Below are 71,233 nucleotides of genomic sequence, written 5' to 3'. Positions count from 1 at the left end.
ATTGATAAGGAACTTAATTTTTTTCTCTCTTAGGTATATTGGGAAGTCAAAAATAGAGATTTTGCTACCCAAACTAAATACTGAGTTCTTTAAAAAGAGAGAATTGGGTAGAGGAATATCCCAGTTTAGCTGTCAATGCAGTTAAATTGTTCAAGGCAGAAGAAATCCTAATGAAAGATGAGGTGATCAGGAATGTATGCAGATGACAATATTTCAGTATGCAGTGATACACCTGCAGTTTAGGGATAAACTTGGCCTTTTTGAGAATTGTGCTCTTAGAGATGCCACGTGAATCCTGTTGGTGATTAGCTCTCTGTGTCTATATTGATGCCAAGAAACTTCAGTTTCTAAAATAGTTTACCTCCTATTTTTTTCCCTATACCAATTCTGCTATTTCTTGGGCAATTCAGTTAGAGCTGAGATTTTGAATACTAGAAACAAGTTGTGGTCATATGGACATAATTCTGTGGAGGAGTTTAACTGTATTGGGTGGAGGGATGGATGTGAAGTGGCTCCTTGTCAGTAACAATCATATTCAAAAGTTGAACATCTCTTTAAGGCATATATGTCCACAGCTCAATTTCTGAATTATTTTTGTGAAGTCCTTTACAATGTGTATATGATAAGCTGGTTTTTAAGTCTTTGTTTTAGATTTATATGTTAACAGCTGTATTTACTTGCTGTTTTCCCAAGAGTAAATACAAAACCTTATTTTAAGTTGGTTGCCTTATATTAGCAACACAAAAAGCCAACTTGCTTACCAGAGCCAAAAATTAATGCAGTGGGAAATTAAAGTAGTGGGAAATAACTTCAGACACAAGATCAATCTTGTGAGGCTTTATCAAATTCAACTGGTGGCTCTTGAGAGCTTGTGTAACAGGGAGCTTAAACCCAGCACTTCAGATTTTGTTTAGAAAAATAACTTGCTGAATATGAAGTAACTAATATTAGTGTACCTACATTTTAAGTGATGCATGTCTGAGCTATGTTCCTTCAGCCCTTTATCCCACCTGGCAGTAGCTATTAGGTGATCCTAATCCAGGGGCCAGATTCATTAATGCCTACCCTATGACAGGTTGCACCACCTACTTGAAGTTGGTAATGCCACCATGATGAGGAAGGAGAGCCAAGTGTAACTGTTTCTCCTTAAGTCTCACTAATAGTCTCTTATGCTGGTGAATTTTTGGGATGCATTTTGTAACTTGGGGTTACTGTCTCAGGACATGCATTCCTGCCCTCTGACTTTCATGGGATTTTGTGACCACTTAATGATTTGAATCCACTTTTTTATATGACTAGAACCAGTGTGTTTCACACACGTACTTCCTGTGCCACTGTTTTTGGTCAGTTAGCCAAATAATTGGACTTGGCATGTTTGCTTGATCTGAAGCAGTAGAGCAGACAGGAGGGTAGGACTATCCATTCCCCCAGCAGTGTACAGTTTAGGTTCAGTTTCACATTACAATTAATCCAAACTCTTGCCTATGCTACCATTCCAATACCAGCTTTTCCTGCCACACTTGTCTCCCTTGAGATTCTGTGATGGATTACTTCAGTTTATCTTCTGGAGCTTAATTTTAAATTTAAGGTTTAATGAAGTACAGGCAAGGTTCAGACCTACTATGTTGATGGCATTGCTTACTGCGATTTAGTTTCTTACTCTAGCACACAAACACAACTTCTGTTGGTTTTCATAGGTGTAAACACTTAAAAATACTTCGTTTAACTTGGATTCAAAGGCTTGAATTGAGAGGAGGAATTCTAGTGTCAGGAAAATTTGGGGTTTTTTCCCAGGCGCACATCAGGGGGATAATGGGGAGCTGTTTGCTCAGATTTTACTTATCTTACTCCCATTACCATATATAATGAACCATCCTCAGTGATGAGATTTTTTGGTACTAAGTGGATGTTACAGACTTGCTTGTGGCAGGTTTGCCTCTAAGCAAGTGTTTTGCTGAACAGAAAGCCATGGTTTATGTATTTATTCTTTTTTAATCTGAGGAGGCTTTGATCTTCTGACCTGGGTAATACTATGTCAAAAAACTAGCTTAGTGTGGGAAAAGCACTATATCAATAGCAGTGTTAAAAAGGGACTGTTGGGTCTGCACAGGCTGATCTGCTTAATGTAAGCTACTGAATTTCATCAGATGGTACCTAATCCAGTTCTTATTGTCTTTTTGCACTTAAAACATAGGATGCTTAACAGTGCATGTAGCAGAGACTGAAGACTTGCTATAAAAGACAATGTGTGCACAAAAAAACCTGTCTAGGGAATGTGAAGGGACTGCCTGGTTTCTGTTTGGGGGAGCTACTGTCACATACTTGATTAAGGCCAGAAATTGCTCTCAAAAAAGCCTCGCAAATTATAAGAATTTATGACTTTGTGCATGTATTTTGGAAGGGTGCCTCAGCGTAGCATAAGCCCTTTTTTGAGTGTTTTATTTCAGGCAGTGATTGAGTGGTTGGGGGAGCAGACCCCTCTTTATTGCCTGGACAACTGTATTGTTGGACAACTGTTACTCAAAACGCATCCCTTCCCTGCTACCTGGATGAGAATAAAGTAAGTTGGATGAGAATTAAGTAAGAAGAGATCTGATGTATGGCCAAGTATCCACTACGGGTGTTTCAGGGGCTACAAGTGGAGAAGTAGGATCAAGAAGGAACACATGGGTAAGGACGTGTCTTTTTCTCCTCTTGCCCTCGTAGATGACTTTTGCACTTCCCACTGCACAGAAGTTGTGATTTCAGAGGAACTTTCTGCACAGAAAGTTGGTTTCTGGGTGTTGTCCCAGGGGCACCTGTGTTTCCTCTGATTCACACCACCCTTGCTCAACTTCCTGGCCCATGCATGGGGATTTTAAGAAAATCTAATTTTTATTTTTTTTTTTAAATTGCACAAAACCCCCTCAATAACAGCAAGTCTGATCTTTGTAGGAGATAGGTACCACCTTTTCTTTATCCAAGAATTTCCTGTGCAGGGCTGTCGGTGATGGAGTAATTCTGAATAAATGGGGAAAGACAGAATGAATTGTAGTTTTAAATGTGAGGGGTTTTTTTGATTGCCTCCTACTTGCTATCCCTGGCAATTTTACCTGTTACATGATCACAACTAAATAAATATACAAGAAGTTATTTATTTTAAACGAAGAGTATGGTCTGATTCTGAGAAACAGCTGCAAAATGCTGAGGCTTGGGAATACTCTCAGTTGCAGTATGCCTAGGCCAAAGCTTTCTGCTTTTTCCTTGATGGTGGTGCTTCTTGTCCCTTTGCAGCAGCAACACTGAAGATCAGGACACCTGGGTAAAATCCCACAAAAGACGAGGTTGGGGTCAAAGGCAGTGTGTGTGTGCTCTCCAAGTCGGTGTCATGGTTGCTCTTCAGTGAGAAATAAGCCTGGATTTTCTGTCCATCTCTCCATAACACATTTGTAGGCTTACACGAAGCTCGTGGTTTGAGACGTGCACTCACATTCTCTGCTGTATTGTCCCCTGCCAGCAGCATCCCCCTCATCTCCTTCTGTAGGCATGCTATTACACACAGCAGGGTCTCTAGCAGCGGGGGTGCTTTATGTTACTAAAAGCTCCTGTGATGTCAGAAAGATTTAAGAAGTAAAATAAAAAGGCCAAAAAAGAAAAAAAAAAATCTCTACAGCTCTGGAAACCACTTGTGTCTCCTGTTGGTGTTAGGACTGAGTGTTCTTGTCCCCCTCCCTTAAGGAGCCTGCCCTCACCTCCTCTTTGCACGATGTTTGCATTTATATATGTGCTGTTCCATGGAAGCGTCCCAAGTGAAACCCAACTGGGAAATGTCTGTTGCACATACATCCTGGTGTGAGTGCGCGCTAATTCCACGTGATAAATGTTAATCTGTGGGTTTGCCCCTACCACCCTTTGCTCATGACCAGTTCATCTCCTCTCCTGCTAGCCTAGATTTGCAAGAGATTTCTAAAGTTTAACTACTTTAGTTTTCCTTAGTGTCTGTTGAAGTTGGTAGGAGTATATTCCCTCTTGTGCCTTTACTTTGTGACTGCTTTGAGGAGAGGACAGGCTGAGAAAGCTCGGCAGTCATCAGGTGAGAGACGCCCCGTTCTTTTCCATGTACTGGGGGAGGAGACAGGCTGAAGGAACAGTATTTACAGTCCTACTCAGGCCTCCCTCTCTAAATGCATCATTGCCTGGCAGCTGAGCCCCCGTGGGTGGGAAGGCTGCCAGGTGAACACATGGGCACGGATACCGGCCATGAGGAGCGCGAGCACGAATCATGGATGGCAGGATGGGCGTCCCAGCTGGATGCATCCCCAGGACCGGTTACCGCTGAGGGGCTGCGTGTCCCTACATCTAAAGGCTGGAGCGGCTTCAAACGGCCTCCATGCCTGCTAATTTGGGGCACGGGAGAGTTGCCAGGCTGAGGCGTGCATATCCCTGAGACCTTGGGCTTTGGCTTGGCTCTGGAGCGGGCAGGGAGTTGGCAGCGGCCACGGAAGCTTCCGTGTGCTGGCTTGCTGACGTGCTTTGCCCAGAGGGGCTGTCTCCACAGCGCGTGGATGATGGCTTTTCCTTTGTGCCTCCTTCCATCTGCACCCCACTGAGGCTGAGGGCATGGGCCAGAGAAGATGTGCAGAGGAGGGGGGATGTCTACAGCGGGTCCCGGGTGTGTGGGCAGGCATATGGAGCACAGGGGGTACCAGGCTGATGCCAGCACTCTCCCAGGAGGATGGAGTGTGAGCTGGGACTCCGCCAGGCAGATGTGAACAACAGGGAACGTCCAGGGTGTTGGTTTGTTGCTGAGGATGTATGCACTGTCTCCCGGAAGATAACTGGCACAATTGAGGTCACTTGTGTCAGGAGGGTTTTGCCATATTCCCAGGGCATAACCTGAGCTGTGGTTAGCAGTGCTGTTTCTCTGAGTAGTCACTGAACTGACACAAGAGAGTTGTGCCTTAACCCTGACTTGATCTGGGACTGAGCTGGGTGTGGAGCTCAGGTGTTTCCTGAGACAACAAAGCACCAACCAAGAGAGTGTTACACAGTGTGTGAACGTGCAGTAGTTGTTGTTGGCTCCCTCCAGCCCCCTCTTCAGGCCTATGTGTGCAAAAAATAAGAGCAAAAGCATTTTTCTTTGCCTGCATTGTTGAGGAAGAGGGACTCCTTTAGTGGATTGGGGTTAGGGGTTTTTATGGTGATGCCATCGCCATGAAAAAGACACCCTTCTGTCCTCCCGTTCCCTGGTACATGAAATGATTTAAAATTATGGTACTTGCCCTTGTTTTGGAGTTACAGAGCTGGCTCTTTGATAAAACCTCCAGCTCTGCTGTGCAGCTCAAACGTAGTGGAGTTAAGAGATGTTTTCTGCCTGGTGTCAGCTTGAAGCCTCGCAGACACTGAATCCCTCTAGAGGAGGGCACATCTGTTCAGGAATCTGATCTCATTTCAGCCTTATATGTTCTCCAGCTAAATGGACCATTTGCTTTCATGAAAGTAATTGCTTTGAATGCTGTGGAAAAAAGAAGCCAAAGCCACAGACAGCATCTAACCTTGCTAGTGTTTATTCAATAAATTAATAAACACTAATAGGGTAGCATTCAAGTTCACAACAGTGTACAGCCTATTTTTAAGCCACTGTGGGTATTGCTAGAAGAGCACACAGCACAGCAGCCACTATCTGTAATGTGAAAAACCTGGCTACGGGTGCAGAGAGGGGTTATAGTGCACCCACGAGCATCGTGGAGCCGGGGCGTAACAGCTCCATAGAAACACATCTGTTCCCGCCATGCTGATGAGGAGCTGCTCTGGCTCCACTGCCTGCTGCTGCTGGCACTGAATTTGTCCCTCTAGCCTTACTTACCTGAGCCTCAGGAGATGCTGTAAAATACAGGGCTAATACCAGGATGCTCTCGGCCTGGCCACGTTGTTCCTGAGGCTGGCCTGACCTTCCTCCTGCCCGGCTGCTGTGCGGGTAGGGCAGGTGCTCCCAGCACCCAACACACCGAGCTCGTGTCCCCGAGTACGGGGAAACCTGGGTCACTCAAACTCCGTGTCACTATGACTTGTGTGCTCTCTCTACAAATCAGGAAGACATAATTACGTGCTTGCTATAAAGCTTCTTGCCTTCCCTGCTGCATCACCCTGCTCGGCTCTGCCGCATCCATAGCCTTGCTTTCTGTAAATCAGAAATACCGTCACACCTCCTGTCTGAAAGGAGCAGTGTGTACATCTTCCCCATGCACAGGCTCCCTCTCCTGCCTCTGCATCCACCCAGTTCCTGGCTTTTCCTGCAGTGGGGAAGATATGCCTTGTTTCTACAGGTGCCACAGCTTCTGTGGTGACTTGACAGTTGAAGGCCCTGTCCTCTCAAGTTGGCAGCATCCTTCCCTCACAGCACTCAATTCCCCTCACCTTCTAACTTTGGTAAAAGGTCAGGCATGTGGTTGCTATTTGCTCAAAGCATATTACAAATTATATGTTATATAAAAATGTTATATATACATATATTTATTGTAAATATAACGTTGTGAAGTATGTGCAATTATATATATGCATATTAAAATTTATTATAATGTTATTGTTTAAGCACATGAGGTTGGACAGATGCTCTTTTTATAAGCTTAAATAATACTGTATTATTTATTATAAAGATATATTTTAGCATATTAAAAATAGCTTCGTCAATCTCATACCAAAGTCACAAGGGGTGAGGAATGGAGTATTATGATGGAAGGTTGCTGCTAGCTTTATATATCTATATATTTATAATTTCTTTTTCTGTAGGTCTGGTAAAGGTAGGTTGCCTTAGGTTTACTTGCTATTGTTGCCTTTCCTTTATTTTTCTTTTAAAAAGTGGCAAAAGTTACATGGATTCTTCAGAAAGAAGGGACATTTTTTCAGATGAGCAGCTATTAAAATGGCACTAACCAAACCGTGGAGCTCATGGTCATCACCCAAGCCACAGCCACCAGGGGCCAGCCCAGGCACTTTGTTTAGAGGGTGTGAAGTGCTGAACGGTGATTTCTCTCCCTCCCGTGCATGCGCCTGCTCTCTCCTACCCTCTCCTCATTTCCTCCAAGGGCTGCCTTTGCAGTTTTGAGGCAGGCACAGCACAGTTCTAATGATTACTTCTTTCGTGGATATCTTCTATTAAATATTAGAAAATTCATTTTGTTTCTCTAACACTCTTCCATCCTATTGGGATTCCAGCACATGCTCTGCAGAGCAGCTCAGACTCAAGGTGTGCACCTCAGCTTCCAGCTTGCAGAGATGGTGTGTGAGGGAGATGAGGAATGGGGTGCAGTAAAGCCAGCAACAGAGCAAGTGCCCAGTTTCATTAGGCTCCTGGGTTGATTTGGAGTCACACAAAGATGTGGTTTCCAGGTGGATGAAGGCAGAACCAGGAGAACTACTTGTACTTTCATCTTCCAGCTTAAGGACTATGCGTATCCATCTCCAAGCTGGAGCTTACGTGGGTAGGTGTCATTTCTTTCTCTGACTCCATGACCCTGCCCAGTACACCTGAGGGGAATGCAATGTGAGGCAGTTTAAACTGCTAAATCTGCACAAAGGATTTAAAAATTAAAACAGTACATGAAAATTCCTAGGAAAAGTGCTTTAATTCAGGGCCTCCAGAAAAGTACACCACCAAACTAAAATACTTTCTAATACTTGACCAACAGAAAGAGCCTTGTCCACAGCCAGGCTGGCTGGGGTGGTACCAGTGAAACCTAGAGGTCTTCCTCAATGTAAGATATGTGTGCAGGCTGTGAGGTCCAGCTGAAGATGGTCCTACCTCCACTCCCACTTTGCTGAGAGCATGTCTGCAGTCAGCTTTGCCCCAGGGCTCCAGGGTCACACCAAATGGTGCCCCTAGCCCCCTCAATGCCCACCCCAGCACCCTTTTGGGAAGCAGCTGGGTGATGATTGCTCCTGTGGGCCAGTTGGGAATAGCTCATGGAGGTCTCATGCCTGCAACAAATGCAGGTGACCAAGGCAAGCCCACCTGCAGCTTTCATGGCATCAAATCATCCCCTAATGGATACTGGGGAACGGTGTGGGAGGGTTGGTAGTGGCTGTGTTTGTGATTCCTGAGCTCTGAAATCCTGTTTTACATTAGTGTTTCTCTGCTCCTTTTTCATTATATCTCTCTCCCTACCACATCCATATTGCTTTTTTTCCCAAGACTAGCTTAAATGGGCTCTGCCAGGGCACAGGAATATCGGATTCTGACTGGATCACTATTAAGCAAGGTAAACGGGTAGCAGACAAGGCCCAGAGTAAGCTGTTTAGCATCACGTAAAACTACTTTTATTTATCACTATGCGACTACTATCCTCAGGATATAGCCTGGCACTAATCATTTCCTCAGTGAATTGGCTTAATTATGATGCATTGGTCCTGAATTGCTGCTGCTTTTATACCAGTAATGCAGAGGTTCACACTGTACCTGTTGCTATATCCCATGGATGCTGGGAGCTGCTGGACCAAGGTGCCAAATCTCTGCTCCTGAGTAAAATTTAGTAACATACGGAGCTATGGGGTGGAGGCAGTCAAAATAAAAATAAAAATAAACAAGCCTCTACCCATTGGTATTTATACAATGCCACAGCTATGACTAGTGCTTCACACATTGAGGGGAAGCCTGCTAGAAGCAGCTTGTATTATTATTATATTATTCTTATCGAATAAACTCAGGACCAAGCACAACAAACCACAGGGTGGAGCAGAAGTGTGGTGGAGATACAAGCAGAAGATGAGGACTGGAGAAGATCTTCCCTAGTATGCAGCCAGCACTGTGGCAAAAGACACCCAGATCCACCCTGTGAGCCCAGGAGCAGGTTTTCCCTTCCCAGTCTTGCTCCAGGAATGACTTTCTCAATAGTTTTGTGCAAGTTGCATCACATCTGGATTTTTGTTTTCTCTCCTAAAAATAAGGTCACTGCTTTTATGCCCTTGCAGTGGGTCTGGGACACCAGTTACTGTTTGCAACATGCCCCAAAGAGCCACCAACCCCTGTGTGACGTTCACCCCGGAGAGCTTCTGAAATGCGCTCTCCTCTTATGACAAGTCCTCTGAAAGCTGTAATCATGCTCCACTGCTGGCAGAGCAGGAATTCAGGTGGGACCACGGAGGTCTCTCCTGGGATGCGCAGAGAGTAGTGCAATCCTGCTGATGGAAATCGGCTTTCAACAACGTCGTCGAACTCCCTTGCTGCTTTAAATGCTGGCCTAGATGATAATAGTGATGATATTACATTGCTGAACAGATTCAAACAGTGGGAAATACACCCACCTTGTTTAGAGGTAGCTAAATAAGCATATTTTTTTTCATAAGATATCCTACCGCTCTTTTGGCATTAGACCAGTTCTCGGTGTCACCCCTGTCAGTCCCTCTGTCTCTGTAGGGTACAGGGCTGCGTGGTGCCAACATCAGCAGCCAAAACTGGTTCTTTTTCTGAGGAACTAACATCTTTGATGGAGGATTTTGGCTCCACTTTGTGTCTGCAATCAGCTAGTGACAGTTGACGATTATGACATTAAAAATATATTTTTTAACTACAGTTAATTGATCCTCACGGGAAATCAGCATGCAATGGGCTATTTGCTCTCTATTTATCACTATGCTTTGCTGAAAGAAGTTATCTCTGCTGTCTGCTACTGTATCTCCACTGTGATGGGTGCATCTCCTTGTGCCTCAGTGATGCTGGGCTCTGAAGACAGAGGCTTAACCCAGGCTGGGACAGGCAGCACCCGGCTGCGCAGATGCCCCTGGAGGACCAACGCTGCTGAATGGTTTCAGATAATCTGTGGATGCTCTGCCATAACCTGCATCCCCATATTTCTTACTGCTCTTTCCCTTCCCTGCCCCACTGCGGCTCCAGCTGGGAAGCCAGAGCCACGTGTGTGTCTCCAGGCTATACATCAAAACTCGGCTTTCTGCGACCGTGGCTCTGCAATAAACAAGGAGAGCATGTCCCTGCTTGACTGGTACATTAAGCAGATGTTCAGTACCTAGACCTCATTTCAGGCAGGCAGAAATGAGAAGGAAGGAGAAGGGGATGATTTTTCTCTCCTCCCCAACAGCCAATGATGCCCTTGCAAACCTTCTGTGTTTGCAATGCCAGTCTGCAAATTCGGCATTAACAGCTGTGCGTGAGCTGCTGGCTGGATTGCAGGGATGCTACCTCCCAGGATATTTGAGTGTGTGTGAAGCTGGCTCCAGCTGCAGAGATGGAAAGGGCTGAAAGGATGCTTTAGAGCCACTGAAGAAGTGCTGAAAGAATATGCTGGAAGCTTGGGGGTTATGGGGCTGTCACAGCCAAGCAGACCGCTTTAACTCTCCTTCGAGCTACTCTCTATTTCTTTCAGAAGCAGCTCAATTTTTCATAACTTCCCTGTGTGAAAGGCTTGTTATTTTCTGTTGTTATTATTCTCCAAGGCTACACAGCATCTCTGTGGCAGAAATGCAGCCCTAAGGATGAGCTGAGCCATCTTGTCTCCTGTTTTCGCATTCATCCAGACACCTTTACCCTCACCCACAGACGGCAGCAAACGGGAGATGTCCCATTGACAGAAGAATGTAATAAAGGCTATAAATATAACAGGGGTTTCTAGGCACAAAGCAAGAGCTAATTAATGTGTAAATGTGCTCTACTTAATTGGGAAGACTATAAACACCGTTCTACCTGGGCTGGACACAGGTAAGGTGAGGTGTCTTGCTCCTTTTCATCTGAGAGACGAGAAGCAGAGTGGGAATTTCTCAGCCCTGTGCTCCAGCTAAGAGGTCAACTTTCCTCTTGCCAGGCTAGTCACCCTGTTTCCACATCCATCTCTGCAAACAGTTGATAAAACAACCCTTCATGTTCACATTGAAGTTGCTTTAACTGCACAAATGACTTCTTGCAGACACAAGAAAGACAGTGATCAAAACTATAGGCAATGGCTACTTGAAAAGCAGAGCATCCATGCAGCAGGCTGATAAATTCTGAGTATTTCATGGACGAAAATGGAAGGGCAGTGGTGTTCCTTTAAAGATGTTCCAGAAAAAATCCATCCCTGAGCAGAACTGCTTTAATCTGCATGCTCCATTAGGAAAATTTTCCTTTCATCAGCAACACAATGGTCAACACAATGGAATGCTCAAGGAAAAAACATCTCAAGGCTGCACCAGGCAGAGTCTGCTTTTCACAGGATGCTGCAGGAGTGACAGACACCAGGCTGCCTTCCTCCACTCAGCTGCTCGAAAAAGTCAGAGAGCATCAGTCGTAGTGAAAATGGTTGAAGCTGTTTTGGGTAAATGCACCAAATTCCCATCATAACAGCAGGTTTCTCATATACTGAGGTTTCTTCTCAGTACTACTTAGTAAGAGTGCCACCAGAGCCAGTCTGGAGGCACAGCTACATCGAGGAAAACATTCTGCCGGCTAATACAGCAGGTACTCCACTTGCCAGCAAGGCAAGGATGTGGGAGGTATGGTCGTGGGGACCTGGCCAAGTCCTGCTCTCCAGCCAGCATTCATTCTGCAGTGACTTCAGTGGGACATGTAAACCAACCATATCCTGGGCTGCATCAAGAGAAGTGTGGCCAACATTTCAAGGGAGGTGATTCTGCCCCTCTACTCTGCCCTCTTGAGACCTCACCTGGAGTGCTGCATCCAACTTGGGAGCCCCCAACATAAGAACGACATGAACTTGCTGGAGTGAGTCCAGAGGACGGCCAGGAAGATGATTAGGGGGCTGGAGCACCTCTCCTATGAAGACAGGCTGAGAGAACTGGGGAGTTGTTCAGACTGGAGAGGAGAAGGCTTCAGGGAGACCTTATAGCCCCTCCTAGTACCTAAAGTGGACCTATAAAAAAGCTGGAGAGAGACTTTTTGCAAGGGCCTGTGGTGACAGGACAAGAGGGAATGGCTTTAGACTGACAGAGGGTAGATTTAGATTAGATATAAGCAAAAAATTCTTTACTGTGAGCATGGTGAGGCACTGGATCAGGTTTCCCAGGGAAGTTCTGGATGTCCCATCCCTGGCAGTGTTCAAGGTCGGGTTGGATGGGGCTTTGAACAATCCAGTCTAGTATAGATTGGAACTAGGTGATCTTTAAGGTCCCTCCCAACTCAAACCATTCTAGGATGCTTCTGTAATTGATTACTTTGTTAATGTAATTGAAAATTGTTCCTGCCCATTATGCATCTATTCAGGGAGCAGTGATACTGAGGAATGTAGTGAGGAGTTATTTGATGTGCATGGAGAGAGTTTGAGCAGTTTTCTTTCAGCAATAAGGGATGAAGAGTTGGGGGTACAGGACTCGTACAGGACAAAAGCTGCCGGGGGCACAGAGTCAATTCAGAGATGTAGTAGGGTGCCTGTGCGCAGGGGAAAAAGTGATTTAACAGAACACAGGGCTCCATTTCCAACAGCATGGAATACCTGGAGCCCAAGGGGAGGTTTTCCCAGGAGCCTGCACCTTTGGCAGTGCTTCCGAGGGCAGCGGCTGTCCCAGCACCCACCTGGCTGGGCTCTGGATGCTGTGATGCCTGGCACTGAGTGACAGAGCAGGTCACTGCAGCTTTACCTGAGCACCCAGCCCTGACCACTCACCTGCAGAAAATGACAACTGGGGATGAAAAGGGGAAGATGACAGGACTGAGAGGTGATTTTGGATAGCAAAGGGAGAAACTGTGGGTATTTACTCAGCAGATGTGCTGAGGTTACCTGGCATAGCAAAAAATGGATCCCTTCCTTCCTCTGAGCCAGACATATCAAAGGAAAACAAGAGGCCAGAGGCTGAGGTTTATGGCTGGTGTGTCTGAAACAAATCAAAGGACAGAATACTTGGCTTGTCCAAGAATGGCAGGGAGCCTGCCAAGTCTTTCATGTGGGAGCACAGTCAAGGTGTTGCTCTGTGCTGTGTTGGGGTAGCAGGTCCTGATGTACAGGCACTGATGGCAACAGCAAGGAATAGGCCAAAAGTCACAGATATTGGACTAAAATTTAGATAAAATCTCTAGAATAAATTATATAGCTCAGTGGGACAAGGCTGGGAACAGAAAGCTGGATGTCACCCCAGGGGACTGCAGTCCCCTTTAGGGACCTCCAGTTGTACTGCTCTGCTTATCTCCTGTCTTCCCAGTCCCTTCCCCATCCCTCCTCCCTTCTGCAGCAGAAACTGACTATATAAAAGGACGGGATTTCAGAGACAAAAATGGTTTTTTGTTTCCATCCATCTGTGTTTGCTTGCTCAGTGTCTGTCTGACTTCCTAAGTCAGAATTTAGTACCTATTACCTCCCTGCCATCCCCATTAGTTTTTCTGCATTGTGATCTGGGTTTTCCCTGGTCCTTATCCTACTCCTTGGGATGTGAAATTTCCTGCCATGGCCATTGCTTGAATTTACATGCATAATGCAAAGGCTGACAAGGGGAGATGAGAAGCCTGGAATCCCTGTGAGGGGGAATATTGTTTGAAAAGCTTCCAGAAATGACAAGAAAGCACTGAGCTGCATGGCAGGAATGGCTCTGCAGTCTGAGCACACCACATTGAGCCAGCTTTGGGAAGGAGGTGGGTATGGTGCTGGAGGAAAACATCTCTCCTTGGGCAAGTTACTAGAGGAGTAGCAGAAACTCCAGCGCAAGCTCAGCCAGACAGAAAGAAGCATTGTTGTGTCTATTTTAGGATTTTGTGCTGCTGCTCCTCATCACCCTGTCCAAATACATCCCTTTAATGGATGTTGCCCGAGAGGAAGCACATACATTCTCCTGTGAGAGGGTGCCTGGGCCCATAAGCCTGTTTTTCCAACACTATAAATTGGTCCTATAAAAGATGTTACTTCTCCCTGCCTCTCCTTAATAACTAGGTGCTGTGGCTATAATAGCACTTTGTTGCCATCATATTTTTCACTAGGACTCCAGTCCCCTCTCTTTTTTCCTCATGGGTACTGAACAGCTCTTAGTGAAACCAAGCAGTTCAGCATCCCAGCATCCCACCATTCCAGCCCCAGTGGAATGTGGTTGTGAACAGAGAGGTCTGGTGAGGATGCTTTGGGAGGAGGTGGGACACTGGGCACAGAGGGAGGGCAATGGCAATAGGGCCACATGAGAATTCAGGAGATGGGAGGGGGTGGCTCGGGTGCATACTGCAAGGCCCTTGGCATTTTTCCTGGATCTGTCTCTGCAGTCACAAGGGTAAAACTGCTGCTTTTTCAGACTCTCCCTCCTGGGATGATCACTCTGACGATCACAGTGCCCTGTGGGAAGCCCGGCCCTGAGACAGTAGCTACATTGGAGGTTATGGGTTCATCCTTAGGGACTCAGCATTCCTTGTTGTGTGAGGAGCATCTCTGCTGCCCTCATCAAAGGAAGGCATTAAGAACCTTCCTGACGGATGGTGCTGCCCCCTGCCAAACAATGCAAAACTCATGGTGAAACAGAGCAGTGAGGGTGCCCATCTGCACTGTGACAGCCCATCTCCTTCCCATCCCAGCCCCAACACACCCTTGGCACAGTGCCAGGGCCCACAGAGAGCACCAGAGACCCTACTGATGGCCATTGCAATTCAGAGAGGAAGACTCTCAGTTTTATTTAAAAACAGTAAATGCCCAACTCCTCCCCACAAGTGACCAACTGGGGAAGTGCTCACCTGCACCCAGTTCCTCCCTCCCCAGTGCCACCGGGACCAGTAGTAAAGTGAGGTCCTCTGCATGACAGGCAACCAAGTTGTGGCACCTGCTGGGTTTTTATGTGGCTGCTGCTGAGGGCTGCTCCTCTTCCTTGCACGTACAGGGAACGTAGTGACAGGACAAGGGGAAATGGATTCAAAAGGACGGAGAGTAGGTTTACATTAGATATTAGCAAGAAATTCTTTACTATGGGGGTGTTGAGGCCCTGGAACAGGTTTCCCAGAGACACTGTGGATGTCCCATCTCTGGAACTACTCAAAGCCAGGTTGGATGGAGCTCTGAGCAACGTGGTCTAGTGGAAGGTGCCCTGGCCATAGCAGGGGGTTTGGAACTAGACGATCTCTAAGGTCTCTTCCAACCCAAACCATTCTATGATTCTATGAAATTGCATCTGGAAGTTCACTTTCCCACATTTCTTTTCCTCAAGGGCCATAGATTCTTTCACTGAAAACTAAAGATGTGATGTATACTCCTTCAAAACCAAATGTATTCCTTGGGTGCACAGTGTGTAAGCAGAGTGTAATGTGGTTGGTGAAAATCTGCACAAATTCAGCATCAGAGAATTATATATTGAGATAAAAAAGGTTTAAAATGAACCATTAGAGGTTACTCTTACAGCTGAAGCTTTGAGGTATCCTTTGGCACTGGGTAAAGCCTTGGTGAGGACTTTCAGACGTGGTTCACCTCTTGTGTCACTTGTATGCACGGCTGGGTGCCTTAGGGGCAAAATGGCAGGGCTGTATGCTAGAGAGGATTCACATATCTGGGGTCAGTTGCATCTTTATGCATAGAAATGAGATTTAACCACACTGATCCTCTTTGCTGTTTATTGTGGGAAGGAAAAGGGGAACATCTAAAAGCCAAGAAATCTTGTCAGCTCACAGCTGGCACATCTGGCCAACAGGTTGAGGAAAACCAAACAGCTGCAATGTCATCTCTCTCACTCATGCCCCTGTTCTTTTCACAGAAGAACCCACCCCCTTGCTGTATGTTCATTCCCTCTCAGCTGAGCTGTGACTCTCCCACTGCAACCCCGCAGTAAGTTGCTGTCAAGAGCAGCCTCCTTGCTTTGTGCTCTTACAATAAAGCATGGCCAAGTATTTGCATGAGGGCAGCTTTAATGAGCTGGTTTTCTGACAATGCATAAAATCTTCTCATCCTCCTGACAAATTAATGCTTAAAAAGCCCCCTTTTTTAACTAGCTGCAGTGTTAACCATTATTACTTTTGGGCTTATTAATACTGTGGTGTACAGCAGCGACGCTGGGAAGACTCCAGGAAGTTGTAAGTATTAACACTTCTTTGCCTGTCAGGGTATTTAAGTCTTAGGTGCGGGACGTAGGTGATTTAAATAATTCCCATAGATTCTTCAGCTCCCCTTGTCACATGCGAGGGGACGGGGAACGTACAAGCATGATTAGCTAATGAGCTGCCTAATGAAGCGCTTTCGACTACAGGTATTAACCATCTACTGTCAAACAGATCAGAGGGGGAAAAAAGGCATAATCCGATGTCAAAATTCCGTACTGTGTCACGCTGCCTTTGATGACAGCAGCTGGTCCCACCCCACATGTGAGAGGTGCTCCCAACAACACACGGGTGTTCAGTGTATTCGGCCACCAGTAAAACATGAGGGGTCCAAGTAAAGCAGACATGGTCAGTGGGAAGCTGGTGAATATCATGAATAAACTAAAAACACCCTAAAACTGAAGAAACTGAAAAAACTAAAAAAACCTCCCACTTAGTAGTCTGATAGGAAGAGGCTTATTTAACAAACCTCAATGAAATCTTTTAATTTAGCAGCCTTGAGCAGGAGGTTGCCAGCCACAAAAACCAGAAGAAACCCAAAACTAATAGCCCATAAAATGAGGAGAAATTTAACATGAAATTAATTTAACAGTCAAAATTTTTCATAGCTGCATGTATTAAACAGAGGCTTTCAAAAAGATGCTCTGACAACCCACCCTTCCAATACCTAAGGATAAAATATTTGTAAGGTCAGGCCCTGCTTCTGGAGCAGGGCTCGCCAGCTGCAGGCAAATGGGGATGGTAGGGCCAGGAAACCAATGCACTGGGCAGCTCTGCTTCCTAACAGCATGGGTAAATCCAAAACTTTCCATGGAAGCGGGAAAAATATTATCTGCAATTTGCCAAAAACCCAAGCATTGGTCAGCAATGCTTTGGGGGGATGTGAGATGTCACCTGCTGCTGTGGGATGCAGGTAAGTGCATCGGCAGCCACCAGCTCCTCCGGCTTGCTGCAAGGAATTAAGGCATCTCCTGCAGCTCCAGCCTTTCTGCCCCCAGGTTGAGACTATTTATCCATACATGACATTTCTCAACTCATAAGCAATCTGGCTCCCTGTTTTCCTCCCGGAGCAAAGGGTGAGAGTGGAAATGAGGGGTTCCCTCTCCACGCTCAGAGAGGATCAGTGACATTGCTGGTGGCTGACTGCTCTCTGGGCTGTTGGGAGGGACTTTGCTGCTGGGCTGGGATGTAGATTAGATACGGGTCCTGCAGAGTTTGGTCTGCCTGTTTTCTGAGGTCTAGTGCATATGCATTAATCTTCCCGAATCCAAGGTTCTTGACACATCAGGTGGAATTTTTACTCTGGATGTGGGCTGTAAGTTTCCATCTATTTCCCTGTGCTTTAGTCTGTGTCCCTGGAGGCTGTCTGGGGCCCTGCTCAGCCTGGGCTGGGCATCTCTTCTGTAAGTGTTTCCTGACTCTCCACGTGCAGGAAGCAGTTTTGAGGGATGTTGCGGAAATTCTTTGTCTCCACTTCCTATTTCTTTTCCTGCTCGCCTCCCTCATACAGGCACGTGTGCTGCCTGCTCCAACAGCCTTGTGCTTCCTTGTTCTGGTCCATGTCTGGTCATCCATACTTTATGAAAGATGGGAAGGGCTGGTTTTTTAGTCACTGGTGTTAGCCTGGGCAATGCCCCATGCATTTGGGCATGACCAGGTGCTGGTGTGGTGCTCCCTGGCAAAGCACAGTGGATTTCAACCAGCCTGCTCCATCCTTCCCAGAGACCAGGATGGCCCAGCATGGCTCTGCAAAATGTCCTCCCCTTCAGGTGCCAGGAGAGCAGAGTGGGTTTGGGTGCAGGCTGAGGGCATCCCTTCTTCCTTTCTTCCTGGCTAAATGGCTTTATTCCCACAAATAACAGGATGTGGCACGCTGTGAGCGCTGCCAAAAATCCTGGCATTTTCTGATAGCATTGTCAGCAGCTATTCCTGGGCGCTCATGTCCTCAAAAGGGGGAAAGGGCTGGAACTAAACTGCTTGTTAGGAAGTAATTTGCATGGTAGGAAGAGGATTTCTGCTACACAGAACGTGCCTGTGCAGGGAGAAGGCCAGTGGACATCCCTGCAGTTTGGTTTTGTGGCTTATAATCCAGTAGTTACCACTTGGTAGGAGAGATGCTGATGCTGCTGGGGCGAGAGCCAACCCAGCTCCTCTGCCTCAGGTGGCTCTTCAAGCACTGTGAAGGCACCTGAGCTTGCATGGCAAAAGAGATGGGATGGCCCCACGATAAAGGGATCTCACTGTGGCTTGGCAAACCCTGTGCAAACTGCACTGTATGTCTCATCCTCCCCATCAGTGCCGTGAAGATGCTGATGCCCCCAGGGATTGCTCGGCTTGGCATCGTTTTGGAGCTTCAAAGTCTTCAGACAGATTTTTTTTTTCCTAAGCATTTAACCAGTACTTGAGGCCTTGACAGTTCTCTAGTTTAGGTCAAGAATTGGGGACATTCATTCTGTAATCCAGAAGGAGCCCACGGGCAGATTAGCACCAGGCATCTTCCTTTGCCAGAGGTCTTTCCCATTGCTATGATCTGTGTACTGCACCAGGGAAAAACAAGGAGTATTACAGAAAAATCAGAGTGGATAAACTTTGCAACACATACAATTTGGTAACTTTTCCCACCTACAGCTTCCCGTGGACTCTGTGGGACTCCCATCCCTCCTTGCTATGCCTCTGCATCCCAGAAACATTCACCCCCTGTGGCACAGGGTCAGACCAAGGTAGATATGGCCTGTACTTACCTGCTGCTGGTGGCCAAGTCCCACTCAGAGTCCGAAACATAATTTACAAATCCAAACCTTTAACTATAGCCCCATCTAATGGCACGATCCTGGCTGCTCCCTCTACAATGCCTGTGTTTGGGTAGATGTGAATCCTCCTCTGGAGCTGGGGGTTCCTCATTGGCATGGCATGCCAGCAGTGCTGCTGGGCCATACTCAGCCTGCCAAATGTTCCTGGCCAGAGACACAGCAGCAGCTGTCACCTCATTTGGGTGCACCATCAACTCCAGCTGTTCTCCAGGATGCTCCTTGCAGTGCCAGTGTGGGGGATTGCCCCCCTCTCTCCCTTTTCACTCATGTGAAAAAGCTACAGCGCCTGCAGATGCTTTGATGAGGCTCTGATTCCTGTCACCCAAGTGCAGCCATGCTGGGCTGGACACTCCAGAGCTGATGCAGGCGGCCTTTGGGAGCAGCAGGATTTGTGCTGTGGGAGCCTTGTGCCTGCTCTCCAGGAGGCTTGACCAAGGTCCTCTTCTGGGCCTGGGCAGGCATTTGGCATGTCTTCTGAGGTGCCCCCATTCCAGAGCAATGCAGAGACAAGGGAGTCTTGTGCCAGTGCTCCCACACACGCCATGGGAAGGCGTGGGGTGCCCAGCACAGCGGGCACTGTGACCAGGGGAACGCATTTATGGGAAATCCCTTGTCTGGAGGGTCCCCTGCACACATGCAGGAGCCACATGCTCTGGTTGCTGCAGGGGCTCTGGTGCTGATGGAATCCCAGCTCTCAACTCTGTCTGGCTCTCAACCCTTTTCAGCAAGGAAAATAGGGAAAATTTCCAGCAAACCCATGGGGAGTGCCGTGGGATGTAGAGCCAGTTCAGCCACTCCCTCCCCCGGGGCCACCTGCTCCTGGGCTGAACCCCTGTAGCCAAGCAGAACCACGCTCTAGTGTGGCAGCGGCAGCAGAAAGTTCACCTGACGGTGATTTTAGTTGAATTTAAATGCTATCTATGGCTGAGATATGAAAAGCCATGAGAAATTAGGGATGTGGGGTTTTTTTAACAAGGATGGCTCAGTCTGGCTGCTGCCTGGAGGATGGGGTCCTGCATCTGCTTTGTGCTTTGCTGGCTGAAGCATCCCTCTCCCCACTTCTGCAGGCAGGGATACAGGCACTGATGGCACTGGTGCTGGGTATGGGGTGCTGGTGGGGACTGTCCTGAGCCCGAGCCAGGTGTTGCTGCTGCCTTTGGAGGACAGTTTCATGCCTGGCAGGTTAGTAGATGGTTTAGGTTGGTTTTTTGGGGTTTTTTTGAACTGCATTTGCACATATCTTCAAGTGTTGGTGGCGGCTGAAACCTGGCCCCCAGAGCCAGGTGTGGCTGACCTTGTCATCCAGGGCCTTATTGTGGTGTTGAGATGATCTAACATTGGAAAGCCTGGATCCTCCACTGTGTCCCCTCAGGGTGGAGAAAGGTGAGTGGGCAGGAGGTGCTCTGCTGCCCTCCATGATGCTGTGGGGATGCTTTAGTCACCATTCCACGTGTCTCAGGGTGTGCACTGGCACTGTGTGTGCACCCACAGCCCTGTGTGTGTGTTATCCAGCCTGCCTGGGTAAATTTGTTTGAGACTTCGTGCTGCTAACAGCATGGAGATGGAAAATAAAGAGGACAGATGCCCAGCAGAACCCAGCTGCTGGGCTGCAGCTCCCTGCCTTAAAACAACTGTTGGGTTGAATCCTGGAGCAGGATTTTTCCAAGCCTGGCTCAGAGAAATGCTCCAATGGCTGGGAACAGCAGCTCCTCTGTGCAAGAGGAGGTTTTCTACACCACTTTCAGTGCTGGTGAGTATTTCCCTTCACCTCCCACTTTCTCCTTGCATAAGGTTGTGCCTGGAGCTCTCACATGGCATGGTCCCTAAGACCCTCATGCTGGTTGAGTCTGAGTGGAGATGGTGATGTTTGGGATTTGGAGAGCCCTGAGGACACAAGGGCATTGAGAAGGAGGTGGCATCATCCGGCATCATATCATTCCTTTGCTCCAGAGCACACACCATGGTGAGAGTGAGCCCCAGCTCTCCCACAGCCCAAACCCAGCTCCAAGTTATGCCCTATCCCACAAAAGCACAGAAATGTAGCAAACTAACAGCTGGAGCCTTCTGCTATTACTTTTTTCCTACTGTTTTGGGTCTTTGCCCTTCCCTTGGCGCTAGGGAAGGGGCTCCTCCAACAGCTGGGGCCAAACCAGGCTGCTTGGGCAGTGCTGTGGCTTGCCAGGCTGGCACTCACTGGGACAGCCAGTCCTGGCTGGGCTGGACTTGCCAGTGGCTCCCTGCTCCCCTATGGTTTTCATTTGCTTTGTGGCCACTGCAAGTCCCACCAGCAAGGCTGGTGAGGGAAGCCTGGCACACCTCCTCATGGGCTGGTTGGCTCTGGGGGAGCAGAACATCATTCTTTGTGGGGTCCCTCCTGCTGGAGAGGGGCAGCTCACAGCCCCAGCCCCCCATTTATCCAGCACCAGTGGGCTGGATACCAAAATCTACCTGTAAAAATTAGTTTTGGCATAAGCATCCCTGGGAAAGCCTTTGCCAAGGAAAAATATTGTCGACAGACTCTAGGAAAACAGCATTACTCATCCAGGGGAAAATAACCCAGCCAGGTTAAGCAACATGCACAGATATATTCAGCACAGCTTTATCTCCAGTTGGCAGACAGGTGCTTTCAAAAGGCTGGTGCTTTTCCTCAGTGTTACCCCATGTCACCCAGTTTGCCTCACCTTGGGTTGCTGTGGTCTTGAGGGTCCCCAGTCCTCACCAAGGGACACAATGGGCCAAACTGGAGCATTTCTGGGATGTAGCTGCCTGGGACAGGGGGTGGTTTCTGTGCCAGAGCTGAGCTGGGATATTCCCAGCGCTCTGCTGTGCCAGGGCAAAGCCCAGCCCTAGGGCACTGGCTGGGGGGCAGCTGAGTTTGCTTCCTGCCTTGTTCCTCCCAATGTGAAGTCCCTTCCCTGTGCGTATGAAGCAATCCAGGGCTCCGTGACATTTTTTTTCTTTTAGACATTAAAAACCTCTGTTCTCTTCAAGCCAGAACCAAATTCAACAAGCAACATGCAAAGCTCTGCTAGTTGCTCTGTGATCTTGGCTGTCCTGACGCAGGCTGCAAATAGCTTCCTGATGTTTTACAGCACGTGCCAAAGATCAGAGCCTGAGAGATGGGATTTGAGACTCTTGAAGAAACCCTCCGATACAAACTACGGCTGCCCTGCAAGGGGCAGAAAGACCTCGTGTGGCTTATGAGGTAGGAGACTCTTCTTCTTCCCCAACATGTGGCTACCCTTTGGTGCTGAACACACCCAGACTGCCAGCCGAGGCACAAAGTCTGGTTTGCTTCATGTGATACAAAAACCTGGTGATGAGGAGGAACGGGGTTCCTCTCCCATAAAGCTGAGGTCCCCCTGCCTCGAAAGGGAGACCCCCCCTCGCTGCCCCTCACCTGGGGCAGTGGGTGTAGTGAGCTGCATGGTCTCAGCACCATGGCTTGGAGGCCATGCTTGCAGGAAGGGGCATGAGCAGGGGCTTTTCTCAGCATGATGCTGCAACAGGCAATAAACATCAGTTTGTGATGATTTTTATTTTAGTTTGTGGTAATTCTGGGAGTTACTTTCCCCTAGCAAGGCAGTGCATACTGTCCATCCAGGCAGGTCTAGAAAGCACACCTGGGTCACAGCTGGCTGCTTGTGTGGCACTGGAAGGGTTTGAAAGCCATGGCTAAAAGAGTTTCCTGAACAGTGACAGCCAAAGGGGCCCATGCCCATTCCTGGGCTAGAAAAGGGTTTTGCTGGGCTCCCTGTGGCTGCATTGGCAGAGCTGCCCCTCAGTCCATACTGCAGAGCCTGTTCCCACATGCCCTAAATGCTGTCCCATGCCTCCTGTGCCGTAGCTTGATGGCTGTACAGGCATTTTACTAATGAAATGCTGGCAGAAGGCCAAGCATTTGTTCCACTGGGTGAGCAGTGGCAGCCCTCCTGCCCACAGTTCGTCAAGAGTGCAGGGGGAGAGCCCATGTTTGAGCTTCCCCAGACAGACTAGATGCCAGCAACCCTGGTCAGGCTTCCCCAGCACGTTCCTGCCGCACCAGGGGACGCAGCCACAGCGGGAAAGGAGCTGTAAGCTGGACTGAAGGGGTGGCACAGGAGCTCAAACATCCCTGGGGAAAGGGAACGGTGAACCGGCCAGGCCAAGGGAATCAGCTTTTCCCATTAAGACCAGGTACTCCATCAGGGGAGCATAGCCAAGCCGAACTTTTGCTCAAATGTGCTGCGAGGGACAACATCAAACCTTCTCCTGGGCCCCAGCATAGATCAGCTGCCAGGTCAGATGAGAGCAGTGACCATCGCGGAGCAGCCGCTTCCTTAAAACAAAAATGTATGAAACCTGAAGTCTGATGCTGAGGAAAACACTGAATTCCAGAGAAGTGGAGGCTGGAATAAGGGGTTACTCCTGCAAATCTGAGCACCAGTTAGGCATGCCAGTGTTGAGCTCCCTGAGTAAAAGGAACAGGTTTCTCACCAACTTCGTGATGGAGATGATACAACACAAAAATAACAGGGGCCAGGAGAACTTGTTACAGAGAACCACTGTTGACTTGTTTTCCCTCATTCCTTGCAAGATTCTTATTTTTAGGATACCAGACAATAACCTTGCATATGCAGTATCCGTACTGCATTGTTGTATTTAATTAACACCAGTCCAAATAGTTTAATATACTTCTTTAAGCCAGTCTGATGATGTTTCAACAGAACACCTTTGAAAGGCTTTTGATGTCCAATTGGCAGGTCTCAGATGAGCAGTATTTGGGGAAAGATTTGGGATGTCATTTCATGCTTTGCTTAGTCTTCCAGTACATGGTGTTGGATGTAGATGTGGTGTGAATTTAGAAGTTTAATTTTTTTCAAACAATGGACCCCAAAGCAGGTAGTTAACATTTGTAACCTGCCCTGTCAAACCAGCTCTTGGTGCAAGCAAAACTGGCACACCTGAGCCCAGGGCCAGCACGCTGCTGTCACAAAGCACGGGACCAGCATTTACCACAGGAACTTGCACATCTCTGTGACAAATACATCAGCAACCCAGTCCCAAAAGTTCTCCCTTGTGTGTGCTGCCTCCCTGCACAGAGAGCAGGAGTGAAAGCGCAGGCAGGCTGGCTGTGGAAGCTGAAACCTGCTGCAAATGAACTAACAGCAGGAGCTGGGCTTAGTGATCTGAACTGTGTTTTGGAGGGGGGGAAGTGGAACAGAGGAGATCAGAGCAGAAATAGCAGCTTGCAAGAGAGAAACTGTAATTTCCATGAATCCTGGGGGTACATGCATGTTCGCTGGGCTCTTGCTCTATCGGGCACCTCTGAGCAGTGCCATGTGGAAGGTGCTGGCCAAGTCCCCACAGTGTGTGAATGAGGCAGCCAAACATGGCAGAGGAGCTCAACGACGGGCAGGAGTGACAGGGCCTAAATCCACAGTACAGGAACATGAGTCAAGTAGACTGGGAGGGATTAGAGATCTCAAGTGGGCTTCTTCCAGCTTCCTCTACAGTCTTTTCAGTGGGAACATAACAGGAGGTGGAAAGAAAAGGATGGGAATCTCAGGATCTGGTACTAGAGAGCATCAAGCAGTCAGAAAGCAGCCTTCACATTTCTCTTTTGGGTTAATAAGGCTAACAACTGCTTGAGCTGTCAGCCTGGAGCTCAGCTAGCACTTTTGTGAAAGGCAACTACTTTGCTGCTTTGTACTTTTAAGAGGCCTATGCAGCCCACTCTTACTCCTCCTAAAGCAACAGTGTAAGTAGGAGGTTAAATGGCTGAACCCTGCCCATTACAGTTACCTCAAAGGTTGCATCCAGCTGCTCTAAATCGGTGTCTAATCTGTGATTTACAAAGCAAAGTACAAGGCAGAAAGTGCTAAAAGCCAAGGTGTGGGAAGGAGAGCAAAGAGGATAGGTGAGGATAATTTCACAGGGCAGCCAAGTGGTTTAATTAGCAAGTTGTTTCAATTGCAACTGCTTACCCTCCTGGGACAGCAGAGTCAAGGAAGACCGTGCCTTGCTGTCTCCTACACAACTGCCTCAAAGAAACTGCAGAAGGAACATCCATGTTGATGGTGCTTTTGAGAACAACATCATTTCTAACAATGGCTTGTCCCTCGGATTGTTTAGCTTTCCTCAAAGGACCAGCATATCTGGAACAGAGCTCTGTGAACCTGTTTATGTTGCACCACCTGGAGTTACTGGCAGTGACTCAGTTCTTTTCAGAAAGTGTTTATGATAACTCTTTTGTGGAAGAGAGCTGCCTTGAGTGAGCTGCAAGGAGCACGGTGCTTCACTTTTAATTGGAGAAAGGGGAATTTATACATGAATGAGACAGGTAAAATAGGCCCAACTGGGGTAGGCTTGCTGCTGTAATTACTTCGGTTTTCAATGCAGTTGCACATTTCACGTGAAATGAGCTTGTAACAAACTCAGACTACAGTACATTGAACTTCTCAGCATCTTGCCTCTCACAGCACAGCACTTGTTTTGTTCTCTCTGAAGAGATTTCTGCTCCTCAGGTGAAATCTGAGAGCACCAGCTTGAGAGGCTGCCGTCTACAGGGGCAGATGGGGCCACGGACCAAACTAGTGCACAACCTACTTGCAGCCTCAGATCTGGGATAAGCTACTTACCAGCAGCAGGTAAGCAGTAAAGGGTGATTTTGGCCAACAGAAACCTTGGAATAACTTGCCTTTTTGCCTCTAGGTCCTTGCTTTTCTTCCTGTTCAATCTAAACTGTAAATGGTCCTGCCTGTCTCTTGCCCTTCGGGCCAAAGGCTTCTCAGGACAACTCACCCAGCCCCTGCTGCCCTCGGGGTCTGGGTTCATTAAGCCTCGGGGGGAAAGGCAGGTGCTTTTCTTCTCGGCAGAAAGAGAGCTTACAGGTTCTAGCTGCCCACATCCAACCCCTTCTGCTACCCATTCAAAAACCAAAGCGATGATGCAGTTCAAGCTGGGCTCTTCCAACACTGACAGATGGCCTCATCCAGCGAGCCAGAGACATTCTTGTGCAGAGCCTTTGGCCCGAGCAATTTGGCTGCTAAGACCACAGTGTGAGCATGGTACTGAGCCTTTAAAAATGAGGGGGAAGGTGACAAGCTTATCTTAGCTCAGTAGCCATAAACAGCAATGCCAAGATTTGCAAATTAATAAAAAGCCAACAGCATTACAGATAAATGTCTTTTAATTAGGATTAAATACTATCTCAAGGTATCTTGAAATCGCACTTGTACTGTACTAATCAACAGCCAGAGGCAATAAAAAAAAGTCTGAAAACGTAAAAGTTCTAACATCCAACACATGACAGTAAGTGCTGCCATTTAAAGCGACAAACACCGCTCCCAAGAACAAATATTCTTAGAGGAAAAAGTTGTAACATTTTTGTATGGACAAAAAAAAAATGTAAATTGAAGACCAGAAGAAATATATTAGTGCCTGCCTTTTTAAAAGGTGTTTGTTTGGGTTTTTTTGTTTCTTTTTTTGTGGTTTTTTTTACATTAAATACAGTTTCCTTTAAAAGCAAGGTACTTTCTAAAGTCATGGTTTATATACTGTATGTACACAAGAGCAGAACATTGTACAGTGTTTTTGGATAAAGCAGCACTAACTAGCTATAAGCTGGTACGGTGTTGCTGAACCAAAAGCAAGATGACAAGTTAAGCACTCTAGGAGAAGTATCTCCACGGTTGGTATGAGAAAAGTAAAAGTATCATGTATGTACAAACTGATTATTCAAACAAATCCCGCAAACTCAACATCATTTGCCGTGAAACTGCACATGCTGCAGCTAATCAATGGAAGTCTTACTGCAAGAGCTGATCTGAGACCCAAAGTAACCCTTTCCTTTCAGCAACAAAGTGCATTACCCATGCAGAGCACTTGCACAAGTCATTATTGCAACACATCACCCCTGGGCCCCGGGGGGTGTGGATTCTTACTGCAGCCTCAAGCCAAGTAGCCACCTGCGTTTTTTTCACTGTACAAAATACAAAATGCCCCAACCAAACCATATGAAACTGAGATTAAAGCTACGTTAAGTATCTGTATGTGCACTCTGCCTTTCTGCTGACAGTTACAAATTAAAGCAGAAAGTTCACACCCCAGTATCACCAGTTCAGACTAAAATGGAGTGGCAGTGATTTCTGCAATTAGTGCAACATTAACTCCTATACTTTATCAAAGTGACTTACTGCTCTTCAGATGCACAGCATGCTTATTCAGGTCTTACAAAAACAAACCAGAACGCTGTGCAGAAAACTGGTTTCAAGCCTGTAGACTTCTTTTTCTTAAAGTCTACCCCACTAAAAACCCATCAAACTCAGAAACAGTTTGTGCCCTTGGTTCTAAGTCAATTGCATCAAAAATGACTTTTTTTTATTTTAGAGTTAGCAGTGGGGCAGAGATTAAGGTTCTTCTTGTAACATACACTTTTAATTGTCGTTCAGTTTACACCTTCAGAAGAGGTTATTTGCTGTACTCTCAGAATGCTGATCATCCTTGTCTTAGACACTACACTGGTTTAAGGAACTGAATGTTTCTTTGATGAGGACAGAAGTGAGACAACTTGTTTCTAAACTGCATCAACTTAAAGTTTCAAGTTTTAATGGTGTAAAAAAAAATCTGACATTCAATTACAGTTAAGAGAAACTTGCTACACAGCAAACTGCATCCAAATCTACCAGTTATTGATGGGACCTTTAAATTAACCGTTAACAAGTTATTCAAAGCATCCAGACCTGGAAACATCAGATCACCCAGCCAGTGAACCAGCAACTCCCTCCCCCTTTTTCATGAGACTCTAACAAATGCAACTGATGTGACCTTAGCACTGGAGCCAATGACTTCCATTGGTTAACTCCAATCCCCAAATAGGTTAGGGAGATCCTGTGTTAAGCCCAATGCAATATGCATTAGTGTCATGGAGCAGGAAGATCCCAGTGTCTACTTGTTAAAAGTTCACACAAACCATACAGATACAGACAGGATAAAACACAGACTCAAAAGGATCCATTATGCTTGAAGAAAATTCCAAATAAAATGACATCTTCTGCACAGCCCAGCCTCAGACACAGCCACACCTTTATCTAGTATAATAAACTCTGTAGTAAACTGTTTTTGACCTCCATAGAGAGTAGGAGTTGTCAAATTTAAGAAGATAAACTCCTCTCCCTGGGTACTGGTGGCTGCCAGCATACACTTCTTCATGACAGTCTCGTCTGTACACAGGCACTATTTCATCTAGCTGAGGCTTGTTGGCATTCTTTTTGGCTTTTTCTTCACTGCTAGTATTTTCTACAAGAGAAAAGAAGGGTGTCAGTTAACATGGGTGGACGCTTTACGAGAGAAAGTCAGACTGATCTACAGTGGACAAGGCACCCTTTGTTAAAGAGATTCAAACCAAGGCTGTGGCTAAAGCACCCAGAAGCAGGAGGAACAGTAAGTACAATCACTTTACTGTAATTTATACAGCTTGATATTAAAACTCACCACATCCATCTCTCCAGGAAAGCTGGGTCAGTTTGTAGAGATGCCAAGCTCTACTTTTCAGTAACACATTACCCCACACTGTCTGCTACTGACCTGACATACTTACTACTAGAGATTAGTTAGTAGTAATTCCCAGAAAGCCACTGCTTCCTATATCAGGGCAGCTCCTTCTAAGCAAATCACATGCTCACTGCAAAACACTTTTTGTGATGGTTTGCCAGACTCCCCCGCAGGCAAAGGCTGTGACTTGTGTCCCAGCCACTGACAGTATTGCTCTTTGAAGCTGTTTTGCTGAAGCCTCAAGGGCAGGATTTTTCTTAAGGTTTTCAGCGTGCACATCCACTGTGCTTTATTATGGCACAGGTTTCAGTCTAGCTTACTGAGTAGTTGACTTAGGAAAAGGATTTCTCCAGATTCAACTCCTTGAACCTATCTCTGATCAAAGGAGGTGACTGAAGGTACTTTCAGAACTGCACTTCCTATTCAAAATTGAAAGCATGATTCCAGAAAAATGTAAGCCAGGGAAGCCAGGAAATTACACAAGACAATCAGTTGGGGTTTTCCCTCACAGCAAACTCTGACAGTTTATATAAATCAGCATGCTTACCTTCCTCTTCCTCCTCATCATCACTGGATTCGCTGACATGCACACTGACTGCAGTATTAGGGGAGTCTGTCCATTCAAAATACACCCCAAAACCAATGTCATAATTGTCTGTAGCAAACTCCCAAAAGAGGTAAGACCCCTCTTCGTGAGTTGGTACTCTGACTGTAACCACTTCTCCTCGGCCCACTGTGATCACAGAGTCTGCATCCTGACGGATTTTTTCCTTGAAGTCTTTTATCTGGGGTCGTGTCCACATTGATGGGGCAGCTATCACTGGAACAGAATCTGCAGAGATGGGAGGAAATACTCCAGTTAGGGGTTTTTTTTCAGTTATTTATGCTGGACACTTAAGTGTGCCTTGAGAGCATTTGAGGACCACAAGCATCAGATTTGCTTCCAAGTAATTTTTTTTAACTGAAGAAGCAGGTTTCAACACTGAAAACATGTACGAAATGCAGGGCAAATTTAGTTATAAAACTAAATGCTACCAGTTCCCCCATCAGTCACATTTAAACCAACAGTGCTTAGACAGAAAAGACTCAGAAGACAGATGTACTGCCACAGGTGACAGGTTTATACTGCACAGAACCCTTCACTGAAAGGATCTTTAATCAGTTTTAACCTGAGTTCACATAAGATTGAACGTATTTCTGCCCAGAACAGCTTTTGTGCTAGAACTTTTATGCTCCTTTCCTTCAAGTTCAGAGTGAAAGGAGGTTCTGGATCCCATCGGCTCTGCTGAAATACTTTTGTTGCTTCCTCTTCTCCTCCCCTCCCAAAGCTGTTTTGCCTATACAATATTGCTCTGCATTGAGAGACAGCAGACCCAGGAATCAAACCTAGCTTTTCCATAGCCCAATGAAGCCAAGCAAAGAACCACAGTAACCATCATGTCTTAAGACACCTGAATCATAAGAAGGGCTTTTGCTATTTATTTTTAATTAAGAAGTCTAGCTAGTCCTACCTTTTGGTCCATTTTCCAGTGCTTCTTCCAAAGCCTCTGGATCCAACTCTTTTTCGGGGCTGTCTGCGTGTGCACTGGCCTGCCCATTAATAGATGGGGTGTCCCCTGGGGCAGGTGTATTCACCTTGGATGCAGTAGTCAGAGGTGCTCCTGTCGCTGCCACCACTGCCTCCTGCTGCTTTTGTAAGGCTGCCTAAAATGACAGAAATTAAGTCAAGGAAAGCCAAACCCTCACAAGATGTCAGTTTTATACCTTCCAGCAGAAGGTGTAAAGACAACTTAAAAGAAAAAATCTCGCCCTGCACCCCACAAGGGAGCTTGACTCAAAAGATAGAAGCAGCACACATTAACCAGTGAGAATAACATCTACTTTTTATCGAGGGAAGTGAAGCCACTTTGTTCTATACTGGTGGATACAATCTGAACAAAAAAAAAAAAAATCAAATTAATTAGGGTACACACAATAAACTCCTGCACGTAACTGTGGAAGTTCTGCATTCCTATAACATATATTCCTAATAATAACAATGAGATTTTGATGAGCAAATGGATTATAGGTATCCTGCAGGAGTATGAAGACAATACAGTCAAACATTAGTTAAATTTAAAATCTGAGCACTTGTACAGATGCTGTCCAGATCCACTTTCTACTACAGCAGTTCTACTACATCACTGAAAGTGGTGAGAACTTTTCTAAAACCTTATTGCATACAGCCTTTCCAAAACTAACTGCATCACAAGCCGATCTGTGAGCCACCATGGGAGAACAGCACTTTGTAACTGCACCAACAGATCCCAATGCAGCTGAGTCACAGGCATCCACACAGAAAGCATTCCTTGGAAGTGTTATGGAAGCTATGTGAGTCTTCAGGGGAGTCCAGACTTGGATTAGATAATTTTAGCTCTGTTACATGCTTCTTTTTCATGTTTTCCTCTGCATGAGTTGCCCAAGTAGAGATTTGAAAGATCAGCTTCATTGCCTGGCAGGATTATTTTGTAAGCCATTATATAAAGGAAAGGCTGTTTTTGCCTGGGTTTTGGAGGGCATTAGGTCTTCTGTGCGTAGAAAGCAGCCAGCCATGATCTAAAGGAGCAGTGTTAACAGCACTGGAAAAATCTGGCAGGAGCTTCTCCTACACCTCAGTCTCAAGGGAGCAGCATCAACTACAGAAGACATCAAGCCCAAGTCTGATGAAGCTGTAGCTTTTGCTTACCACTATGACACCAAAGCATTGGTACCAAGGGCGCATAATCTTCAAGAGCAACTAGAACAGTGGTATAGAGCTTTCTATACCACTTGAACTCCATCAAATCATGGCTTGGCTTGGAAGGGAGCTTTAATCATCATCTAGTTCCAAACACTCTGCCATGGGAAGGGACACCTTCCACTAGATAAGGCTGCTCAAAGCTCCATCAAACCTGGCCCTTAACAGTTCCAAGGACAGGCCTCCCACAGCTCCTCTGGGCAACTTGTGCCAGTGTCTGACCACCCACACTGTAAAAAAATATAAATTCTCCCTTATGTTCAATCTAGACCTACGCTCTCTCAGACCAAAACCTTTGCCCCTTGTCGTGTCACTACAGACCCTGGTAAAAAGGTCTTTTTTCATGTTTCTAATAAGCCCCTTTAGACATTGAAAGCCTGCAATGAGGTTTCCCCAGAGCCTTCCCTTCTCCAGGCTGAACAACCCCAGCTATCTCAGCCTGTCTCCTCAGCAGAGGCACTTCAGCCCTCTGAGCATCTTCTTGGCCCTCCTTTTGACCTGCTCAAACAGGTCCATGTTCTTCTTATGTCAGAGAACCCAGAGCTGGATGCAGCATTCCAGGGTGGGGGTCTCATGCGAGCAGAATAGAGTGGGGAGAATCATCTCTGTCCCTCAACCTTCTAATCACATTTGTTTTTATGCATACCAGGATATGATTTGCTTTCTGGGCTGCAATTAAGTTCTGGATATGAACTGCATTGCCAGTTCATATCCAGTGTTTCATTCACCAGCCCATCTCTGCAGGACTGCTCTCAATCCATTCACCCCCAAGTCTGTACTGATAATGGAGAGTGCCTTGAGCTGACCCAGGTGCAGGGCCTTCTTGAACTTCATGAGGTTCACATGGCTTCCTTCCTTGAACGTTTCTTTGCTGGGGGCATCAGCCTCAACAAAATGCAAATGACTTAACAGGAAATTAATTACTGTATTTTAAGTCCTTAGCTCAAGAATAGACCTCAGGCTGGCAGTTACAGTCAGTCCTCCCACCCAACTCACAAGCAGCTTATTGCAGGCAAGCAACTTCATCAGACACTGATGTCAGACAATAGATGCAAAAGGAGAGAGAAGTCAGGAGAGCTCAAGCTGGCAGGGAGGAGCAATCTCAAACCCAGTAGTGATGCATCAGTGCTGCATGCTCAGCTGGAAACACAGGGCTGAACAAAGCCTGCTGCTCTGCACAGATCTTCATACCTACAGGGAAAGTCACCTGAGTAGGTCTGTTCATGCTCAGATGCACTGGTATGTACCCCCATTAAATTACACACACACCACTGATGCTGCAGCAGAGTGTTTCACATTGGTCTCCAATAATAATATCGGACCAAGTCATTAGTAAAGACTGCTTAGAATTTTCTTCATTAACAGCTGCTTCAGGAAACTACTCGAAAAGATCAAATAAAGGGGCTTTGGTGTTTGAATCTGAAGCAGCATTACTCACTAGCACATAGCTCTCCTCGCAGCAATTATCTTTTCAAGGAGATAACAGCAGTCAAGGCAACACCTCCCAGTGACAGCCTGGGACACAAAATCCAAGTTTCTCGGCTGGTCAGCCATACCTGTTGCTGTGCGAGCTGGACTTGATACAACTGCTGCATGTACTGCTGATAATGCTGTTCCTGGAGCTGCCGAATCAGGATCTGCTGCTGCTCATAGTTGCCCGGATACTGCTGGGCTGCATATTGCTGGAACTGAATGGCAGTCTGGGAGTTCAGAGCTGCCATTATCTGCTGCCTGGATTGGTGGGAGGAGAGTAGCAGATTACAAGCAGCTGAGGGTATTGGGGAAATCCCTGTATTTAAATGACTTAAGTGGCCTCAAAGACAGTTAATTCTGTTCCTGCAAAACCCAATTAAAATAAATCTACATAATAGAGCAGTGCCCAGATCTAATGCAAATGTGAATTTGCCTAAAAAATATGCTGAGAATATACAGAAGGAAGCAACAATTTCTACCCAATGTTTGGAAACATCAAACGTTAAAACAACAAGACCTCTTACATAATTCTAAATCTGTAGTCTGATAAAGAGGTAAGGCTACAAAAAATGCATGGCTAAATTTCTCCATCAAGCAAAGGAAAAAATTCACATGTGGCTCTTCCAGAAAACATCCTTCTAGCGGACCTACAAATATTGATAAGAACAAAACTGCTGTGGTACAGCATGCCAATGCTTTTTGGTAAGTCTAAGAAAAACATACCACATGACTATCTTAATTTCCCCGGCCAGTATGCAAACAAGTATGAAAAACATGACTGACAGTGGACTAATTCAGGAACAAAAAAAAAAAAAATAATGCTGCCAGCTAGGGCACCTGCACCTCCAGTAAACTCAACTGCTGAAACTTCAGGAACACATGGGTAACTTATGTGCAGACTCAGTTTTGATCCTCTCCCCAAAAGATTAATAGAAACTATAGAGTAAACTACTAGCTAGATCCAGGGTTTGTCTCACATGTTACATCCATCAGTAACCAGCTATCAATGTTTCAGAGGAAGAAAGAAGTATTACACAAACGAAGAAGTAATTTTTTCCTTCCCACTCCTTTTCCGTCCTAAAGAGCAAGATTTAATACTTTTCAGCAAACTATGACCAGTTTAGATACACTTGGTCGGTACATAAGTATCCACATTCCTTTTCTGCCTGAATTCTTTGTCTCTGTAACCTTCTACAACCACTTAATACACAACTCTTATTCCTGTAAAAATCCCTCTTAGCTTCAAGGCATACCACACTTCTTGTTACTTAGCATTGTGCAACACTTTAATCTGTTAATCTATGTCTCTCTTTTACACTCTTCTGGCTCTCACCATGTTACACCAACAGTAAAACTTGTGGATTAATTATTTGCTCCCTTCTCAAACCCACTACATAGCAAGTACAGGATCTACTTCAGAGACACCCCCTGCAAAGACACTTTTATTATGGAAAATGACTGTTGACTGATGTGGAACAGCTTTACTGCTCCCTTAAATATTACATGTGCAAAGCCAGATCCACATTTTCAGCATCTGCATGTGATGGGAACAATGAAATACAACTAGAGCTTATATTCCAAGTAAACAATTTAATTCAGGCTACAAACAGTGATTAAGTGCATTTGAATGTGAATTCTGTACTCCCCTGAACTGCAGTTATCCAATTTCCAAGGCTCTGCCTTCTGTGACAAGTTAAGAAACTTTCAAGTCACAGTTCAAACAACACTTCCAGCTGGACACAGCTCTACTCAGCTGAATGTAGCATTAATCATTTAAGAAGCAGAACCACAAGTTTTCATGAGGTTCAGCCCTTGAACCCCAAAACCTCCAGAGCTTCTCTTTAAACAAAGCTTCTCTGGCACTTTCATCTGAGAAAGCTGCATACAATAACATGTTAGGATAATTTTTTTCTGCAAACCGTGTCCCTCTTAACTAAGGATGCAAATGTTACTGCCAGGCTCGAGTGCTCTGACCTTTAGCAGAACCATTTAAACAGATACAATTGTCTCAAGTGCAATGCAGTTATTTTAAGTGTTGTTTGCTTCTGCTACTCACTTCTGTTGTTCCATCCGAAGTCGTTCCTCCTCTATTCTCCTCCTCTCCTCTTCTTCCCTTCTCAGTCTTTCCTCCTCTTCTCGCCTACGCTTTTCTTCTTCTTTTTGTAAACGCTCACGCTCCTCCTCTTCACGCCGCCTTCGTTCTTCCTCTTCTCTTCTGCAACATCCACTCAATAAGCTATTTCAGCATTCCTAGAGTCCTAGGATGAGTTATTTTCAACATGCTGTAGCCTGCTTTTTGCCTGCCAATAAGGCTTTTTGGGCGGTATGATCTCCTCCCACTTAAACTGGCCTGGAGAAGCGTCTTATCGGACACATGAAGAAAACACATTATTGTACAGTTTTACTGTGCTCAGCAGCATGACAGGTGTAAATCCTGTGTCACAATTTGATATTCATGCTAACCTGTTACTATGCTATCTGTAGCAGAGGGCAGTAGAAAAAATTGCCTGAAAACCTTATAAACACATCTTCCAAGCTTTAACACATGTTGAATAATGATGTGGATACTACAGTTTAACAACCACATGACACGTGAGCAATAATAAGACAGCCTTTGTCAAGTTGCTAACCCATACTAGGAGTTTAAAACACCTGACAATTTAGTCCACAGAAATTGGGACAGACATTTTGTGAAGCATCTCTACTTAAGTAGATGACAGTATCAGCAAAATTTTTATAATTCCTTATATTTTAGCTGTCTTCATCTCAGAAACAATCATTCATTTCTGACAAAGTAAAAAGGCTTAAAGAGATCAAATGGCACCACGGCCACCTAAACTTCAAGTATTTATCTTCCTAAGATAACTTCAGCCTAGGCCAGCTGTGATACTCTCCACAGGTCAAGAGTTACACAATATACACCAACACCAAAGCACTCAAATGTTACCTTCTCTTTTCTTGCTCTTCTTTCTCTATCTTGTGGGAAGTGACATACGTTGAAAACAAGTGGCAGCACCTATGTAGGAGCTTGACAAATTCTGTCATAGCTTTTTGCTTTGACATGTTTCCAAGAGCAGCCCATTCCTTCCTGAGAAAAAGAGAGAAATCACCTGAAATAACACAAGACTCAACTCTTTTCACATCATTAGTGAACTGAGAACACGGCAAAGAAAAAGAAGTTGGAAGACCAGGGACCAAACTTGATCATATGCAGTTTCAGAGAACCAACAACTTCTCCCCAAAGACACCACTGCCTGCATCAGAACAACTCTTTCAAACAGACCTAACTCAGTTCTTACCTTGAATTCTGAACTATGTCAAAAAACTTCCCAGCTACAAGTGAATCTGATGTATTTTTTTACCCTTCTTGCACTCTAGTTTGTGAAAAAAAAAGTATACACTTTCCTGAACGAACAAACATGGTAACAACTATTGATTACAGCGCTCCAGTTAGTTAAAAGCAACAGCTTGGTTCTTCCTAAGGAAAGCTATATCCATTTGTCCAAAAGCAGTGCACTGGGTCCAGCTCAGAGAAGCCACTGCTGTGTTGCACATTGACTTCACACGAGAAATAGCAACAATGAATATGAGGAGTGCAGCCTGAACTGCAAGCAATACCAGAGACACACCTGAGACTGCCCAGATCTCATAAAAAATTTACTCAGTGTGAATGCATCAGGTGTCTAATTTCAGAAATTATCTTTGGTATTAGGACAAGCTATGGTGAATGCTTCTACCACTGGCAAAAGGCTTGGCCTGCTGTAACCCTGGCATGGAGTTAGGATGAAACATGGGCCTGCACTTTAATGCAGCCTTAAACTGCTATGAGAAACTGGACTGTCTGCACAGCAGCATCTTCTAATGCGGCTGAAAAAACCCATCTGTTAGTTCCTGTACTCAACTGTGACTCAAGAATTCTGAGATGTATTTGAAGAGGCCACTTGCACTTTCCATTAGCACACACACTGAGATAACCCACATACTTGTACTCTTCTTGCAGAAATTGGATGATGTTATCTTCAGACAGGAAATGCAGAGTTAAGACCAACAAAAGCACCAGCCCTTTTACCTTCTATCATTCCCCAGCACATCAAAGAATCCAACTTCAGGGCAAGTGTCAGGGTTGTAAGGTCCCAGCAGAACCTGCTTGTGCAGTGCCACGAGTTTGAGCTTTTCTTCATAGGTTGGATGAAAGGCTTTGCCATCTTTTTCTGTAGGAAAAAAAAGAAAATTTCACTGTTGTGATTAATTGATTAAACACAGGAGAGGAAAGAGGATTTTGTATAACCATTACCATAATTTTCTCCATAAAAAAAGAATAAGTAAGTCAAGTCACAAAAGGTTAGACAAATTACGACAGCTCTATTCAAATAAAATATAGATCTGTCTAGAAGAAACACATCCATTTCAGCTGCTAAAACTTCATTGTGAAATGTTTTTCCTCATACTATCTACATGTTTTCATCATACTATCTACAGCCAATCTTAGCTAATAAGTTACCACAAATATTTGTTAATTTGTTGAACATTGTACCATATAGATCTACATCTCCAAAACATTTAAAAACCCCAACTGAATTCAAGTGTGTCTGCCAAGTCTCCTCTAGTGTGGATAGGAAGGATTTTCCACAAGGAACGATGTGATGTTAACTTTATAGATTGCTCTCCTTTTGCTCTTCACACCAATGAAAGCAGAACAACCAAGGTGGAAGGCAAGGAAAACTGCACAGACAAAAAATCAGACTTAAGGAAAGTTCTCCTTGAGGGAATTTGATTGCTGCACTTTGCCAAGGCAGCTGGAATAGCCCATCACAATGAAAAACCTTAGAGCTGACTCCATCAGCATCAACATGTACAGAGAGCTCTGGATGTAAGAATAAGGCAACATAAGCCTGAACGTATTCCAGTGGCTCCACACCAACTCCTTCTGAAGCATTCCAGGTTAGATCCCGCTGCACATTTACAGGTAAGAAGAGTCTGGCATTGATTTAAAAAAGATATATGAATTAGTCAGCTAGGATTTATCTCAGCACATTTAAACTGTCAAAACAAATCACAGAAACAGCACTGCTATATGCAGCTACACTGCTCATTAAGAAAAGACATTTGTCTTGAACAGGAAAACAAATAAATAAGCATCATCTCCTTTTGGAAGGGCTGAAATGAGGAAGCTATTACCAGAGGTAAGCGATAGTCACTTCATGACTGTAGTGCTCTCTGGGTAGTCAGGAGCTGGAGGCAGAGCTGCCACTAGTTTCCAGTTCTCCTTTGGAGCAAGTTGTTTACAGCCCCAAACTGAACAGTCCACACCTAAATTTCAGAGCTGACACGTATTGCAAAATTGCTTGGCTGATGCTTGTGAACAGAGGTATGAACAGGAAGCAAAGCAAATCTTAGAACAAGAGAGGATGGAAAATACCTCTACTTACAGCTTATCAAGAAACTGAGAACACATACTTCTGGAAATCAGAAACAATCCCAGAGGGAAAGTGTGTGCAGGTCACAGCAAGAAGCTCTATTTCTGACAGAGAAAGTTCAGTACGTTATTGGACTTACTCAGTTAAAACATCACAAGGAACATGTATGCCATTTGTTTTGAAGCCAGAATCAAATGATTAGGAAGGCAAATATTTAGTTACTTATTACCAATTCCTAGAGGTCCACATCACTCTTGCAGAATCTGAAGTATTTGCTCTTGTTCCAGTGTCCCACAACCTTACAGCAAATATAGCTACCAGCCTCAAAAACAGAAGCCTTTCTCCACAAAAATAACTATTTCCAAAAATAGCTGGAGAGATATCTCCAGCTATATCTAGTGGAGAAGGGGGGATATAAAAACTGAACCAGAGTCTACTCAGTGGTACACAGTGAAAGGACAAGAGGCAGCTGGCATAAACCGAAATATAGGAAATGCCACTTAAACATTTTTGTTGGGTTTTTTTGTTTGGTTGTTTTGGGTTTTTTTTTTAATATTTTGTTTTGATTTTTAACTGAGAGTGATCAAGCATCGGAACCCAGTGTCCAGAGTTTTTAAGTCTCCATGATAGCAGATATTCAAGACCCAAATGGAGACAGTTCCACAAAGCCTGATCTGAAACAGGAGGGCTAAACCTGACAATCCCCAGCAGTCCCTTCCCACCCCAAGTCTATGATCCTTAAGAGATGCAAATCACTACATGCTGGTAAACTCTCTCCATGGGTCTTGGTCTCCTGCTCTCAGGCCTCCCAAAGAGCCCTTTGGCTTTTCCTCAATTCTTCAAACTTCGTATTTAACTCGGAATTTACTCATTAGGTAACAAGCACTTCCATTAGCCTCAATAAACAGCACGTGCTTTGAAATAATACTTAATATCCTGGGGCACTGTGCTAAAAGCATGTCAATTGACAAGGGCACTCAACTGAAATTTTGCCAGACTTTTGAGCAAAGTATGATTCTCAAGGGGTCCCTATAGCATAGTTTACCTTGGACAACCTGTGTACCTACAGCTGTCTGCCAAAAAACATACCTATTTAATGTACTAGACTGCTGCCTAAGCCAGATAACTTCATCAGTATTTGAATTCACTTCTGAAGAGAATTAGAGTGAAAAAACCCCCATCATTTCCCATGCTATGCACAGCACATCTGCATTCTCACAGAACAGAGAAGTCAGACCTCATGCCCTAATTACTGAGAGAAGCCAAAATCTGCATTTACGAAGAATGGTGACCCAAGGGAAGAACAACAAACAAGTTAAATAAGAGAGGAAAACAGACAGATGAGAAAAGTATGAGAGGCATTCAGTGACTTGTAGATAATGCAGATTAGAAGCAAATTATCAGAAAAACACTTGGAGCCAGTCAGACAGTGAAGTTGTACACTACTTATTTTTCAGTTGAATTCTTCAGCATGAACCACGCTGCATAATCATCCCGAAGATTTGGAATTGTTGCTGTTTAACTGAACCAGAGGACCTGAACTCATCTGCAGAGTCGAATACGCCAAAAAGCGCATTAGTGTGTCCAGACAAGTAGAACTGCCAAATCTATTCAAGCATCCGTGAACGTACCACTTAAGCAGGCATTACCCACACACCTAACACAGCTGTCAGGAAGCTGAAGCTCTAGGGAACACACTGAGAAATCCAAAGGATGTGTGTGCACAGCAGTAATACAGCAACTACACAACGCTCCCTACGCCACCGGTATGCCTGACCCAAGAGGTCCTGAGAGAGGCTCAGCCTGCAAACACAACAGAAAGATGAAGCTGCTATAGTAATGAGAGGCTGGTAACAGGGGCTTATGCCACTATGTGGCACTGTATTATTGACATGAATTGACAAAAGCCCACAAATTTAGACTCAAAGGAATTTAAGAACTATGCTTAAGAGACTGTATTGTGCAAGACACTGTTACTCGTGTGTAAATTCTGATTTTTTTTCCCCCTGTAAGAAACATGGCACAACGTGCTGCACCTTCTTCTCCAGCTTCACCCACTCTAAACACCTAATTCCTGTGGGATGGCATTAGGTCAAGTCATCTAGAAGAAGCTAGAAAAGTTTGTGAAATGTGATTTTTCACCTCAGCTCTTAAAAGCAGAAGTAACATATGTTAATTCTATTCACTTGCAAAGTTTTAATGAGCAAGACCAAAACTGAGAAGTGCGAGGACTGAACTGCTACTGCAGATCCCAGTACGCTCTTATACTCCTAATTCTCCTCTCCTAAAGGTGTTCTGCCTCACCAGAAGAATTACCAACCAGCCCTTCCAATTAAACATGATCAAAGCTCAACTTCACAAATGTAGATAAGTTATAGGGGTTTTCATATCTTGAAAAAAAGAGCCTACTTAACTTATGAATTACAATCATGCCATCAAATTAGTGCTCAAAAAAAAGAGGTCAAACAATTAATTCAGAATGATGTTCTGCTGAGGTTGAAGATGCATTCTTGTTAGGATAAGAGGAAATAACTTGAGCAGTCAAAGAAAATTGGAGTACTTAACATTCCAGGAAAGCTTTTAGATACTAAAATGATATGGTTTGTGTACTGTCTACTCAGATGTGTTGCACTGCAAATCACTTTAGACAGTGCATGAACACTTCAGGGACTGTCATATATTGAAGGTTGGGTGCAATGGTATTTCAATGACAGGATGTGGAAAACAACAACGCCAGGCTGATCCTGGAAGATAATTGCTGGCAGAATTATGCAAGCCAATGTCTCCTACTGCAGGACACAACTTACATCTTGAACAGGCTGCCTTCACTGGCATAGCTTGTACCAGCTCAACGAGCAGAATAAGCCATCAGAGACACTTGTACTCTGTCAGCTGCCCCAGGGCTCACAATTACAGACAGTCCTAGAGACAAAGAAATACACAATGACTGTAACATGACTGTGTTCTCCACTGTACACTGGATCCAGCACAGTGGAGCAGCTTCTTAACGGCAAGCCAAAACACTGGTCGACCTGCACTAGGCTCGACGGAGCAGTAAGGGAAAGAGTGCATAAGGGAAAGAAGGCTCTGGTTTCCCACAGAAAAATGGACTGGAACACTATTACCATCTATTTTCTACGCCTCTGTTCTTCTGAAAAGCTCTCTTCACAAGCCATTATGAATGCTAAAAAAAGGTAGTGCACATCTCCTGCACAGCCTAAGGCCTGACAGTGGAAGTGACACAGGGTCAAGTGTTTTAGATCTGCTTTAGATCTGTCTTTATCAGAGACAAGATAAAGTAGCTCTTGAGTCTCTTCAGTATCCTAGCCTAGTTCAGTTGCATTTTGCACATTGTTTATGTCCCTCCCTCCCTGTCTTGTCTTTGAGCAATTCTGTTCCCTGCAATATGCCACCACAGGCAAGTGTCAGCAGTCATTGTAACAGGTAAATCTGAAGTATTTTGATCACATTCAACTTTTCTAGGAAGAAAGTGCATAATGAGTTACAGACAACTCCGTCTGCACACTGAAGCAGAAAGGAAGCTGCTTAACTAGAGATTGCTGCTTACCCTTTGACCTCACACAGGGCTCCTCTGGCATCCCGACCCAAGATCCTTCCATCCCAATCACCATAGTTAAACCAGATACCATCATTCTCCCAAACTATTACTGCTCCGAGTCACTCGTTTATTCCACGGAAGTTTTTCAGAGCCACCTCTATCTCCAAATCAGCACAGTTTTAGAAGAATGACGACGAACAAGGTCTCAGCTTTGACCTATTAACATCGGGGAATCTTCAGATGCCTCATATGTTGCTACTTGAAGTACAGGAGGAATCCATATTTGCTCCTTGGCATGTACAAGGCTGCTAAACAAGCGTGCCCACTCCCACAGTTGTTTTGACAGTGGATGCATGAAAATCATTTGGAAACGAGACCAATTATTTTTGGAGCCATGCAGATATAGAACAAGCTGGCAGAATCAGTAACCCAAGTATTACAAGCTCCTGTAACTCACCATCCCATCTATAAATAAAAATCCTCGTGTTACGTCACTTTCAGGAAAAAAGCTACAGATGAAATGATGGGCAATGACTTTGTGTGAGTTACTCCAGCCATAAGGATAGAGAAATAAGGTCTTTATTGGAAAGTCTGACAACTCAGTACAACGTGGAAAATTCTCCTCTTTTAAATAAAACCATGAGTTACAAGAAATTGCAGAAGGCTAAAAAAGGAGCAGCAGTACGTCGAAACATGTTGATATTTAGTTTTGATTAAAAGGAGAGCAACAAAAAAAAACCGCTGCTGAGACAAGACAATGCAAGGAACTGGAACCTACACACAAGTAACACTACACTGACTTTTCACCATCCAAAAGGAGATAAACTTGAGCATAAATTCCATTAAAATATGATATAATAGATACAGGGCATTGCTTATCTACATAGCAATAACGCAGATAAATTCACTCACGGTGTGTAATTTTCATACCCTAAATACAGGTTCCAGTAGAATATTCAGCCCAAGACAGAGTAAGACCACAGTTGACTGAGACAAGGAATTTGCTGCTGCAGAGATGTTTCTTTTTCCATCATGTTTTAAGAACAAACACTCATTAAACCAAACCAGTATTCTTCTAAGCAACTCGTTTTACAGAAAGAAAAAAGAGATAGAAGGTACAATGCTTCCTGATAACCAGTCGTAGCAGGTTCTGATACAAAGGAGAAATAAATTAAAAAAAAAAAAATCAAGATTTTAGGATCTCTTCTGGGTGTTTATACAGCTTAAAAAAGTAATATCTCTGTACATTAGCATGCTAACAAAATGCTTTGTGGAAGGGCGTTAGAACAGGGTCAAAGAACCAGGGCTCAAGAAACTGCTTAAAGCCTTACATGCTCCAAACAACTCAAGCAATGTGAAGAAAACAGACAACTTTGTCCTTCCAGCAGAGTTTCCACCTGCCAGCAATGCTTCCCCTCAGAAGAGAGCGCCTTTCTGGGAGGTCATCTAACAACTGACTGCCGCAAGACTGACCTTTCCAAGTACAGAGCTGTCTTCCCTAGTGCAGGCACGTTGCTGGACACCCTGCTCTGCACCCCACATGAAGCAGCAGCTGCCTGAAATCCTCTGGAGCGACACATCACTCAACGTGCTGAACACAGTGCTACAGCGAACACAGCTCTTCTCTAAACCACACAGCTGATTTTCTTCTCCTGAAGAAACCAAGAGTGGCAAGGTACCTCTGGCTTCCTGCAGATGCAAACCTGGATACAGGGAATCCCAGGAAAAACACTCCAGGTCTACCCTGGGTATTTCACTGCTGCCTGGCCCAGCTGCCTGCGGGAGTCATGACGGCAAACAGAATCAATCAGGTCGGAAAAGACCTCTCAGATCATCGAGTCCAACCTATGGTCGAACACCACCACGTCAAGTAGACCACGGCATCAAGTGCCACCTCCAGTCTTTCCTTAAACACCTCCAGGGAGGGTGACTCCACCACCTCCCTGGGCAGTCCATTCTAACGTTTAATCAGCGTTTCTGTAAAGAAATTCTTCCCAATGTCCAACCTAAAGCTCCCCCGCCGCAGCTAAAGACTACGTCCTCGCGTCCTGAAGCAGCAAAGCCAGCCCCGGAGTTGGCATCCTGCGGAGACGGCCCGACACCTCCCGCCGGGATCCCGGCTGCCAGCAGACACGGCACCGCTCAGAGCGAGCGCTCCTCGCCCACGTCTGCGAGCTGTGCCTTCCCCTGCCGCCAGCAAGGACCTCTGTAGCTCCGTTTTTAGGTCGGGCGCTGCAATCCCCCGGCAGTGCCCTGCCGGCCCCGCGGCCCAGGGCAGCCTCTCCCGGCCCTTCTGCCGCCGCCCGCCTCGGCTCGCGTCCCGAGGAACAAGGAAAAGCGCATCCCCGGGAGCCGCCTCCGACGCCGGGACATGCTGCTCGCCCCTCGCCCGGCACACCGAGTCCCCCCCCGGGGCCGCCCTCCGCGGCTCTCCGGGGCTCCCCCTGCGCCCCGCAGTCCGGCCCGGGCGATGCCGCCCGAGGCTGCCCCGGGCCCAGTGGCTCCCCCGGCCCGTGCCGGGGCTGTGGGGCCAGGCTGCGGCGGGGCTCACCTTTGAAGAAGCGCAGAGCCAGCCCGTACAGCTCCTCCAGCGCGAAGCCCCAGCTCCGCTCCAGGCTCAGCGCCGCCTCCTCCGCCGCCTCGCCGCCGGCCTCCGCCGCGCCGGGAGCACCGGGGCCCGGCCGGCCCCGCCCCGCCGCCGGCTCGCCCTGCGCCGGCCGCGCTTCGCAGGGCGGCACCTCGGCGTTGGGGCTCAGCGTCAGCCCGTCCACCGAGACCTCGAGCCGGTCCGAGCTCAGCACCGCCGCCATCCTCCGCCGCCTCCCGCCCGCCCTCCGCCTCCTGCTCCGCTGCGGCGGCCACGTCCCGACTTCCCGTCCCCTCCGACCCGGATCTTCCGGGACCGCCCACGGCCCCGCCCCGCCCGGCCCCGCTCCGGGGGCACGGGAAGCGCCCGGGAATGGGGCTGGAAGTGAACTCGCCTCCTTCCCTCGGGGTCACTGCCCTCACCAGCAGTTTGGGGAGCTTCGCCCCCTGCAAATCCCGGGTGACGGGAGTGTCTGGGGGAGCCGCCGCTGGACACTTTGTCAGCGCTGTTTGGTTGCTCAGTAGAAGGGATAATGATTTTTCGACGGCGTTAAGTCGCAGACTGAAAGCATAGGAAAGACAAGGAGCTACTGGAGAGGGTCCAGCGAAGGGCCAGAAAGATGATTAGGGGTCTGTAGCATCTCTCGTGAGGGAGCTGGACCTGCTTAGTTGAGAGAAGACGGAGAAGGGATCTCATTAATGCATATAATATCGCAAAGGCGGGTGTCAGGAGGATGGTGCCAGGCTCTTTTCAGTGGTGCCCAGCGACAGGACAAGGAGACATAACCATAAACTAAAACACAAGAACTTCTTTACATTGAGGGTGGCAGAGCACTGGGACAGACTGCCCAGGGAGGTTGTGGAGTCTCCCTCTCTGGAGACGTTCACAACCCACCTAGATGAGCTCCTATCACCTGCTCTAGGTCACCCTGCCTTGGCAGGGAGTTTGGACTGGATGATCTCCAGGGGTCCCTTCCAACCCCAATTATTCTGTTATCCTGTCATGTCACAGACTGAAATCCTTTTGCTCCAGAAGAAGGGGGTGTGGGGTCTGTCGCTGACCTCTCTTCCTCCTCTTCCAGGAATCGTGCTTCAGGCCTCACACAGGAAAGGAAAGAAATGAGCTAGAGAAGGAAAAAAAGAGCACAAGGCAATTACTTCTCCAAGAGCTGTATCTGCAATTAGCTCACTCCCTTGTGACCATGAAACACCACTCACAATACTACTATTATCATGTGCTGTGTAAGGGGAGAGAGTTGCTCCCATGCATGGCTGAGGAGGTTTATTCCCAGCACAAGCAATCCTCCTTGCAGGATTTCGAGAGGGGCTGTGTTAGCATGGAGTGCTTTTGGTCACGTTTCTCACCCAAACCGAGATGCAGGCTGCACACCTGGGAAGTGGCACATCCCTGTCTGGTGGTTCGTGAAGCCAATGCAAAGGAAGAGAACAGCACAGCTCTGCAGCCTCCTGAAACTCGGTTTGGGGGTGGGGAGTCCCTCCTGTCCCCAGGCTTCACCAAATCCTTCGCCCTTTTCTGGGGTTATCCCCTGAAGTCTGTCACATTGCCTAGTTTATCTACAGTTCAAGGTAGATTTGGATCCATCTGTTTCTCTCTCAGGAATGTTGAAGAGATTTTATTGTCACACTTATAAAACGCTTTGAAGCCTTTGGAAGGTGAAAGGGAGAAGAAATGTAAAGTACTTAATTTCCAGTTAGTATTTCTTGAGAGACCACACAGGGCACTGTTTACAACACATGAGGCAGAATTTGATTCAGATGATGAGTCACCTAAGCTTCAAAAGAAATTTTGCAACTAATGGGAAGTCCTTTGTAGCTCCTTCACTAGCATTTTTTTCTTATTGAGGATCAAATGTAACACCATATTATTTGCTTTTTTCCTGCCAAAGACTGGAAAACAGGGGTGTACTGTCCTCTTTTGATGGTTGGAGCTGTCCAGAGCACACAGTTCTCTGTATTGACCATTTGGTCGTACCTCATGGACCAGACTAACAGCATAACAGATGGTGTTGTCTCCTCATACAAGCCTGCACCCTGCCTTATAAGTCTGTCACTTCAGCATCCAACTTCACTTTAACATTTAATAGTTCATTTATAAAATCACTTGTATTGAAATATCTGTTTTCAAAGTTTGATCTGGCACATTTCCTGCTCGTCTTGAGGAGTTAACACTTCATAAATATTTTTTTATGGCATAAATTCTACACTTCAATCCAAAATTCCTGCTTTAAGAAACTCTAAATTCTTTATCCTTAAAATGCATCCTTAGAGTAAAAGAAACTGAACGTCTGACTGATCCCTATTGATTTGCTGTGTTTCACCCATATGGAAGAAAAATCTCACTTTATTTACTGTTAAAACCAGAGGTGTTTCTGCCTCATGGTAGGAGACTGGTCTGAAACCAGGCAGCCCCTAGTTTGTGTGTTTGGAGGTCAAGCTAAATCCAGGATGCTGAAAAGCTGGTTTTGGGAATAATTACAGAAAACTGATTTATCTCCTGACAGGCTGTCTCCTGTAGCAAATGTTTGGTATGCTTAGCAAATGTGAGACTATGCCTCTCTTCTTGTGCCAGCTTTGCTATACTGTGCAAGAGGCATGTGAGCTGGCAGCAGTGGAGCAGGTTCCTTCATGAAGGGCAGCATAAACTCTTGGAAGGATCCCAGCTGGAGAGTGTAAGCAAGATGTCTTTGCTTTGCCTCCAGTCAGGGAGCCACCAAGCAGCACAGAGCTGCCCTTAGTGGCTCTCAGCCTGCCCTCCCCATAGCACAGCTGCTCTGGAGAGCGGGGAATGGACATGTTACATTGACGTTCCTCTGTTTCATGGTGCTTCCAAGTTGGATTTACAAATACGGAAACTTGCTGTTACACTGTGGTGTCAGTAAATGCTGTGATGTGCAACAAGGTGAGTGCCTGATCAGGTGTAGGAAGGGGATTAGCTGTGAGATGATATATTAGAAAAAAATGGAAATTCAAATTTTGAGAGGCATCAGGAAGTTCTGGTCTGTGATAATTTAATAAAAAATTATTAAATATTTTTCCAGAAGAAAATTCTGCATTTTCAGAGATAGTTATCTGTGTTACAGCGTAGAATCCTGGCTCATCAAAGATTTATCCAAAGCCACGTATCCAGGCAGCCGTGGGGCCCTGAGCACGTCCTCCTTACTGCTGGAGGTCTGGCTGCCAGGGGCTCAGGACCTGCCATGGGGAGCACTCCCAGGCAGCTTGGTCGGGAGGCCACTGCCAAAACCAACACTGGCTCCCTGGCCCTTGGGAGCTCCTTCAGCTGAAGCTCTTGTCCTTGGCCTTCACCTGAACTATGGCCACAGGCCCCCAGGTTCTCACCTCATCTTGCATTCCCAGCCCCCTTGGCTCCCTGGCCCTCAGGGAGCAGCTGGTCCTGGCTGTTCCCTGCCAGGCAGCCAGTATGACTTCCAACACCTTCAGTGAATTGCTCATCAATCCTGTAAATGAAGACATATTTCCCAAATGATTATGACAAATTCCCAATAATTTATGTATTTGAGAAAACCCTTAGCTTAATTCACAGATAAGATGAATATGCTCAGTTCAGCCAGTAAATTATTCACTTGTTTCTTGGAACACGGAGGAAATACAAGTCCCAGAGAGGCAGTCTAGTCCAGCAACAGTGCCCTCCAGTAAGAAATGTAGACCTAGAAAGTTTATAGAGAATAAATCAACTATTTAATTCAAGATGCTGAATGTTTTGACAGTTAAAAATACCAAGCTACTCACTGCAATTATACAATGAAGCATTAAAACATTCATAGGACATTAGCCTCATGTAAACAAACAGCTCTTCCACTCTTCCTGGTGCAAGAGTGAGGAACCTACTTCTTGTAGGTACCAGACCACCAGCTCTTCCTCCCAGACACCCCTGGGAGAAACCTGTGTGCTTCCTGTGGCTTTGGCTGCCCTTTGAAGAGTCCCACTTGCACGGTGGTCTCTAACAGAGGAAGGAGCCTCAGTTTGAAAGATGTGGCCTAACGTGGTGTTTGATACAGCAACGGCTGCTAAATATTTGATTGTCTCAAATGAACATCTCTGAGCAGCCGGGTCTGGCACTGTGCTATGGGCTCAGAAATGCAAATCACTCACTGTGGAAATATTGTTATCAGCTTCTCAGGAATGGCTGTGTTAAATAAACTGGGTGTGAACATCACTCCCAGCTCTAGTGCTATTGTACTAGCCCAAAGCTCCCATAACTGGGAAGGACTGGAGTGTCTGGAAAGAAAGGCTACGTGTACCTCTGGGAAGATGACCAGGTTAATGGATGAATTAAATTCTCCAACAATTGGCAATTGAATAGCATTTGTGAGTATTAACAGGATTGACCTTTTTCTAGAACATGACAGTTCTGTTTCTCTTTTTATTGTCTTCTTTTTCTATTCATGAGAGTTGTACTCACTGAACAGACCAAGACCAGAAGGAAGAAAGTGTTCAAGTCCTTTTACTTTAATTACAGGCTCCCTCTTTGTCTGTCTGCCTTTCCTTACAGGACAGATACAAGATGTTTGGTTAGGAGCTGATCTGACACTGTAAAACCACCCAGGGAGACACCGTTACAGTGTAGTGGATTCCAAGCTCTGCTAGCAACACAAAGGAAAACAAATTTGGTTTGTGCTTATGTCTGATAAAATCTAGACTAAGAGTATATGTAAATATTTTTGTTTTCCCCTTGTAGTTCTCTTGATCACAGTCATTTTACAGATATAATTTTTTTTTTTGGAAGCATGCTGGAAAATATCTTTGTCCTAGGACTTAAAGTGAATCACAGAATCATCTTTATCATCTGCCAGTGTTGCCCATTTTGGTGACCACTCAACCTCGTCTACCACTGAGCTGCTTTTTTTGTGTGTGCTTGTTGGTTTGCCTTAAGTTTAAGAGCTCGTGGTGACCCTAATGTACATGTGACAGACAGCTGATATTCTCAGTAACTTTTTAGATGTTCAGGACATGTTAAACTCAAGGATCACACACCAACCATTCATGTGTGCACAGTAAATTGGGTTTGGACTTATTGGGTCTGGAACAGCGAAGGCACAACAGGAGTCACAGAGAGAAAATTCTCTAAGTCATTTATATGTCCTTTTTCATTACTACTTGTTTATGCAAATGTCTTATGTCTGTGGAGGAAAATAAGCTAACTCAAGATTTTATGTTCCTGTTTTTCAGTGAAGCAAGAGAGCACTCTAAATCCAATTCTGCAAGACCTTCACCACGGTCTCCTCTGAATTGAATAGTTTCAATTTTTCTAGGAACTAATCACAGAATAGCAGAATAATTAGGGTTGGAAGGGACCTCTGGAGATCATCCAGTCCCACACCCCTCCCAAGGCAGGGGCACCTACAGGAGGTGACACAGGAACATGTCCAGGTGGGTTTTGAATGTCTCCAGAGAGGGATACTCCACAACCTCCCTGGGCAGCCTGTCCCAGTGCTCTGCCACCCTCAGTGTAAAGAAGTCCTTCCTCATGTTGAGGTGGAACTTCTTGTTTTAGTTTATGACCATTGCTCCTCTACCTGTTGCTGAACATCACCAAAAAGAGTGGCACCAATCTCTTGGCACCTGTCTTTGAGATATTTATATGCATGAATGAGGTCCCCTCTCAGTCTTCTCTTATCCAGACTAAACAGGCCCAGCTCCCACAGTCTCCCCTCATAAGAGAGATTAATTTATGAAAACTGAAAACCTGAGAGAGAAGGGGAAAAAATGGAGAAAGGTAATTTTCCAAGTAGAAACCTGCATGCAATTTCTGAGTGAAAACCTCTATGCAGTTTGTGTCAATGCCTGAATATAAGTGCAATTCCATTTTCTTGTTCCTTCAGGAGGTCTCCTTTAAAGCATGGTCTGCTGTTGCCTGGCACACAGAAGCAAACAGTGCCACGTGCTGCACGTCCTGTTGGACAGCTCTGAAAGACAGCAGTAGAGCTGCAAGTTTGGAAATGAGTTGTGGTTCCTTCTGGGGCCTCTCTACAGCAGGTGGATAATAGTTGTCTCTGCTTTGAAGCCAATACTGTTCACTGCGCTGCTGCCTCGCATTTATGTAGTTATTTATGGTGATGTTCACACTGATTTCTCTAATTTACTATGTGAGGTGTAGAATAACAGTCAGTGGGATGTAGGATCTGGCAATACATTTTCAGCTATGTCAGCAAATACTGCTGAAATGGCATTTATTGACAGAGTGCTAGAGTGACTCCTGAGGAAACATACACATGCTAAAGTCCATCTTCACTAAATATTCTCATTTTGACAGACAGCTAACATCCCATAGCACGGCCACAGTTATACCAGCTACAGGTGACCGTAAAAGAACAGTTCAGTCTAATAAATGAAGTGATACCATTTAATTATCTTAGGCTGATATGATTGCATCTGCTGCAGTGTAACTGTGTAAACAGTCACGCCTTCCACAGGCACATGAGCTGGGAGAAGTACTACAGCACTTTTATCAATAAGTCTTTGCCAAACAAGATATGGCAGGAAATTTGAGCACTTCCTGAATTTAACCAGCTCCCCTTAATAAAGTGATTTTACAGAAGAGAGAACAGGGAAATTGATGCAATTAGCAATTGCATTTTTGGCTATCTGCCCAGAGAAAACTGAACCAACAGCCAGATGAATGATTTCTATCCATGTAAATTTAGAGCACATATGGATGGTCTTTTAAAATACCTCCAGAAAGCGAGTTGTACCTCTGTGTCAGAGTCTAACCCTGACAGGAATGACACATGCCTGCCCATGACCTCTGATGCTCCAGACATGTCCTCCTCAGCCCCGTGCTACATACCAGCTTCTTCCCTCCTGTGTCCTTTCCTTTTGGCTTTATTTTCAAATGAGCTGTACCTACCTTTGGGACTCCAAGCTGTCCAGTGGCACAGGAAATGATAGGCAGGGAGATTTCTTAGCAAAACTGCTGACTCTCCTGCCTCTCTCTTGGGAAGAGCAAGGCTATGTGTGCAATACATGGCATTATCCGTGTCACTCCTTCCATTCAGCAAACAGAAGGATAACACACCTTTCAAAAGCATGCATTAAACCCGTCCCTCTTCATCTAATTATCAGATGCAGTCTTTAATGGAGACCATGCAGCTGGTTCCCATCTGCTCAGCTGTGGCTCACTTTTGTATGTTATTGTTTGGGGTTGTTTCTCCTGCTTTGGGTTAAATTAGGAATGAGGTTTCAGAAATGGCTGCAGCTCTGGCCTGCTCCCAGCCCCACCACATGCTCCCATCAACATCCTGGTTGCCAGCTCTTAAGCTCATCGGACCTCTCAGCAATCCCTCTCACCTTATCATGCAGACAGAAAATTATTCGCTTCCTAGGTTAGTTCTCTGCTGGCTTGGAAAGCAGGCCTGGTTCACCAAAGGGTCAGGAAAGCACTGGCAGCAACAAGAACATGCTGCCAGGGGCAGGGAGGCAAGGATGAGTTGTCCCTTTGGGGGCAGCTTGCAGTTAGAGCTGGGAGCTAATGCCAAATAGCGGTGGTCGCACTCCACCACTGCTCCCAGCTGCGTTTCCTGCCCTTTCCCTTGCACCAAATCTACTCTTGGAGTGGCTTCAGGGTGAGTTGATTCAGCTGGCTGATCTGGCTGAAAACTACTCATTTTTATGGCATGGTTAGTTTGCTGCTGTTGTCAGCCAGATGAACAGATTCACCCTGTGGCCACACAGCCACTAGATGCAATGTAAGGAAAGCAACACAAACAGGAAACACAGACCAGCTTGTAGATACCTCAGCTGCAATACCAAACTGCAACCTAAAGAGCAGCCACACCGATCCAGCCGTCCTGCTGTTCCTGCAATAGGCAGATAACTAGATAGTTTGCTTCCCTACCTGTGCTCTTCTGCTCTAAAGAACATCTTTTCAGTACAGGAAGTGTATTTTTATCTCCCTTATTCTGTGTGAGTAGAATTGCACTCCAGCAGGCAATTTCAACCTCTTCTGATTTGTGGACTGCTAATGGAGAGGCAGGTCCTGCACAGAGGGACTAAATCTATTGACTTCCATTCTTTTGTGGACTTTGGAAGGTACTCACAGGGGCAACAAACACAGACTGAAATGTACCGCACAGCAGAACTGCTGAGAATCACACAGGTCCCACCTGACTGGCAATAGTCTTTTGACATCTTTTTCTTCTTTCATTTCTTTTTATTTCTCATCAAGGATAATAAAATCAGAGCAAATTACCGGGGTGAGGCTGGTGAACAAAATCAGAAACTTTGAGCTAAAACCTCCTCAGTCCAGTTTCCTAATGGATAGTGCAGAACAAATTACTGAGACAGAACTTTCCATTCTCTCTGTCTGTGAGTAGGCTGTCCTCACAGGAGATAAGCAGTAACACCCTTTTTTACAAAAGTAGTGCAAGATCTTTTGTTGCAAGGCAGAGTCACAAAGCTGAGTCTGTGTAGGGACTGCACTAATAACTCTGCCTCCTCTTGGCTTATAGATGCTCCTCTTGGCAAAACTGTGACTCCTCTCTCCATCACTGCAGAAGGCTGTCTTTTGGTATGAGGGGGTTTCAGTGGCAATACTGGCTTGTAGTGAAATGCAGCCTCCCTCCTTTTATACTTCTCTCACTCTCTTTCTCCTGGCTTTATTCCCAGATCTGGTTCACTGCCCAGCCCTGTAAACTGAGTCAGTACAATTGTCAGGGTGAAGGGCTGCAAGGAGAGGAGTGAGATGAGGGAGATGGCAAAGGGAGAAGGCGGCAAGATCTCCTTAAGCTGCCAAACCCTCACTTTTCACCAACCCAGAGTTCAAGACTGGCACATTTAGTACATCCATAATCTCACCCAGCATGTTTGGCTTAAATTGTCTGTAGTTTATTTACACACCTTCTGGTCTCTATCTTGCTGATGATTGAGAGGAATTGCTGCTGAAGAGGTCATATGTTTTCTTCTTAAAGACAGGGAGACATGAATCCTCTTTCTTTCACATGTTTTGCTGCAAGATAATGAAATCTTTGAATGAGGAAGGGAACAACATATTAACATATAATTTAAAGCAGTCATGAAGTCATCCACTGGGGACCTCATCATGTATCTCTTGTTAAATGGGGTCTGGGATGGCTGGCATATGTGGGAAAAACAGGGCAAGAGTTCTCAAAGGGAAAGTTTAACCAAGGTGATTACATCTCACCAGCCAGTTTTCTGAACCCTATTCCCAGGAGAGAAGTATCTGAATGCCTGTTTCAGTGGTGATGCACTCCTACACACCAGTCCTAAAACAGCAGAGGTTAACAACATTCAAAGTATCAGCACTGCCCCCTGAGATAAAACACTATCATGACGAAAGGAGCAATTCTCTGGCATCCTTCTGCCTGCAGAATCTGTATAGGCTGGGCTCCACTAAAGGAGCATTACCAATGCAATTATGTGAGTTAAGAGCTGGGTCTTTTGGTGATAAAAGCCCTCATTTAGGTGTAGCTATACACACATAGGCAGGAAGAGTGTGTCTTTAACCTCACTGAGATACAGCAAAAAACCACATCTCTAGCATAGACAAGCCCTTAGGATCAAAAATACATTAATATAATATCTCCTTTTGTGTATGGCTTATATTACAGGCCTCCATAGAGTGCCCATCATTGTAATCCTTGAGTAGCAAACAACAATATTTTCCAACTAGGGAACAGGTTCTGATATTCACAACAGCAACTGGCATTTCTTTCCAGATCAAAACCTGTGGAAGGAAATTCCTTGCCAGATGGAGTCCCAAGCACCACTAGTAGTGTACCCAGTAACCTGTTATCCACGACAGACAGCCGGTTCTTGCTAATCCTCTCTACTCAAAAAGAGGGCAGTAGCAATCTTTGCCAGTTGAACCTTATCACTGTGGTGTGAAATGTCACTTGCAGGTCAGTGGCTGTTTGTTCTGACCCCCTCACTACATTTTACTGCAAAAAGTAATTATCACTGTTGATCACTTTAGGAGACTGATCTAGTCCCTCAGCTTTAGTGGTCATGTTAGGAAGGGGCTGGTCCTGAATAGGACTCCCAAATCCCACAAAAATAAGTAAGAGTATCCAATATGACTGGTTTGATGAAAATAACACTTATTTAGAGGCAAGTAATTTAATGCACAAAATATTTAATAATTTTGATCTTTTTAACTGTCATCTACAAGTCCGGAGAAAAATCCTTCAGGAGGGCTGGAAAGTCTTGCAGATCTGAAGAAGGAAATTTCTCTAACCACATGTGAAAGAAGGAAGATGTTTGCTTTAGCATCACATTCATTTAAAAAAGATCCAAATTTTTGGTTAATTCTATTTTTTGAAAAACCTTGTTTTCCTCAACTGGTAAAATATATTAGAGGGAAAAGATCTATTTTGTAAGAAAGTCCTTTTTTTTTTTTCCCAGTGGCACATTACAAGACCTTCTCTTTTAATGTCTTGAAGGAGTTGGCTTGATGATTCTTTCTGACACCTCAAAGAGCCGAGACTCTGCAAATAGGTAGTGAAAGGATTAAATAAATTACTTGGTCACTGTGGAAAATCATAGCCAGGGAATCAGAACACCAGGAGCCTGAGGTTTCCATGGCTATTGTATGAGAAAGACACCTTCATCTTGTAACCCACCTAGGATTGCAGTGCTATTTTTTTGAACAAATGGGATCATGGCCGATGATTTACCAGTCTCAATTCTAGAAGTGTAGAAGCCACTCAGTTGTCTCAAAGCCTCAAACAAAGGCAGACAAAAGCTTTGCAAAAAGTCTCATCTGTCCCTACTTAAAATGGAGACTGCTCAATAGCTAAAGAACTGAGCTCTTAGTTATCAAGGGGTATAGTAAAATCCCAAATAATCTGCAGACTATTAGAGGACCAGTAAAGCCTCTGGCTGGGAAGTTATTCAATGTTCAAGGATTTCCAGTATCCTGTTTCCTAGGTGCCATTAAAAACCCACAGTCTTTAATTCCACAGCAACTCGGCTCTCCCTGTGATACCATTATGTGTACATGGCTGGATGCAAAAATTGTGGCAGTTCTCACCTGACAGCATATTGCTACACACTGTAGCATGTAAATTAGTCTCTGTGTGTTGACACAAGTCACCCTTCTTCAGTGTCACTTTATTTAAACAACCATGCAGTGTGTATTTGCATGTGTATCTGTACGTAGAAGAAACCACCTCCCCAGTCAGCTCTTCATCCTGCTCACGATCCTTGTGCCCACAGCACAGCGAACAGCCGAGAGCCCTGGCAAAGTAGGGGAGCCTGAGGGGTTTCCAGAGAGCTGCCAGGGGAGGATGGGGACTGGGGCTGCTCCCTGGCTCCCTCCCAAGCTTCCTGTCTCACTGGAGGCCGCTTGCTTTCATTTCTGGGTGCCTCTGATTTCCTCATGGATAAAATATTCCTGCTTGGGAGCTGGGTGCAGCCAGTGCTCAGAGACACACCCAAGCCCGGCCTGTGGTGTGTGCATTTCCACCCCAGCGGCTTTGTCTGACACCAAATCGTTCCTCACATTGCCTGACTGTCCTGTCACCTTTGGTAACAGCCGTGTTTGGCAGCCAACCATTTCCTCGCAGACTGGTGAGCTCACGACTGCTTCAAACCGGTGTCAGAGAAGTTTACACGTCCCTTGGAACAGGCTGTTCCTCACCCACACTACAAAGGCTCGATCTGAACTACAAACCACACAAAATCAACCTGCCTGCAACACTGTGGCCACTTCGCACTGGTTTAGTCCTGTCAAGGATGCAGAAAGGAGCTGGAGCTCAGGCTGATCCATTCAGCTCTGTGAGGCTGGAGGGTGTTGTCCTCCCTCAGCCTGTCTTGTCCCCATGCTACACCCCACCAAGCCAGGGCTCAACCCAGCAGGATTTCAAGCAACCACTCCAGCAAACTGGGCACTTGTGAAATTTTTTCTGAAACTTTCTCTGTCTTTTTGATGTAGCTGTTGCTTCCTGGACTCCTATCATTTGAGCTGTCTTATGTGGTTGCAGAAAATGGAATTGGATGGACCACTGGTAACATCAGCTCACCATCCAGTAGGCCAGTGACTCAAGGGAAGGGGGAAAGCAGAACCAAAACAGCCAGGCTCCCCTTTCTGCTCTTCCACTCACTGGCTTTCGCATAACTGTGAGCAGGCCACTCAGTCTTCCCATGTTCTAGTAAAACAAGGACACATCCCTGGAAAATATATCAAGGCCCTCAAGAGAAGGAATTCTGCAGAGTGAAATGTGGGGATTACTCCTAAATGCCTATTTCTCAGATTATGGAAAAGAATTGGCTTTACTAGAGCATCCACCATTTCAGGGCTGTCCTTAACAGCCCTGAAAGCCAAGACCCCTCTCCAGTGCCAGCACAATTCCACAGTCATTCACTTTTCTCTATTCACTCTAGGTTAACAAATCACAATTTCTTAAATAGTCCTGCTTTTATGGGAAATTTCGGCCTGGCTGGTGTTTTTTGAAATAAATGTGGCTCCATCCACTTAACAAAAAGGTTTCATATGTTGGATAATGTATTTCTGGACTTACCACATGCAAGAAGTCAGTTTATCCAGAACTGCCAAAAGTTTTTCTGCTCGGTTGTCACTGTGTAGGGATCACTGATAGCACATAGTCAAGTGTGAGGTAGAAGTCACGCTATGTTGCAAAGCCAGATAAAATTACCTTTCTGTTAACAAACTGTGTAAAATTACCCAGTTTGTCTAACCTTGAATTCCTCCTGGTTTCTGGGGAGATTTTGTCCCAAATTCCTTGAACTATATAATGATTGCTATCGTATTTTATTTTGGTTGTGTGCACATGAAGTAGGGCGGACTTGTAATACACCAGGGACTGTGTAGAGCGGCAGCTGTTACACTTTCAAAGAGCATTACTGAGCTTTTTATAGTTGGCTGCAGTTGACATCATGGCTAAATTGAGTCTCGCTCTAAAATATATTCCACCCAGCCTGTGCAACCTTAAAGCCATGCATTGCTGGGAGAAGAGAGGGTCACAGGAAGCAATGCAACACCAGCATGGAAGTAAAAGCCTGGGGATGTGTTTGCTTCTTTTTCCTGTATCCAGTAGAAATGGTCTTGAAATATTTCTTCAGGAAGAACAGCCACCTCTGGAGAAGACAGGATGAAACCTTTCATCTTGGGATCAGCAATCGAATCTGGCCCAGGTGAGCAGTGACTGACAGCTGGAATGACCTCGCTGTAGGAAGCTCTCTTAGTGCCTCACAGGTGACTGTCCAGATTGAAAGAGGCCAAGTGCTTTTACACTGCTATCACTGGTGCCACCGTGATGCTGCTGGAACCTGGGTAAAAGCTGCTGCACAGTAAAAATCATTGGTGAGGAACATCACACACCCAAGCCCCTTTCCAGACAGGACCAGCAGCTTCCAGAGCTTTTGGGAGAGATCTCTGCACTGTACTTCACTATTAAGAAAATAACAAAGCTAAGTTTGGGGAAAACTTATCCAGAATTCAAGGGTATTGACGATAATGGTCCCTGAGGATGGCACCTGCTGCAGCACAGACTTCCTGGATGAAATCTCTGCATTGCTTTAAATCCTTGCAGGATGGAAAACTGCTGCCGAGGACCTTCTGCAGCAGCCTGAGGGAGAACAGCTGGGAACAAGTCCCATAAACCTGAAGATGGGGACTCACCACACTGATTCAGAGCAACTCAAACCTGGTCTGTACTCTGCAATCCCTGTAGCTAACACAAGGGGATTAGGGACTAAGGAAAGTGGGCAAGGGTGGTCCTCCACACTGCAATGCTCTATGAACTCACCTGGGTTACTACAGTGTATAAAAAGCCACACAATTCTCCTGCCTGCTAGAGATATGGGGTGAAATACATGATGTGCTTCTTCCCTGTGCCTGCCTGGCATTTCTGGTCAGCCAGCAATGATAACAGCCCTTAGAGCTGAAGTCACACTGGAGTCACACATACTAATCAAGTATTTTTCCCCAAAGTATCCAAAGTGTTGCCCGGACTCCTTCCAGGCTCCCTTTTCTCTTTCCATCATCACAGCTGTCAGCCAAAACCAGAGGTCATGATACAAGAATAGGAGCAGCCACTGTGACTGCTGTATGTAACTGTTTTTTTTGCCATGGAATATTCAAAGGACACTTCTGGTTCAAAAGGGTGACTGCCCATGGGGTACAGGACACGCAAACTAGGGTACAATAAAATAGGGGAGGCTGAAACACTGCTGAATAAAGGTTTAGTGCAGAGGTTTCACCAGTGTTGATTGGATGAGGTCTAGTGCTCAAAATGTCCAAACCCACTCTGTACTTGTCTGAGCATCTATACTACTGTATTGCTGGATGTATTCCATGTGAATGTCCTGGGTTTCCTGGGGTACCTTTCACAGTTTTACAATCACTGCAACTCCTCTTCGAGTCTGTGACTCAGAATTGTTTGGTTTTTAGCTGTAGTTTCTTCTGAGATCCTAAAAGATCCCATGAGGGAATGTCAGTGTCCTACTATTTCCTGTCCTACTCTGTCCTGACCTGCTCTGTTGCATCTTGCAGGGACCCACCATCCTAGGAAGAAGTCCTTTTAAAAGGTCAAGCCAGGGATATCTAGCCTACCTTCACCAGGAAAGGCTGCAAAATGCAAGGAGACAGTGCATCACCCGTCTGAGAGCCTTCCCTGGGTGTTGGTGAAATGGCCTGCCAAAAATGTCACAGGTAAGAGTTACTGGTACAGCCCTTTTCACAATCTGACACTTGTTTACTGTCTCAAGGGTGTGATGGCACAATTTCTCCTTAAAACTACGTGGACACAAGCCTCCTCTGTGCTGCAAAATGCATCATCCTCGTAGCCAAGTGAATCGGCACGTACCCAGTGCAGCAGCCAGGAATGATCAGCGCTGCCTTCCCCCTTCCAAAATGTAAAATTAATTTCTGCTTAAGCAGATGACACCAGCAACCATAGAAGTCTCTCAGCCTCACCCCAAGGTTGTTGCTGTCTTCTTTATGCTGTACTCTCCTTCCTATTCCACATCTAATGGTCAATTGAATGGTCAGTTCCCAAATGGCCCGAACTCCACTCAGAAGAAGAAAAAAAAAGCCATTATCTAAACTAAGGCTATTCTGCAAGTGCTCCAAAGAGCACCTCATTGCTCCTTTTTTTTCACAGTTCATGATTTCTACATCCCTACATGGAGAAAACCAGCAACCCAGACCCACAGAGAGGATTTTGCAGGAGTGCCTGTCCTTTTGTCATGAAAAAAAAGTGAATAAGGCTCTCCTATTGTGTGATGTGGTCCATGGTTTCTGCAGCTGCTGAAAACACCAGTCAGAGTTTGAGAACTGACCCTGGGAAGTGTGGAGAGAGAAGTTCACGCAGACCTGGAATGAATGATCTGTCTTCTGCAGCTCTTTGTGCATACACATTTCATATAGTCCTAAGTAAAATTCCCACCTGAAACCAGCTTTAAAAGTTCAGTTAGCCAAAGGAATCTGGTGAAGCTGCACTGCTGCAAGATTAGATAAAGGCCTGGAGAGCAGGAAACAGGCACCAATCTAGCTCTGGAATAGGGATCTTCTAGCAACCCCGTGTGTCTCTGCCAGCATGCCATGCACCTTCCCTTCAGCAGTAGAGCCACAGGCAAGTTACTGTGGCATTTGATGTGTACGTTTGGACAGCCCAGACTTGGTTTTTCACTGTAAATGGCAACTTGCTGCTGTGCAAAGCTGAAATGCAAAGATTTGTTTGAGATGAAGGAGGTCAGGTTGGTCGGATGAGGAAAGAGTGCAACACAGAGGGGTTTGCTTGCTTGGGCAACTGTGTGGCTCTCTGCATCTCAGAAATTATCAGTCCCTCAAGCAGGAGCCTGCTCCATGCAGCCAGAGGAAAGATGACCATTTGGCTGAAGAGATGTAAAATCAAGCTCTGTGGGCAGGGTCTTTGGTCTGTCAGGATTTTCAGTGGTAGCAGGTGCCCTGTTTCTCTTGGACTGCTCTATACATGCCAGGAGTCCTGCTGCCTTGCCTGATAAGAAATACAAAGCATGGAGGAAGGACAGTTCGACCAAGAGAGCTTAATCAAAGGAAATTCCTTATCTTCTCCCTTCTGCCCTTATCCTAGCAAGATTTGAGAGAAATACAGCCTTTCTGAAACGCTAGAAAACCATGAATGCTGCTATGCTGGCACTGACCAAGACACACAAACTGTGAAACACTAAGGTGATGCTGTGATTGATGTGATATCGTGCCCACTTTTGCAATTTTCAGCCATGAAGACTTTGTCTACAGCCATACTTCAGGCAGTGTCAGTGAGCCCAAGCGTGGTGACAAAAGAGGACAGCAGCAGTAGAACTGTAAATAGAAACCTACACTAGGATGCTGCTGCACCCTTTTTTGATCACTCAGCCTTTGCAGCAAACTCTCATTTCTCCTTTGTGCATTCTCTTACCTGAAATACCTTAGGACAGCCTCCCACATGTGAAAATATGGCTGCAAAAGAGGAAAAATGTGATCTCAAAGATATGGGGGATGGCTAAGATGTCAGTAGAGAGCTGCTGTGATCACTGCCACCTGGAGTCACTCTCCAGTCTTGGATTGCAATTGTCTCATTTGGAATAATGAATTTATTTGCTCTTTGGCATGTGTCCAGCAGCACGAAGAACCTTCCAGGGGCAGGGAAGAAAAGCTATCAAGGAGAGAAGTCTTAAATCCCCCAAGTAACATGTGCAAGACGAGCTTGGTCACATGCAAAAGAGAGGGGTAAGAATCAAGGGGACTAAAAGACAGTGGAGAAAGAGATAAAAGTACCAATAAAAGGAAAGAGAGGAAGACCTTTAGATAACGAAGGAGAGGATTAGAATATGGAGGTGACAAGGGTGTGCCCTTGGCAAACAGGGCCAAAGTCAAATAGAAAAATAATCCTGCCAGAAATAAAAGCAGAGGAGTTGAGCTTAAATAATAGGGGAAGAAAAACAGCTGTCATGTAAAATGGGAATGAGAGAACGAGGCATTTTGAATGTCTAGGGCAGGAGCTGCCTGAGCAGGGCAGCCCAGGGGGTGCTGGGTGGAGGGCAGGGACGTCTCAGAGAGCGTATTTGCAGAGAGGAGTGAGGCAACATGCAGGATGCTATCAGAGAGCTTATCTGGGATGGTTGAGGCAGGAGGATGGATAGTGGGGGAGGAAGATGGAGATACTTTTCTATGCAAATATATGGTGCTTCTGTGTGAGTCAGGCACCAGAAAATTGTGCTGTGGGCTTACAAAAGTCAAGATAACCCACAGAAATAATGTCTACCAAGTTTGTTGCACGGCATTTTCTTTTTCTTTTCTTCAGTGTGACTTTAAATAGCAAAGAAATGTGAGTCAATTCATGCATAGAAGAGAATTACTTCATCAAATGGCATATTAACCACTGCACTCCCCAGCTATGATCACCTGAAACTGCTGATTTAATGATCAACTACAAATCCCCAGCTCAGGTGGAACTTCCCACCCTGCATTACATATTCAACCTGAAAATCTACCAAACTGTACAGAGGCTTGAAATTCTTTGAAATGAAAGAGCCCAGAAAAAATGCAAGAGCAAACCAAAATGTTTTTTTTTTTTGCAAATGCCATGATACACAAGAGACTAAGAATCTCTCATCTCCAAAACTAATCAGAAAAGAGGATGGGAAACATTTAGAATGGATGATAAGTCTGAAGCCAGAGCACTGACCTTGGCACATGCCTGAGAAGCAGCAGGGAAGCACAGAGAAGCCAGCTGAAGAAATCTCCAGTCAGTATCACTCAAAGAGGGAAGATTTGTGGGGTTTAATAGCACCAGGGCAGCCAAGGGCAGAGAAAGACAGTGAATCCGTGTTCATATTGAAACAGGCATCTGACCTTACTGGGAAAGTTCAGATGTTTTGCTTTCTGGTTTTGAAACATTGGAGCAAAATTTGCTTCACATTTGGATCCTTTTCTCAATAACCATTGAGACACAAGCTTTGACAAAGAAAAAAAAAATGTAAAATTCTCATAAAACCCCATTAATTTCAGCAGCTCAGGCACTCAGATACCAAACATTGCAGGACAGAAACAGAGAATCTTGTGACTGTCATTTGCTAAGTTGGAGTAGAAGGAAGAGCTCACCACATGCAGGGGATGATGATAAGGGTTTAGGAGTCTGCCAAGGAAAGGTACAAAACAGTATCTTAACACTGCTTGCTGAGGCCAAGGAGCCTGAAAAGGGAAGAGAGGGGACTTTTTGGGGAATTTTTGGTGTTAAAAGAGGATGTGGCCTTTCTGCTATCAATCACCCAGCCTTCCCCTGCCCGCCCTGCCCTGTGTGAGTATTCTGGCTGCCTCTCCTAAGCAGGTGTTGTACAAAAGGGAGGTAAACAGGGTCCTGTCTTTTTCCTTAGATTTTCTGTTCTTCTTTCTTCTTTCATTCATCTGCAGAGATAGAGTTTTTTCCTTTGCTTGCACAGTGAATTAATGGCAGATTACTGAGAGTTCAGATAACTCAGTTATCTTATACAGACAACCACCTGCATCAACAGTTCTCATAAAATTCTTCATTAAGGAAAATATCTCTAAGAGTGGGGTATGACCTTGTTCAGAGCATGCAATAGCAATATGATAAACTATTAAATAGAGGCTTCAAGTTCCCTCACAGTACCACACGCTACAAAATCAGAGAGAGCACAAAGACAAATAGCAACAAGGATTTGTTTAAGCCTAGGGCTTGCTGCTACAGCAAGCTGTGGGATTGCCCACTCACTGCAGAAGCACCAGTGAGAGTCAGGTACACACATCCTGCCATTCTCAGGGTATATCTCAAAACCCAAAGGTAGGTTGAGTTTTAAATGTGTCTAAATTCAACACTAAATATCTCCTGCTCTTTCAGCCAGCCTCTCCTATATCCAGGTAGCTTCTTCCCTATTGCCCTTACCCCCATCCCACTCCCACCATTTGCTCTTATCTTCCTCCCACTCCCAAATCCTTGATCTTCCTCTCCCTCCTAAGGTAGGGAGCCAGGTGCCAGCCATCAGACATACTCTGCTCTTGCCCTGTTGCTGTGTCTTCTCTGAACCTGGGCATCTTGCCCCAAGTCTGTTCCTGTTGGGATTTAGCAAATGAAGCCCCTTGATCTTTTCATATGCATTTGCCAGGTTCTTACGCCTCCCCCACGGGCGCTTTCTTCAAGGCTCTCTGTGTGTCTGAAGCTCTTATCAACTCCTTGGAGCAGAATACACGAACAGCACCACCAGGTCTTGAAGTCTTGTCTCACACCTCTCAGGAAATGGCTTAACCCACCAAGTCACATCCCCCTCCTAAGCACAGGGCTAAAGTCACAGTATACTATTAGCTTCTTGTTGCCAAAAACAAAGAGAGACAGCAGTTTAATTTTCAAGGCAAAACAGATCATGCATATATAGAGGGAACCAGGTCTGAGCCAGGCACAGTCATCTTTCAGAGTGGGCACAACCACTTATCACATTGCATTTATTTTAACCCCATGGAAGATCTGTGCACAGAGCTGCTGGGCAAGCCTGGCCCTTTACTCTGGGATCTGAAATAACTGGTGGCACTGCACTGGGCTGGGCTGCATGAGCAGCAGCCTGTGCTGGGGACTGATGTCACCAGGCTCTGACATCCTTCTGGTTCTCCAGTGCAAGGGGCTCCCTCCCGTATTTCTTACCCGTTGGTACAAAAGCCCTGAAAGGGGTTCAGCCCAGTCCCTTGGTCACAGGTAACATTCAGGACACCATGGCTGCACCACCACAGGTCACACTGTCAGACAGAAAATAGGGACAGCACTGCTCTCCCTTTCACTCCTCAGCCACATCCAAGCACCCACTGCCAACTGGGACAATCTGGGGACGCCTGGAGTGTGGCCAAGTCACACTTCTGGCCTTGAAGTAAGATGCTGGCTGTATCCACCTCATTGTCTCCCAGGTGGAGGCAAATACACTTCCTGGGCTGACCAGAAAGGCAAAACTCCTCTTCTTTGTAGAGGGCTCTGTCAAGGAAGGGCTCTCAGGGGCACAGCTGAACATCCACAATGGACAGGCAGCTCAGGTCTCTCAAGAATACGTCTCAAGCCATCTGCAAACCATGTCAGAGCAAGGACTATAAACAGCCCACCTGCTCAAGCTCTTCCTTATTACAGCTACGAGGGATAGAAAAATGACAACTGTAAATTAAAAACATGACATCACTGCGAGATCTCAGAACTCTACCTAAAAGCCTCAATATATAGATCTTGGTGTCTGTACATTGGGAAGACCTGATAAACCTCTGAAAGCATTTGGAGGCTGTAAAGAGCTTTGTCAGAATGACTAGAAGCCATCAAAGGGAAATTAAGTATTCATCCAAAGATTTCCTCTTAGGCATAATGAAAAAACCTCAAAACCTTAGTCTAACATGCATTAACAATTTCTACTATCAGGACCCTGCTAAAGAAGCTGGAAATTATATGGCATTTTCATGCCAGCAGAAGCTCTGAGGCAAATGCAGTTACATGCACAACCATACAAATGTCTCTGGTCTACAATTAATTTTATTTGCCAGATAATTATCCAGGGATTGCTTCTTCAATATAGCTTAAACTTAAGCTACGTCTTAACAGCAAAAGTGTGGTTTTGTTCTTTCTTAAACTTTCTCTAAGTTAATGAAATCAGGTTTGTGTGACCACTGTTCCTTTTATTTTGGTCAGTCCCCTAATATAGGGAGAGGAACTTTTTACAAGGGCATGTAGTGACAGGACAAGGGGGATGGCTCTAAGCGGAAAGAGGGCAGATTTAGACTGGATATTAGGAAGAAATTCTTTACTGTAAAGGTGGTGAGACACTGGCAGAGGTTGCCCAGAGAAGTTGTGGATGTCCCATCCCTGGAAGTGTTCAAGGCCAGGCTCGATGGAGCTCTGAGCAACTTGGTCTAGTGCAAGGTGTCTCTGTCCATGGCAGGGGGGTTGGAACTAGATGATCTTTAAGGTTCCTTCCAACCCAAACCGTTCTGTGATTCTGTGATAAGATTTGAGCCTGTTGGCCTGTTTCTCTGTAGATGTAGAAATTGAGATCCCCGAGATACCAAGTCTTTGCAAGTTTAGTCAGGTTGACAAGATACTGCTAACTTTGCACTACTGAAAACTTCCATCTCAGGTTTAGAGACCAGAGGATTCATGTTAAAGACAGCCACCAAAAAAACCCCCAAAAAACAGTAAGTCTTGCTGGGATGACAAAATACCATGCAAGAGCTGTGTCCCTGAAGAGTCCTAGAAGGGACCAAGGTGATGAGAGAAGCCAGAAGAGTTTGAACACATCAAAGGCTGCACTAGCAATTACAAACCACTGCATGATAAAACCCATCATGTCCCATCCCCTCCAGGACTGAGCAGCAGAACTGCTCACGTGTGTTAGTTATCTAAAGGGGTGTGTTTGTTTTGTCAGCAAAGTCACAACTGGATGTCACACTACTGCATACTCTTGCCATACATTCTGGGATGCTTCCCAAGCTCCAGTTCCTCAAGTCATGTAAGGCAGGATCATAGCAACACAAGACAGTTTGCTCTTCCCTCAGAGATAGCTCTCAGTTTTAGCCATCCTAATTTCAAAAAGCAAGCCACTTCTGGACTTATATCATACCTTCTGCATCTGAGGGGAAGAAGTAAAATTCCCCTTTGTATCTAGACAGGACACAAGTAAAAGCAAGTATGCAGAATAGGAAACAAGGAAGTTCTGAATGTCTTCCTAAATGCTTCCAGCCCTTGCCTAGGTATAACTCCATGCAGATATTGGCACCTTCAAGACGTTGGAAACTTCCTTGTCAGACTACCAGGGGCACAGCAGGATGCAAAACTACTTGTTAGGGAAAGGAAACTCCACTGAATCCAGACACAGCACATTTTCCTTGCTGCAGGAGGCACACTACACTACTCCACAGGCATGGCTTTTAGGACATCAGTGGGATGACACTGTAGGAGCTGTGAAGTGTGCCAATGTTGGGAGGGAGAGAACTGGCAGAAAGAAGCAAGCAGATGTCTTTCTGCCATTCTGCTTGTCTAGAAGAGGCAAAAACCTCCTACTCTGATCTCCACCTAACAGCATACTCCTTTACAATCAGAGCACCCTTGCCTTTATTCAATCTGAGATCCCTTTTAAACCAAGCCAATACAGAAGGGTGGCCACCAGGATCCCATGGAGGAAATTAGTGTGAGCAAAAAGAAAGAGAAAATACGATTCCTGGGCTATGGACCCAGAATTGCTCTGCTTTGCATCCAGCACATACTGCTGGTAAGCAAATAAGGACTCGTCACCAAGATATATCATCATGCTGGTATTAGCCCAGAAAGAGAAACTGAGGCAGGCTAGAAGTAAACAGAGGTCAGCACCAAAGGTGTGCAGCCAAGCAGTGCAGCCTGACCTGCTCACAGCAGCCTTAGCCCTCACAGGTACATCCGCTAGAAAATGCAATTGTCTGCAGACAGGTAATGCAGAGCCTGAGCACGAACCCCATGCCCTGGAGCCTGTGTGTGTAAACCTGGGCTGCATGAAAGGCACTGACTGCTTTGCCCACAATTCGGTCAGCTTCCTATAGGCTTCCTATTCCACCCTGCAGAGCCAGCGGTTACCCTGCACTCACGTACAACATACATTGCAACAACATTTACTGCGTAAAAGTTACCTTTCTTCTGCTGTAACAAAGTAGACTTGTTTTTAATAGTCTATAAATGTTACATCTCTATCTCCTAATGAAAGCTTTCAGGCCTGGGAAACCTCACCATTTATTTCCTCATCAGGGGAAGCACGTCAGCTGCTGTCACAAGACAGCCATTGGAACAACTCTGAAACCATAAAGGGAACCAGCAAGGGAACTGAGAAGGCTTTTTGCCTGAAGGATGTCACAGCAGTCAGAGATCAAAGAGTCAGCCCATTTCCAGATTTATGAGTTGGGAACAGGTCTGTTAGCTCCCAGTACTCTTTCCTCAGTATGTATTCAATATACATTGATAGTCGTCTTAATGGGAAGTCTGACACTGAAAACCACTACACTCCTGGATAGTCTGTCTCAGTTTTGTTCTCTTCTAGCTCAGCATTAGATCCATGTGGTGGCAGTCCTAGAAGCACCCCAGATGGGATCCCCTCATCTCCCTCTTGCTCCATCTGGCAGTGTGCTCTCACTTGCACAGCTGTCCCAGGGGCTGCTGGTAACCCACAGGTGGGATCCCAGTTCTGGATTTAAAAAAAACCCACAACTGCTGTTACTGTACAGTTAATTTAACTTGGATTAATTCCTTGATTGCACTGTGTGGACTGACACACAGCTTAGACACATGCTCAGCTAAAGGGAAGACAACAGGATGGGGGTAAACAGTGGGGTGCCTGTGGTGCCAGAGCTCCTTAAGCCTGGGCTGTTCCTGAAAGAAAAACATATGCATGTGTTTGAAAAAACACATTTCCTCAAAAACCTGTTTTCTTTCTGGCAAACTTAATCAACCTTAACCAAATCCTTGAAACTAAAGTCAATGTTCCTATAAGGGCAAAGCAAGATTAAATCCTTCAGAAACCTAAAGGATGTCACATCTCTATTCTTCATTACTCAGAAAAGAAACTTCTGCTATGTTTTTAAGCAAATATAATTAGATGTAAAATCGGATGAAATATTCATCATGCAAATGCATTACGAAGTAATTTCCCTTTTGGTGCCACCTATGGCATCTTCTAAATCTGCACAGAGTCTGCAGAGGAATTTAACCCTTCTGTAATAAAAATGTAAAATAATGCTGTCTTTGCTTTCTGGATCACCACTCACCGTGTCCTTTCTCACCACTATGCCCTCTCATTACTCCGCTAATTGAGAACACTGTACAAGTCTCATGTTTCTGACTGCTGTCTGTAGACTACAGGCCATGATTTTGGGAATAACCTAGAAACTTCTGTAATGAAAGCACCTGGATTGCTGCATGTGCAAAAGCACAAATGTATTAGAGCTTTAGGAATAAAAGTTCCAAAAATGGCTTTTAACAATCAAACCACAATTTTCCTTACAAAGTCACTTTTTTTAGGAGACAGTCGTGTAGAGCAAAATGAGGGCAAACCGTTTTTTAAGTGCCTTGGTGTTGGTCAGAGTGTGTGGGCTGGGAAACAGTCACGGCAGAACTGTGTGATGAGCAGGAGTACACAGGCATTAGCAAGTGGGTGGGAAAGGCGATGACACCCGCGGCTGCCTCTGCCTCGTCTGGCTCTGGCTCTCCAGGTGCATTTAACTTGCATCTTAAAAAGAAAGAGATGTTTTTGCAGCAGCAAGCACAGCAGGAGGCCATACACCGGCGCACAGCTGGCAGCAAAGCACTGCAAGCAGAGCAGCCGCAGCCACGGGAAGAGATAACTTCTGTTTGCTTTACGTCTCACACCATGCAAGATTCATCACTCGCCAAAGCAGACAGCTGCTGGAGGACATCTACCTCCATACCAGCAGATGGAGGGAGCGAACTCCATAACCCTATCAGCCCAGATGTTTTATCAGAAATAACCCAGCTGGGGGACAGTCCTATGCGGGGTGCCAGCCTCCCAACACCAAGTTGTTTTGCCCACAAAGGACAGATGCAAAGCTCCCTCTCCCCTCTCCCTTCTGCTGTCCATATTCCGCGCAGGGAGCCGAGGGCTGCCGGCCATCACCCACCCCGTCGGGCAGACCTAGGGCTGCGGTGCCCGGCCACCACCGAGTCCTCTGGGCTGAGCGAGGCAGAGGCAGAGGCCGCCCCAGCCAGGCACCTCCCGGCCCCCAGCCCGGCGGGGCCCCAGCGCTCACCTTCCCCGCGGGGCAGTGCCGCCCCCTCGAACCCCCGCCCCCGCCGAGCCCCCTTCCCCGGCTATAAAGGGCGGGGCACGGCCTGGACCCCTGCTCGCCGCTGCCATGGCCGCGCTGCGCTTCGGGGGGTCCCCGGCGGAGCCGCCCGCCTTCCCCGCGGGCAGGTGGGCGGGGGGCGGCGGGCCCGGCCCGGCCTCGCCCGCCCTCAGGGCGCTTCCCTCGGCCGAGCCGTCGGAGGGGGCGCCGGCGGCCTCGCAGCGTCGGAAGCGGACGAGCTTCACGGCGGCGCAGCTGGAGACGCTGGAGCTGGTTTTCCAGGACACCATGTACCCGGACATCTATCTGCGGGAGAAGCTGGCGGACGCCACCCAGATCCCCGAGTCCCGCATCCAGGTGAGGGGCGTCGGCCGCGCCGCGCCCGCCGCGCCGGGGCCGCCCCGCCGCCCTCACCGCCGCCCTCTCTCCCCAGGTGTGGTTCCAGAACCGCCGCGCCAAGTCCCGCCGCCAGCGGGGCCCGCCCCGCCCCGGCCCCGCCGCGCCGCCGCCGCCGCCCTGCCCGCGGCCGCCCCACTTCGCCGCCCTGCGCGTCCCGGAGCGGCCCCGCCGCGCCCTCCCCGGGGCGGCCCGGGCGGAGGACGGCTCGGCCCCTTACGAGTGGCCGCCGGCCGCCGCCTTCCCTCCCTGCCCCGGCTTCGAGGGCTTCCCGCCCGGCCAGCCCGGCCGGGCCGAACCCGCCCCGTTCGCGGGGAGCGCCGCCGGCCCCTTCGCGCCGGCCCGCGCCTTCTGCGGGCAGTACTCGCCCGTGTCGGACGCCGAGGACACCAGCGGATACTCGGAGTCGGGCTCGGAGTGGGAGGAGAACGCGCTCAGCGCCTTCCGCGCCCTCTGAGCGCCGCCCCGGCGGGACGCGGCCCGGCCTGGGCAGAGGGTTAAACCCGCAGCCCAACCCGCCAAACCCCGTCCCGGGGTGCGCTGCTCGGGCGGGGAGCAGCCACACAGCGCGCTACCTCACCCCAGCTGCTCTGCCACTGTTGCACTTTATCCGGTAGTAACTGATTTTACCTATTTATTTAAGAAAGATACGGGTCGGCTCCATCAGCTGAGGACATCTTTTTACCCTGTACTTAAAGCTTTCTGATAGCGTGGTTTGTATTTCTATTTAGCCTTCTTTAGCCAAAAAGCTAACCAAATCCACTGTGTTTTGGGGGTGGGGACTGGTCTTAGAAAAGAGTGGGATGGTCTGTCGGGGTTTTTTGAAAAAAATAAAGGTTTACATTTTTGCTCTGCTTGTGTGTGTTTTAGCAGGGTGTCTTACCTTGGCTGACATGAGGTAGGAAAGTGGTAGATATCCCAGCTACAAGTTCTCTTCTCGGGTCCTGGAGAGCCACAGCTGCAGTTCAGCTGCCAATGAGAGACCTAAGGGGCCTGAAGGATGGGTTAGAGAAACGGCCTTAAACCTTCTCTGTCAGTATTTGTCTCAAATCTGCTCTAAATGAACACCCCCATCCCTGAACTAAAATGCAAATTTATGGACTAAGTAGTATGAAACTCCAAATCTCAAGTGCTCAGACAAAAGCGTCCAGTCTGCCACTTGAGCCAATGTCAGTGTTAAACTACAGAAAAGTAGGACTATTTTGTGGACACTGTAAAGGTGCTTCAGCTTTGAATTCTAGTGACTCCACAGAAGATGTTCAATGATGAGTTGTGGCCTGAATGGCTCTGCACTGAGAATGCCAAAATTAGTAGTAACAGAAGCCTCTCCTGTAATTCAATTTATTGAGGAAGGATAAATTACTGCATATGTATTCTGAGGATAAGGCCAACCTACAAAGTGGTACGTCAGAGCCTACCAGAGCGAGCTGTAAGACTACAGTTAGGGGAGAGCACCTGAATGACATGAGGTTCAGAAGCACAGGAAACATTACCCATGTACTGGTGGCAGAAATATCCTATGTCAGGAATCACACTCCTGCTAGAATAAGGCTACCAATGCACAAAACTCCTCAGTGCCACCCCATAACATACCTGTGCTTGTGAGATCTGGGACAGCTGAACCCTGGCTGGACTGCAAGCTTGTAAATGAAGTGGCATAGCAGGATTGCTGATTAATATTCTCCCTCCAAAAAACACAGCTGCCCTTGAAAAAACACGAAGCAAAAACCAACCAACCTCAGGACAGCACCTGTCTCCCAAGTGGACTTGGGTGCAAAAGGAGCTGCTATGTTGAGGGTCAGGAAGACCCCTGAAGAGAAGCACTCACAAAAAATGAGACCATCATTTCTTGGAGGCTCATGGTAAATTCAAGTTTACTGATTTTAAGAAACAAAAGTAACTTGTTCTGCTCCTGCAGACTTCAGTTTTAG

General features: G+C 46.1%; 2 protein-coding genes and 1 long non-coding RNA gene across 3 annotated transcripts; 2 read left to right on the top strand and 1 right to left on the bottom strand.

The window, feature by feature from the left end:
- Positions 1 to 25,930: 25,930 nt before the first annotated feature.
- Positions 25,931 to 44,361, bottom strand: ACBD3 (acyl-CoA binding domain containing 3). Its single transcript, XM_064648100.1, has 8 exons — positions 44,088 to 44,361; positions 36,630 to 36,771; positions 35,508 to 35,648; positions 34,617 to 34,775; positions 32,644 to 32,818; positions 29,823 to 30,015; positions 28,859 to 29,143; positions 25,931 to 28,056 (listed from the first exon to the last, which is right to left on the bottom strand). The coding sequence occupies exons 1-8, from the start codon at positions 44,344 to 44,346 to the stop codon at positions 27,845 to 27,847; spliced, it is 1,566 nt and encodes a 521-aa protein (XP_064504170.1). The 5' UTR covers positions 44,347 to 44,361; the 3' UTR covers positions 25,931 to 27,844.
- Positions 44,362 to 48,613: 4,252 nt separating this feature from the next.
- LOC135411012 (uncharacterized) lies at positions 48,614 to 50,511 on the top strand. The gene is made up of 3 exons (XR_010428965.1): positions 48,614 to 48,774; positions 49,334 to 49,534; positions 49,987 to 50,511. It is a non-coding gene; the product is annotated as an uncharacterized LOC135411012 (long non-coding RNA).
- Positions 50,512 to 68,895: 18,384 nt separating this feature from the next.
- Positions 68,896 to 70,156, top strand: MIXL1 (Mix paired-like homeobox). Its single transcript, XM_064648102.1, has 2 exons — positions 68,896 to 69,263; positions 69,340 to 70,156. Exons 1-2 carry the CDS (start codon positions 68,976 to 68,978, stop codon positions 69,757 to 69,759), a joined length of 708 nt encoding a protein of 235 aa, XP_064504172.1. The 5' UTR covers positions 68,896 to 68,975; the 3' UTR covers positions 69,760 to 70,156.
- Positions 70,157 to 71,233: the final 1,077 nt, after the last annotated feature.

The sequence above is a fragment of the Pseudopipra pipra genome, chromosome 3 (genome assembly GCF_036250125.1).
Source record: "Pseudopipra pipra isolate bDixPip1 chromosome 3, bDixPip1.hap1, whole genome shotgun sequence".
Taxonomy (NCBI): domain Eukaryota; kingdom Metazoa; phylum Chordata; class Aves; order Passeriformes; family Pipridae; genus Pseudopipra; species Pseudopipra pipra.
The sequence above is the reverse complement of the archived record's forward strand: the minus strand, read 5'-3'. Positions and strand labels throughout refer to the sequence as shown.

Coding starts and splice junctions, on each gene's coding strand:
- MIXL1 (XM_064648102.1), top strand. CDS start 68,976: ATGGCCGCGCTGCGCTTCGGGGGGTCCCCGGCGGAGCCGCCCGCCTTC. Junction 69,264..69,339: donor TCCCCGAGTCCCGCATCCAG/GTGAGGGGCGTC, acceptor CTCTCTCCCCAG/GTGTGGTTCCAGAACCGCCG.
- ACBD3 (XM_064648100.1), bottom strand. CDS start 44,346: ATGGCGGCGGTGCTGAGCTCGGACCGGCTCGAGGTCTCGGTGGACGGG. Junction 36,772..44,087: donor GGCTCTGCGCTTCTTCAAAG/GTGAGCCCCGCC, acceptor TTTTTCCTACAG/AAAAAGATGGCAAAGCCTTT. Junction 28,057..28,858: donor TGATGAGGAGGAAGAGGAAG/GTAAGCATGCTG, acceptor TTTCTCTTGTAG/AAAATACTAGCAGTGAAGAA.